Here is a 72,089-nt window from a genome sequence, read left to right on the forward strand (position 1 = left end):
CGCATATTGTTCACACATCTTGTTCATTGGTAAGCAGATATGTTAGTGCTATATTTCAATGGTGTATTTTTTAGTAAAAATGTCTTGCCTTTCTATTTTGTTGTGCTTACATTGAGACATTAGTTTGTTGTGCTGACATTGAGACATTAGTTATAATTTGTTTGCAGTAAACTGCCTAGGTTAAGTATACCATGGTATTCAGTCAAATTGAGCTGCGTTCTGGAAAAATTGGCTTTATGCATGTGTGTGAAGTGTCGTCCAAGATTAGCTTATGTGGTCCACACATGCGTATCCGGGACAACAGTTTCGGCCTAGACTGGATTTTCTTTTTCAAACTACTTTCTTTCAACGAAAAATCTCATAAAACCAGAAAGTTTCTTCCCTGATTAGCCTGTGATGACAGTTACAAGTTAATCTGCGACGACACTTTAGGAACATGCATTAAACCCCATATTGAGGGATCATTTTGTTTTCAGATTTTGTTTATGTAATGTGTGTTTCATCCCAATATTTATTTTACCAATATGCCATGTAATAAATATATATTTTCTAATAAAATTGTAAAAAAGGTTAATCAGTATTTTGATTATGTTGACATGCTATTTCATGATGGATGGCTTCATCCACAGTTTTACAAGACACACAGCAACAACATAATTGAGCATTGGTCTGGGAAAATTGGTCTTAATGCATGTGTGTCAAGTATTAATCAGGGCAAATCAGTGATGAACTTTCCGCTAAATGGAAGTTTTCGATAAAAAAGGGTCTGTCGGAAAGTGTTGTCCCTAATAAGCCTGTGCTGACGGAACAGGGTAATCTGAGACAACATTTTGAGCACATGCATTGAGTCCAATTTTCCCAGAGCCAGGCTCAAATGTTAAGGCAATGGCCGTTAAATTAAGAAATATATCTAGTGAAGAGCAGCAATAGTGGTTTGCAATTTATTGAAAATCTCATAATTGTTCAAATAAAAAAGATTTATTCATTATTTATAACAAGATGCAATTATTTTTCCAAAACAACAACACTATTTGCATTTCATGTAAAGGCTATACACACTAGATGATAAATTAAACTGGCATTTATTTTAACAATACCATACTAAAGAAGCACATACATTTTTCACTATTCCATTCATAGCAATTCATATTGAATACAAAAAAAACTACCATAAACAATATTCCCATTTGCATCTTTTAAAAGGTACAAGAATTTCTAATGCTATCTCAAAACACAACCTTTCATGGAAACAACTTGTTGACTTTTGAAGAGGCACTGTCATATAAAGCTCTGTCTTAAAGTGCACGTTTTTTAGTCATCAAGATAGAAAATTACGGTTCCTCTTCGACTCCTTCAAAATATATTGGTACATACAAAATAAACGCAAACTCATACTGATGTACAACCGATGACATGCAGTCTGATTATCTGCTGAAACACCCTTTATACAGTGTGAAAATTACATCAAAATATTATTTTATCTCAAGACATTTCTGGCTGAACAAAAGCTTGTTATAACAAAAAAACATATTCCACCAAGTAAATATCAACAATAATATTTTAAGTTATATCTAAGAAAAAGTTGTTGTTGATTTTTTACAAAACCATTACCTCAAGCGTACAAAATCGTGTATAATCTTTTTAAAAAAATCATGTTAAAGTCATGTTTTTAAATTTCTTGAATCATTAACAATAGTTTTTTAATAAACGTTCATTCATGTATTAAGTATTTACATGATTTAAGTAGATACATTTAGAAAATAATAATACTACATAATGATGTTATTTATTATGTCTTTTGCTTGTTCTAATCCTGCAATAATTTAAAAGCAGACGAGAAGTCTTTTCCACCAAACTCGCGATTAGTCATAATGCAGTAAATCCGATGAGAAAGAGACCCATATGGTGTCGGTGACTTTACTGCCTTCACTGCCTTCACTGCGTTTTGAGCAAGACCCAGGTCCTGCAATGTTGAAAATTAATGTTTATGAGCCGTGTTGTACGAAATAAGTCTTAAAATCTAACGTCAACAGATGCGACCAGAAAAACTGCAGACCAGCTTGCGCATCCAATCCAACTGTGAGGTTAGAACGCACCAACTATTAGTGGAAATCTACTTTCCACTACATTCCCTCCCTCTTTCTCTTGAAGGATTCGTTGATGTCCTTATTTTCTTCCCAGCCTTAGACTGAATAAGTACTTCTTTTCATCGTTGTGGATCCTGTCTTAATCTGGACAGAATAAATTTTAAATCAGACTGAAATTACTCAGAACTGATCTTATCTGATCTCTTTAAACTAGTCTTTCGGGGTGTTATAAAAACGTTACTTTTCTCTCCATCCTCCTTCCCACCCAAAAAGAAGGAAGGCCCCTACACCCCAACGCCACGCAAACGTCCTTCATTGGTGGTAGCATCATCCCCCCGGATCCCAAATCCTTGAACCATGCATGTCTGTTCGACCCATACTTTGCATCAGAGTTTTTCCACCATCGTCTGCCATTCACTGGTCCGCAACATGTTCACCGTTCTTATCGATCCGGCCACTCTCCCCAATATCCCGCGATTTACTATTCCTGCATTGCAAACTTTCATTCCCGGAACCCAAGTCAACCTCCCTGCTCTGGGAGGACCTCTGCTGTTCCTTATGTACCTCTGGTTTCTCTTCCAAAGATGCTGACCTCTTGTTCAAATCACCACTTTGTAAACCCACTTCATCCTCCTTAAAGGACCGTGGCTGTTTACTTTGCAAACCCACGTCATCTTCATTAAAGGACAGCGGCTCTTTACTTTGGAAACCGACGTCATCCTCCTTAAAGGACTGCGGCTGTTTACTCTGTAAACCCACGTCATCCTCCTTAAAGGACCGCGGCTGTTTTCCACTTGAACTGACCAAAAATGCTGTAGTGCCCCGCTGACAGTCACCAACGGTTACTAGATCTTCAACAATCGTACTGTTCTCGCACCCTGCTCCCTTTGACGTCATCTGGACTACAAAACCCCATTGGTCATCAGCTTTTACACCATATTTGCAGCCTGTCCCATCGGCACTATACAGGTTACAGTAATCTATCGAGTTATTGGAGCCTGCTCTGACCATGGACCAGCCTCGGCTCTCTAACTGGACCCTCTTAAGTTTACAATCACCAATTTATTAGGGCAATTTGAAGCAAAATGACCCGTTTCGTCACACGAAAAGCATTTCCGTTCATTCATCCTAGAGGGTGCCCTTTATTTTCTCCATGGCCTTCTTTGTTGACACACAGCTAATTCGTTGAGCTGCTCTTTTATTTTAATCAGTTCCTTCTGCAATATGCTTAAGTCAGTGATAGATTCTTTTTCTAAATTTGATTGTACAGAACATACAAAAGCATTTGTGTCATTGTAATCTATAGCTGTTTGCGTAATTTTGGTACGACCACCCAACATAGCACCCTTAGAATGCTGAAACAACCGAATATCATTCATTGCGGCTTCAATAGTATGGTGCCTTTTCATATAAGTGCTATGTCCAGCATCCATATCTAATAAGCCTTGACAAAATCTATCAATGGCCTGCTGATTGCAGAAAGATTCCGGTAAGTCACGGAAAGCTTCAGAAGCAAGGGCTTGTACTCGATCTCCCCAGTCCTCCATTGATTCGCCTATCTTTTGTAATGCCGTGGCAAATTTAGCTTGAGCCGATTCAGCAAGCTCAGCGCCAAACCTCCCTTCCAGCTTTTTTTACAAAGTTCTGTATGGTACTTCAGGTACTGCCTATTGGGTGTAAAATCAAGCAACTGCGTCATATTTTCTGAAAGTGACTGACGTGTCAATGTTTGGAAAGATTCTGCCGTTAAGTTTCCAAACCTGTTTCTGACATCAACAATAGTCGATGCCAGTCTACTGCTTATGCCCGGGATTGATCTTAATTCTTCTTCTGTCTGACAATTAACAGGCTTCTTTTTAAAAGCCATGTTGACAAGAAACTTTTAATTTTATGTAGAAGTATTCGATGACAACTAGAATGAATATGAGGATGTTTATAACAATATGTGTAAATTTAAATACCCAAGATGTCAGCTGCATTAGTTGTTACAATTAAGAGTATTTTTTACAAATACATTTGATATACTTACCTGGAATGGTAGACAAGCTGTGTATGTCACACTTTTTTTACTTCCCCACCCACTGCCAACAATGGACTCGTCCAAGTCAAGAAATTGCTGCAATTGGGCTTAAATGTTATGTACACAGGAAGAATAACCTCTGCTGGTGTAAATTCATCCACCAACACAAAACACTGTGACCCACTAGAGGCAGAACACACCAACTAGTCGTATAGTTTGGCCAAAAATTTCCAGAAATAGGTGGTTATCGAAAAACGGCGGGAGAATAACCCACAGAAAATACTCAAATTCTGGTAAATTCTGTTTGGAATGGGTTTAAAAAATCACCGCTGCCACCAATAAAGTATTCTCCTAACCTAATTCTTTATTTCAAGGGGCCCTTACCATAGATCAAGACACAAGTTAGTCTTCTTTAGTAAGATACGTCTGATCTCTACGAGGACAGCAGCTTGACTACCCAGAATAGCTTTAATCCTGGGATAAAGTCCGAGCCAATCAAAATGTGAGGCTAGAACGCACCAACTATTAGTGGAAATCTACTTTCCACTACATATAGATCCACAAAGATATTAACAGCTTGTTAAATACAGTAGCAACATAGCCAAATGCACATTGTAAAACAAAGAACGCCGTTAGAATTAGCATTAATACAAATTCAAAAAGTTTAACTGCAGTTGTCAATAACACACACGAAGTAAAGATATATATGAAGTTATTATAAACTTATCAATACGTGACAATTAGATGAAGTGTTTGCATAGCATATATACTTTGGCAAAATGCAACTACCATGTATCAGAAAGCATATAACAGTTGTTAAAATGAGAATGTCATTTAACATCACGCATTGACAGGCGGATATTCCCTTCCATATGTTTTAAGTCGGTCTGCAATGGACCCAGAATCTTATTTATAAACAACATTTAATAAGGTTAATGGTTTTAATTTTTTTAAGTAACATCGAGGTTTGAGTTATGGACATTTTATTTGTTTTAAATGCATAATTTATATTTCTCACTATACATGGCCCTATTGTTAACGAAAAAACTTTTTTAAAAACCTGCAGTGAAGATGTTTAAGTGTTATTGAAACTTCATGTAGGGTCAGTAGTCCTTCTATGGATTCAGATTGGATGTTACTTGGTTTCGGCACTTCCGCATTTGCTTAAACATTATCAATGCCGAATGCAAATTCATTTTCATTTTTGTGTATAAGGTTTTGTAAAATGTACTTGCTTAATTTAAAATATCATTTTGCTCAGTAAGCTTGATCCCATTATCATTTTCAATGAAAGGCATAGACTTGTCTGTAAAATGTTTAGATTCAAGAGTGCAAAAATATTTTGAAGGCTTTTCACCCTCTTCGAGCCACTTAGCTCTCGAACGTACTAATGCACCTTTCAGTTTAATTTCTTTTAAGTGTTCTAGTTTATTTTGTAATTCTTGTTATTTGTAAACATTATTCTCGTTTAGAATTTTCTTTTAAGTTTTTCTGTTTTACTGTTAATTCTGCTTCATGTTTTTGTTCAACTTTGTTTTGAACGATGAGTATGATATTGTTTTCCATCGAATTTCCATAAGTAATGTTTCCAAAAATAATGGATCATTGACTACAAATTGTATATCATTGCTGTTTAGTTGTTCACAATTGTGTATGTCATATACTGGGACACAATATAGTTTTTTTAAAGGTGAATTATGGAATTCCCATAATCCCTTTCAATGTTCTACATGATCAAAATTTAATTCCAAATTTATAATTGAGTAATCTGATTTGTAGGTTGTGTCAATATCCAATTGTCTTATTTTTTAGGACATCGTATTTGAAATTAGAAAAAATCTAACCTAGCTCGTTGCAATGGTGTCAACCGTCTCCGTGTGTATTGATTAATATTGATTAATATCGTCATTTAAAAATCTAAAAGTTTCAATTAAATTGTTTTTGCTAATTATGGATATCAATGTTTTTCCTGCCTTTCTGTTATAATTGGATAATTTGTAATGAGAATATTCCAATACAAGATTAAAATCTCCACACATAACAAATTGCTCAGTTTCCATATTTTCAATTTGTGTAAAACGTTCTGAAAAAAATGAAAGTTCATCGTTATTTGGGCCATATAGTGTACATACATGTAAAATAAATCTATTTGTGGTATAGGTAATATCCAATATTAAGTAGTTACCAATACAGTCTTTTTCAATGTTATGCACAGTGAAGGGTAGGTTTTTCTTAAACAATATACAATCACCTCTTGAATGTGAACGCCCAAAGCTAAAATAACAGTCCCCGTCCCACTCAGAATAAATTTTATTTTCCATATCTTTTGTAAAGTGACAATCCTGTAAGCAAACAAATATGGGCTTGTTTTAATTTCAAATAATCAAATACATCTCGACGCTTCTTACTGTTATAAAGACCCCGGCAATTGTATGGAATTATTTTTTTAAATTATCCATTGAAAAGAAATAAGCATAAAATGTGCCTTAACTTTATATTTTGTAATAAACTGTTTACTAATAAAAACATTTTTTCTTCTACATAACTCAGCACGTTAAGCGATTTTACTGACTACAGTTTCAAGCAATTCAAAGAAAGAAAATAAAAAGAGGAACAGATAACCAAATGAAACAATGTACAAAAGAAGGTTCAAGGTATGTGGATCCCAGATGATGTGGTTACGAGCACCCACTGAGTGATATATTTACATAAAAATACATGAATTTAACAACAAAAAGAAAAGTGACCTTATAAAAAAAAATTAATGACCTAATAAGAAACAATTAACATTTTTCTCTTAATGGTCTTTAAAATAAAAACACCATCTATAAGAAGCAATTATGTATATATTGATTTATATTACAGGTTTTGTGATAGTTCACATTCCTTGCCTAACTGCATACTATCTTGATGAAATATTCTACAAAATTAAAACACATATAGGCAGAACAAACAATGTACTCACAGACAGATTTGTTCACATTGTTAATCTGTAAAATTAAATTAGTCAATATGTAGTTATCTAAATCAATTGTTTCGGATAATATAGAATGCATTCTGGTAAGAGTAAAAACAAAGTAACAAACAACAACAGAAAAGCACAAAAAAACACACACCACAAAAACAGTGCCATGCAAAAAGAAGATTTGACAAATATATTATAATAACATACAAATGTTTCCATAAATATATTATACATGTTCATACACATGCATAATACTTATAGACCTACACCGACATTAGCGAAACATGAATGTGTTTTTTCCTATAATTAATAAATGAATGTATGTATTGTTGCCATGTTACAAAGTAAAACCTTTTTTAATTATTATACAGAATAGAAAATACTCTTACTTAGGCATCAAAATCATACAAATGTATTTATAGTCAAATACTTTTAGCTTGAAATCATTGGAAATGCCAAGTTCTATTGTACAACTTAGTTGCTTAATTGCATTATTGAAAAATATAAGTCTTGTCTAATGAGCATATCATACAACATTTCAAAAACAATTGTAAAATTTAGAAAGACCTATTTAAAATAGACTTGAACAGTCATGGTCACTTTAAATTAGTGTATGTTCTACATTAACAAATAACTGGTTTTGGGTAAAAATCTACATTAATATCAACGATTTTTCAAGTACAAATATTCATAAACATTGAATGTGTTTACTTGTATTGCATAAGGGTGACATACAATAATTTCCAGTTTTTTTTTAGTGAAAACTGCACTTCTAAGAGTTATAATATGTCAATTGTCGTAAACTCAAGAGGAGGGCAGTCTATAAAAACATTATGTGCGTTATGTTTTACTTGAAATATGTACTACATCGCCTTTGCGGTTTTGAAACACCTTATAATTATTTGTAAGTACATTAGTTGTTTAAACTGTTTTTTACGGTTAAGTTTTCTCAATGTGATATATATTTGCCAATTATCAAGTTTACATTGTTGACAAGTCTGAGGGATAATATTTCATATCTCGACTTCATTTGCTGCGAATTTATTTAGCGGGTCACATAAATACAGCTCTCGCTAAGAAAAATCGCAGCGAGTAAATTCGAAATAAAGAGCGAATATTAATACGAAATAAACGCTTATAACGTTCTTTCTGATAAGGCTGAACAGTGAGTGGCACTAAAACAATTAATGCAAGTATTAAAGGGTATAAAATGGCTAAAAATATTTGTCTCGGTATGGACGTCGCCATCTTTTTTTGTCACGTAATTACCACCTCTTCTGACAGTCGTTCATAAATCTTTCTCACACACCTGAAAAGACAAATATTGAAAGTCATTCGCGAACAAAAAATAATATGTATTCGATAATTAATTGATGTTCAAGAAAAGTTTAACAGATTTATCACCAATGTCGAATTGTGTGTCTTTAAAGATTCTTATCTAATGGTTGATAAGCTTCTACATTCCATTCTGCGCCCAAAACTGCTACGCGAGTTAAGGTAGCGCACCCCTAATGATTTCCCGCGATTTATTTTATGATCATTGCCGATCTTCAATGATAGGTTATTTCCGAGAGATGCATGTTATGTTCTTCAAACTTTGAATTTTGATATATGTTTACGTGATTCCTTTAGAATACATTATTTTCACAATAAATATTGATTTGATCCAAATATCATCTGAAAAATACGATTTCGCGCTCTACAGTTTACTAATGGATATCTAATTTAAGCTTGCGCTGATGTGAAGTTATTGTTGCCGAGTGGTTTAGGCGATGGACTAGAATCTTTTGGGATCTTCCCGCGCTGGTTCGAATCCTGCCGACATCGCATACTTTTTGCGACGCGTTTTATTTCTTTTCTAACGTAATTTGATTTTATATAGCATATAAGCTATGTTTATTGTTAAATATGTTGAAGTTTTTTTGCACATCCTTCATTTTTTTAAATTAAAACAACGTTATGGCTAAATTGGGTGATTTACTGCTGAAAATACGAATGATGCATGTTGCATTTTTATTTTTATTTCAAAAAGTAAACGATAAATCTGTGTATTTCTTGGCATTTTTGCTGTATATAGTGTTTCTATAAAAACTAAGTTTAAAATATAACTTTAATGATACTATTTTGAATTTTATGACACTTTGTTTTTAACCGACCCAATTTTTACTTGGCTGAAATCACTTTCATTTCATGGCGCTCCTACATTGATAAAAAAATAGAAAAAATAAATGTCTGTAAAAGAATACTTATTTCACCTTGTTAAAACTTTAAACACCTTTACTGCATCTGTACACAGCAACTGCATGCCCATATTTGGACATGTGAATGAATTATGGAACTTTTATATACCCCAGGGGTGAAAATAAACTGGACAAAAGCCGAGCGTGGGGGTGGTTTTGAAAAAAATCGGTATATTTTTTTTTAAAGCATGGAAAGCCTTCCTACAAATTTGCATGCAGTTTAGTGAAATGATGCTGATTAAGAAAATAAATAATTAGATTATATTTTGGATATGTGCCCATAAGGGGTGCGCTACCTTAAGTCAACTGTATAGCAACATCTACTTGAATTTGCATTTCCATGGCGATTAATTGGAACATGATGGATTGTCTCGCTTTCATTAATAAATGGATCTTCAGAATGGGAGGGGTCAAATGTGAAGCCGCACGCAAACGAGTATTCAAAAAGTGTCGATTTAAAATCTTATACAGTCGTTAACACCGGCCAATTTCGTTTTGTATTCAAAATAAAAGTTTTGGTCGGTACTTCGCGGTTTCTGTTCTACACTGGCTTTTTCCAGCCGTTTACGGAAAACAGTCAATCGTTTATTTATGTGCAAATGTACTTCTCAGAATAAATTGTGCTTGAACTTAGTTAAATGTACCGGTTTTTGTCTGTTGTTGTTTTAAATGGATTTTTTTAATATTGAAAATTTAATAACACGTTGGTAACACTGACAAAATGCTAGCAATGTTTGAACTTCAGAATGTTTTCTTCAATAAAATTTGTCAAAATTTCAATGTAGCAATTTTCAAAAGTCTTGATTGGAAATAGGAAAGTCTTTCAAAATAAGACGAGCACTAAAATTTCAAAAAAAATTTGTTATTTTTCACATAACGTTTTGTTCCTGGACACGCGAATAATTGAAAAACAAAATAAATGAATTCGCATCGAGGTATCTATGAGATCTATATGGCTGCGAAGCCAATCCCGGAACTTTAAAAAAAATTAAATAACAACAAGGTTTCTCCGTTTACAATACACGTTAGGAAACTTTCAACTCAAAATGCGACCGTTGCTTAAGGATGCTAAGGACGCCTTTGATGTTTAGTGTGTGCAATAAAATGATTATGTTGAGCATATTGATAATGCGTTTGTTATTGTTGTAATTGTTAAATCACATCTGTGCGCATCCAGGCAAAAAACACAGAACTATATGATATAGCATTATTGTTTATGGTTACACAAATATTTCATCAATCATCTTCATCTTGACATACAAATTCGCGTTTGCCATTTTGGGCAAAAAATATTTATCTGCGATTAAAAAATTAATTCTTAGTCTTTCTCTTGTTCATCTATATAAATACAGCTACATTATTGAATTATCCATACATATCCATAAAGAAATATTATTGTTTTGACCTGTGAAGACCAACATGTTCTTCTAGAGTCATCTAACGCTTTTAACATTATATAAAATTGATTAGGGTGTCTATAATAAGGCATTGTTCGTAATTTACACCAATATTTTATGAACTTGACAAAGAAGGTAACACATAATAGGAGGCGTCCGCATTCACCATAAACAAGACATGTGTAAGTAGGTTTTTTAACATGCACAATTCGTTTACAAAATGTGTTATGTGCAACCAAAGTTTAGTCAATATACTCATACCCCGATACAAATGTTGGTACAAATTAATCCCATGTATTTATTAATAGAGGTAGTCCTTCTTTGCGTTCCACTGAAACTCCAATGTTCGTAATGTCGCAAGGGTCCACTGTTTCCAAATACAATTATTTCTGGGTTTTTGTGTAGATTCATTTCCACTTCAGTTAATGCGAAAATTTCGTCAATAACGTTTAAATTGCTGTTGTAATTTAATTGCTGTTTCGGCACAACTAGCTATGTCATTGGCGAACATTAGACATACAATGTCGTGAATTTCATGATCACTTACTCTCTTAGTATCGGTCCTCGTCATAGTATCGTGTCTTTATACGAAATACCTTCAAGATGTGCTGGGAATTTAATGTTTTTTTCAATGTTTAGAAGTTGTAATGTATTTGATGGTTATCCGTGACTATTACGACGATCATTCTCATGATTTCCGGTGTTCGTTGGAAAGTAGGTCATGTTTATTCCAGAGGGATGCTATGATTTTTAAGTACGTAACACACAATTATGTTAGTTTGTTTATTGATTAATAGTAGTTTTATCAAATGTGTTTATCTTAAATTAAATGTAAAAGTATTTTAAGAACAACATTAGCAAGAGTTTCGTTTTTCCATTAAGTTACTGCGCATAGTTACAAATCTTAGCAACCAATCAGAAGGGTCAATGTTTTGAGACACTTGCAAGTGAAACATATTACTACATGGGATTTAATCTAACTAGAATTGTGTCAAGACATTGTCGATCGATTTAAATGCAGTTTTCGTTGGTATATCCAAGAATACACATTATGCTTTTGATTGATATATAACACATGCGTGTTTTTTTGTATTTGTTCACTTCCAAACTGCATTAAAAGGGCCGATACTACGGATAGACATGCTAGTTATAAATATACCATATGAACATTTTTTTCGTAACATTGTAGATAATTTATTGATAAATAGTGTAACAATCGTTGGACTGGTTCTATCAACTTGCCTGGTTTCAGTTATGTTATGTTAACATGTGAAAATAAAGTCGGGTTGGATTTTAGTATTTTTGGTTTTAACGCATGAATACAGCGATTTAAACAAAGGCATACATTGATATTTTTTCATGTATTACTTAATATGTATATTAAGTAAAACGTTTTTTTAAATCAATGTATGCCTTTTCTTTGTATGGATTGGAATTGTACACTTTGATTGATGTTATCGAAGGTTTTACGGAAGTCAATGTACGAACAATAAACTCTACCTTCTTTTGTTGACAGATATTGTTTAACTATAGCTTGTAGGCAGAATATATTATCAATTGCTGAGTAACCAGTACAAAAACCTGACTGCGATTCATCAATGTTATTATTGGTTTTTGCCCATTCGTACAATCGTTTATATATGACACCCGTGCATATTGTATATTGTAATTGTAATTGATATTCCACGATAGTTTTCTGGCATATGTGTTGGTCCTGATTTATGAATAGGACATATAATACTTTTCCCATGCTATTCAAGAATATACCGTTAACTGCAGCTATCTAAAGCTCATCGTGGATGAACTAAGTCAGGCTGTTTTAAACGCATCTCTCCATTTAGATGCGTTTAAAGACCAATTTAAAATACTCTGCAACGATAGACTTTTCCCTTCCCTTATTTCACCCATCCACCTTTGAGAACTTCTTACGGACATTGCCACAAAGCTCCCAAACGACCCTCAACTACCAGCCGATCCTAAATGACTTATGGTATCATTATCAATCTTTTCTGACGACTGCCAATATGCCACTCACCGCTATAAGTATTACAATAGACACAAGCTCTACATGAAATAGGCAACTCTTTTGAAGTGTATGATATATTTAAGTGTGACATGCCCTACTGACCTATCAATGCCATCTCGCCGTGGTGTAATGGATATGGTGTCCGCCTAGCGACCGGGAGGTCACGGGTTCGATCCCCGCTGTGGGAGCGTTCTTTCGATCTCCCATATAGACAACAAGTACTGGTTCTAGGCCCAGGAAACGGACTCGAGAGCATTTCAAATAAGTAGGAATTACTTTCTATGCAATCGAGCTAAAATAAATAGGTTTAAACTAAACTAGACCTATCAATGAAAGTGCCAATGCCAATAAGGTACACTACAACATGTCCGCCATATACGAAAAAGAAACTAACGGCTTGTTAATTGATAAATGCGTTTTCGCTATTTTCTTTGACCTATTACGAGCCCCGGACATGTAAATTAAAAACGCAACGTACATGTAGCATCAAATCGCCGTTCTATCAAGTCGACCTATCAAAATTATGTGTAGTTGCCATAATGGTGAACAATAAAAAAATGTAACCGACTACTGCAAGATCATTATTCATCCTTACACCAACCTAATGTATTATTGTGTCGTCCTTAGGATTTATTGTGTTGTGGTTACGAGCAACGCAACAGTTTGTAGAGGCAGAAATTATTTTTATATTTGATTAATCATCTTCATCGTTACATACAAACTCGCGTTAGCACAATTATTTGTTAAAAAGTTTATCTACGATTAAAATAAGAAATTCGTAGTCTTTATTTTGCCCATCATTTAAATAAAACGCCTACATCATGAGGTCTACTTCAGTGAAGTGCTTGTCGGTGGGTGTTGTGCGAGTTAATCGTCTATGTCCATTTTCCTATAAGATACCAACCTTTGTGCAATATAACTGGTGTCTGGCATAGCTCTATCATACCTGTCCTTTTTTCCTTCTGGCTGTAAATTATTATCATTATAAAATGTTGAATAATGTAGCACATAACACGGATTTTTATAAAATAAGAAAAAAAATATTAGCAATCCTTCTAGATTTTGGAAGATTTGACCCGTGAAAGCCGTGTCTTCCATTTACCTAAAACAGGAGGTATCAATGTGGATTTATGTAAGTGTTAAGTACTATACACGGTAATGAGTTGCGCAGTATAAAAGTATAAATGCGTGTCATGTAACCGCGAATAGTCATGGTTGTGTGTAATCGCGTCTGCTGATACAGACCATCCCAAGCGACTGATGGACCATGACGACAAAATAACAAGGAACTAACAATAAACATTTTCTTATAAGTCTTTATTGAACTCCCTTACATCGGAACTTGCAAAAATAAAATGGCAAATCGTAATCCTGAACATAGTTTCTCGACACCTAAAGAAGTAATTTCAGGACTCCCAAACTTCGGATGGCGTGTTAAACTTGACTACGAGTGCAAAGAAAACTGCAAACCATTTCAGACCCCACGACTTAGTCAAATTCCGTCCCTGGTTGGACTTGGTTTAAGGTAACAGTTTAAAGGGATCTTTTCACAGTTTGTTAAATTGACAAAATTGAAAAAAGTTGTTTCAGATTCGCAAATTTTCGTTTTAGTTATGATATTTGTGAGGAAACAGTATTATACTCAAACCCGGTTAAGTCGCGTGTCGGGTTGAGTCGCGGTATTTCATAAGCGCCCTCTGGATTTTGTTTATTAACAATCCTGCATGACCTACTTGTCAAATCTGACAGAAAACATGTCTCCCTACAGATTGGAATCGATTTTTGGTAATTAAATGTCGTAAAACTCAGACTTTAACAATAATTGAATTTGTATAGTTGTATAATTGTCGTAACGAAAAAAATACAACATTGCCTAAACACATCTGTGCTATTTATTTTATTTGATGTCTTAAATTCCATATATTTAAATTGTTATATACTTTATTGATTGTTACTTTGAAGAGTATGTCAGAGCTTTGATAATTCATGTTTAATTTAAAATTGGTGCTGTTTAACGTATTTACCGCGAATCTAAAAAAATAAACAACAATGGCGGACAGTGGTGTTGGATTTGTTTCTACGGCAGTTAATTTTGAAGGATTTTCACCATAAAAAGGCCTTTGTCCAATAAAGTTAAGTTAAATATGATTGTTCTTTAAATCATTTATCTGATATATGAAGATCGTTTCTAGACGCAAGTGAATATTCCTCAAGTACCGCGAGTCAACTGTGTTGCAGTATACTGAACATTTACCATAGTCCAATATAGCCATTATATGTATCTTTTGACAATTTGAAAACCTAAAAATTATTAAGCGTTGCAACGCGAAACGATTAAATAATTTGGAGAGTTCTGTTATTGTCGTTTAAATTTACGAAACTACGAAGATTGCTTATATAAGGTATTAAATACAACGGTGTATACCCGGCGGAATAGCCAAGAGGGCTAATGCGTTTTTACTTCAAACTAACTCCAGGACTCTGGGGGTCACTGGTTCAAGCCCTGGTAACGGCTACTTTTTCTCCTTTTTTAAATTTTATTCTTGATTTTTTACTGGAGCTTTTAAGATCCAATGTTTACATTAACAATATAAAGCATTTAACTTCAAAATATGCCAAAATCTGTGAAAAGGCCCCTTTAAGCAATCTTTTTGTTATTTGCCTGAAATATTTATTCACTTTTTGGTATGTTTGACTGTCACAGCTGAAAAGATTTAAGTGGCATATCGACCTAGTTCTTCTTGAATGCTCAGAGCTTTAATGGGTACATACGTACAGCTCAGCGTTCATCCTAATTAAACCAAATTCAATGTAAAATTAATAAGTATCAAGTTTGTCTATGAAATCAAATTTAATCAACCTAAAACAGCGTAAAAACACAATACCTGTTACCATTGATATCAATTTGCATGTCGTTTGTGGATAAATGCTCAAAACAAAAAGTTGATTAAAAGACCGTTATCAAACCGATAGCCAAAGTTTTAAATTGACAATTGGATCTATCTAACGGAGGTTCCGTAGAAAGTCAGTGTGATTAGAAATCAGATCTATCTCATGAGGGAATCCGGTGATAATCAATTATCAATAAGGTATTTTCAAATTCAGAATATTCGGCTTTATCCATTGCAAAAACTTGCACATTTTTATGAACAGTTGATTTGTTTGAATTATTTTATTAATATCATTATCATTCGAGGACACCACATCACTTACATGTAAGTTGTTTTAATATGTGCATTAGTGATATATATATATATATATATATATGATTTGTTTGTGTTAATTTATGCCAGACAATAGTTTATGTTGCTAATATTACTAGGTGATTTAAGTACCGTCCAGATTCCGGGCAGAAGACGTGACATAAAATATGCTGTAACCAGTTGCAACTCCCAGCGACCCGGAGGGTATTGCAACAATATATCGACCGTATTAATTATTAATAACATACATGAATGTTTCCATTAGTCCTCTAAGTGCTTTGTTAGCATTTCTGATAGTCACTATCGCTTATGGCAATTGAATTTTGAGCTGGCGGTTACAGTTAAAAAAACAAGGCCTTCAGGAAAGAAAAAGGTTTCTCAACAAGTATAGTATATCATATGGTGCACTCGTACTATGTGTCATAGCAAGGGGATCCTTGTTTCGATCATCTTGTTAGAGTTAACAACAAGGCTCTCATGTTGACATCATATGCATGCGCTTCGAGTATTTTGTTTCACAAACTGTGGTACGCTTGAAAATAAAAACATACACAACCAAAATGAGGAAAAACATGTATTACTGCAAAATCTTCAACTAAAATTATTTAAATGTATCCTTTTTCCATACACTTTCTTGGTCCTCTTAATTTAATATCCACCATAATTGCAAAGTAAGGCAGGCAACTGCAATAATGTAAACACAGCACTTTCATTTATTTGATTAAAAATACAACTTTCACTTTCTCTTGGTTGCCAGAAAATGTTGCATGAAAAATTTTAGCGTAAGAACTGTGCGTGCACATAATAAATTTGTGTCAGGTGATATACCCATGTTCCTATGGGAATACACTTTCTGATTTTTTTTTTTTCAGGAAATCTTTTAATGGTAATATATATGCAGAAATTTCTTTGAATAAATGTCGAACATTTGTATTAATGAAATTCTGGAGCACTTTTATGTGCCCATTATGCTCAAAAGAAGAATGACCGATAGAACAGAAACTTGTTAATTTGTAAATAGAAGTTATACAAAAGAATAATTACCGGTACTGTTAAAATTTGAATAAAATATATGTTTTGTTGGCCTAATACCGTTTGCAATCAAGTACTCTCCCTTTTTAGCTCATCTATTTTTGAAAAAAAATTATGAGCTATTGTCATCACCTTGGCGTCGGCGTTGGCGTCCGGTTAAGTTTTGCGTTTAGGTCCACTTTTCTCAGAAAGTATCAATGCTATTGCATTCAAACTTGCTACACTTACTATCATGAGAGGACTGGGCAGGCAAAGTTAGATAACCCTGGCGTGCATTTTGACAGAATTATGTGCCCTTTTTATACTTAAAAAATTGAAAATTTTGGTTAAGTTTTGCGTTTAGGTCCACTTTTCTCAGAAAGTATCAATGCTATTGCATTCAAACTTGGTACACTTGCTTACTATCATGAGGGGACTGGGCAGGCAAAGTTAGATAACTCTGGCGTGCATTTTGATTGAATTATGTGCCCTTTTTATACTTAGCAAAATTTAAAATTTTGGTTAAGTTTTGTGTTTAGGTCCATTTTATTCCGTAAGTATCAAAGCTATTGCTTTCATACTTGCAACACTTACTAACTATCATAAGGGGACTGTGAAGGCAAAGTAATGTAACTCTGACTGGGATTTTGACAGAGTTATGTGCCCTTTTTATACTTACAAAATTGAAAATTTGGTTAAGTTTTGTGTTTAGGTCCACTTTATTCCTACAGTATCAAAGGTATTGCTTTCATACTTGCAACACTTATTTACTATCATAAGGGGACTGTGCAGTCAAAGTTATGTAACTCTGACTGGCATTTGGACGGAATTATGGGCCCTTTATACTTAGAAAATTGAAAATTTGGTTAAGTTTTGTGTTTTGGTCCACTTTACCCCTAAAGTATCATAGATATTGCTATCATACTTGGAACACTCGCAAACTATCATAAGGGTACAGTAAAAGGACAAGTTGCATAACTCTGGTTATCATTTTTACGGAATTATGGTCCTTTTTTGACTTAGTAACTTTGAATATATGGTTAAATTTTGTGTTTCGATCCACTTTACTTCTTAAGTATCAAGCTTATTGATTTCAAACTTCAAATACTTTCATGCTATCATGAGCTTACTGTACATGGGAAGTTGAATTTTACCTTGACCTTTGAATGACCTTGACTCTCAAGGTCAAATTATTAAATTTTGCTAAAATTGCCATAACTTCTTTATTTCTTTATTTATGATTAGATTTGATTGATACTTTGACAAAACTACTCTTACCTGACATACCACAATAGACTCCACCCAAACCATCCCCCGTGCCCTCCCCCCCCCCCCCCCCCCCCCCCCCCGAATCCCCCCCCCCATAATTTTTTTTTTTTTTTTAAGATCGTCTCACAACTGACCACCACACCCTCACACTATACCCCCGCCCCACCCCCCAATTTTTTTTGAAACGGTAAAAAAACACAAATATTTATTTTTATTATTTTATGATTGAAATACCAACCATCGCACCCAAGAATCCACCACCCTCCCCCGAACCCCCCCCATAATTTTTTTTTTTTTAAGATCATCTCACAAATGACCACCACACCCTCACACTATACCCCCCCCCCCCCCACCGCCACCCCACCCCCAAGTTTGTTTTTTTTGAAACGGTTAAAAATGTTATGTTTGAAATACTATCCAACCATCGCACCCAAGAATCCCCCCTCACCCCCCCCCCCACCGAGATTTTTTTTTATTTTTTTGTCCGCATTTTTGGAAGATAATGTAATAAATGTCCACACCCCCACACTATACACCCCTCTTCACTCCACCCCTCCCTCCTTTGTGATTGAAAATGAGAGTCCCTTCATCTTTAAAAAGAAAATAGATGAGCGGTCTAGATGATGCATCTTGTTAGTGTGATGTCTTGATATAAGGTCACTACGCAAGTAGTGAATGTTATTTTGGATGTATATGGAACTATCGGATTTGCTGGGTTAAACAAGCTGTTAATTAACCAATTTGACATGGATTTAATGGGAATTAAATCAATCTTTGAAGGTTAATCGTTTATTTTTGCATCATTTTCATAAATTCTGAAATTCTGTTACTTGTTTTCTTAAATTATCGACACGCAGTCAGCCGAGGATATCAATAATCCCTACTTTAAAAGAGCACTCAGTATTTTCTTCCACATTTGATCACCATTAACGCCACCTGAAGTAATAAATAATCTACTGATAAGAGATAGCATGACTGCATATAGAATATTCAAGCCACATTGCACATTTTTTATGCTGACACAGTAACTGTTGCATCTCGGTAAATTCCCAGGTAGTGAACCTGGGAATTCCCGGGGCGCCTTAAAAAATTCTGTGGAAAGCACTGATGTTTAATATTAAAATGTCCGTGGTAAGTAAGATTTTTATTTAGTTTTGGTTACTTCTGTACGCCCCTTTCTAGCTCGCCTGATTGCTCAGGTGAGCTTTTGTGACCGGTCTTTGTCCGTCGTATGTCCGTCCGTTAACATTTGCTCTTAAACACTCTAGAGGCCACATTTCTTTTCCCATTTTCATGAAACTTGGTCAGAAGCTTTGTCCCAATGAAATCTTGGCCGAGGTCGAAACTGGGTTGTGCCGGGTCAAAAACTAGGTCACTAGGTAAAAAAAAAAGAAAAACCTTGTAAACACTGTAAAAGTCACATTTCATGCCTAATCTTCATGTAACTTTGTCAAAATATTTGTCTTAATGATATCTTGGTTGAGTTCAAAAGTGGTTCCGATCCGTTGAAAAACATGGCCGCCAGTGGGCGGGGCAGTTTTCCTTTTTTGGCTATAGAGAAACCTTTAAAATCTCTAGAAGTCACAATTTTTGCCCAATCCTCATGAAAGTTGGTCAAAACATTGGTTCAATTAATGTTTTGGACGAGTTCAAAAATGGTCGAGATTGGTGAAAAAACATGGCCGCCAGTGGTCAGAGCATTTTTCTCTATATGTACATGTAAAGAGAAAAATGCCCCGCCCACTGGCGGCTATGTTTTTTCACAGATCCCGACCATTTTCGAACTCGTCCGAGTTTTTCCCTATTTGGCTATAGAGAAACCTTGTAAACACTCTAGAAGTTACAATTTTTGCCCAATCATCATGAAAATTGGTCAAAACATTGGTTTTATTGATATCTCGGACGAGTTCGAAAATGCTCGGATCGGTGAAAAAACATGGCCGCCAGTGGGCGGGTTATTTTTCTCTATACATGTTTGTATAAAGTGAAAACATGTGAACACATTAGAAGTCACATTTTTGGTCCAATTTTCATGAAATTTTTTCAGAACATTTGTTTCCTTGATATGAGAGTTGAGTTAAAAAATGGTTCCGGTCAGTTGAATAACATGGCTGCTGGGATGAGGGCAGTTTTCTCATTATGCCCCCCCCCCCCCCCCCTTCCGAAGAAGAGGGGGTATATTGTTTTGCTCATGTTGGTCTGTTTGTCCACCAGATGGATTCCGGATGATAACTCAAGAGCGCTTATGCCAAGGATCATAAAACTTCATAGGTACATTGATCATGACTCGCAGATGACTCCTATCGATTTTCAGGTTTCTAGGTCAAAGGTCAAGGTCACAATGACCCGAAATAGTAAATTTTACCATTTAAAAAATGATTTCCTGATGATTATTCAAGAACACTTATGCCTAGGATCATGAAACTTCATAGATACATTGATCATGACTCGCAGATGACCCCTATTGATTTTCAGGTCACTAGGTCAAAGGTCAAGGTCATGTTGACCCAAAGCAGTAAAATGGTTTCCATATGATAACTTAAGAACACTTATGCCTAGGATCATGAAACTTCATTGATACATTGATCATGACTCGCAGATAACCACTTTTGATTTTTAGGTCACTAGGTCAAAGGTCAAGGTCACGATGCTCGAAATTATAAAATGGTTTCCAGATGATAACTCAAGAACACTTATGCCTAGGATCATGAAATTTCATAGGTACATTGATCATAACTAGTAGATGACCCCTATTGATTTTCAGGTCACTAGGTCAAAGGTCAAGGTCACAGTGACCTGAAATAGTAAAATGATTTTCAGATGATAACTCAAAAACACTTATGCCTAGGATCATGAAACTTCATAGGTACATTGATCATGACTGGAAGATGGCCCCTATTGATTTTCAGGTCACTTGGTCAAAGGTCAAGGTTACCTGAAATAGTAAAATGGTAACTGGATGATAACTCAAGAATTCTTATGCCTAGGATCATGAAACTTCATATGTACAATGATCATGACTCGCAGATGGCCCCTATTGATTTTCAGGTCACTAGGTCAAAGGTCAAGGTCACGATGACCTGAAATAGTTAAATGGTTTCTGGATGATGACTCAAGAACGCTTATGTCTAGGTTCATGAAACTTCATAGGTATATTGATCATGACTCGCAGATGACCCCTAGCGATTATCAGGTCACTAGGTCAACGGTCAAGGTCACAGTGCCAAAAAAACGTTTTCACACAATGGCTGTCAAGGTCACGGTGACTCAGCTTAGAAAAATGGTTTCCGAATGATAACTCAAGAATGCTTACGCCTAGGATCATGAAACTTTATAGGTACATTGATCATGACTCGCAGATGAAATAATGATGAAACTTGACCAGGATGTTTGTCTGGACAATATCTATGTCAAGTTTGACATTTGGTAAAGATTGAATGAACCAACTCCTCTCAGGTGAGCGAACAAGGGCCATCTTGGCCCTCTTGTAATTGATATTAATTTCAGGTACACTGTCCATACACTGAAATGCTATAAGAATGGAAGACGACCCCATATGGACTTTACTAATCCTGTACCTCACAAACCAATGTATGGTAAGTAACTTGGTTCAGTTTTCCTAACACTGCCTCTTCTCAAACACAGTCATATACATTAACACAACTACATGTACACGTATACTAATAAATGATTTTATTATAAGAAAAAAATATGTCTCTGTTTTTGACACATTAACCACTGTCAATGTTGCACACTCAATCATCCAAATTGTGTAGATCATGTAAAATGCTCATTGCCAATATGCCAATAAGATTAAATGAGTCTCTTTGTTACTTCCCAAACTATAAACATTTTAGAAATTGTTCACCATTCCTTTATGATTGTTTTAGTTTCATTGAATAACTGATGCCATGTTATATACACACACAACTAACCTGATGTTAATGTTTGTATTCACTCTGCTTCAGGTTGTCCTATAGGGGGTATCGGGTCAGGTTCTATTGGTCGTGGTTACCGCGGGGAGTTCTGCAGATTTCAGATGGTTCCTGGAATGTATGAGTATCACACGGTGCAGGCTGATGCTGTAAGTATATGCATGGAGTAGAAGCAATACAAATTATTTGTGCATGTTGATAATAATAATTTTGTGTTTGCTAGCTACAAAGTAATGGTGAGTGCTGAAATTGCCAGGGATTGTCTGTCTGTCCAATCCACCTAGCTTTGGACTGTCTGTCTGTCCAATCCACCTAGCTATGGACTGTCTGTCTGTCCAATCCACCTAGCCTGCCTGTCCTTAGGCATTCACCTACACTTTTCATCATTCAAACTTGCAGACATTGTTACATACGATATAAGTTGAGTATGTTCCATATTAATCAGTGTACAAAAAAAGGTAGAGTTATGAAAACTTTTTAACGAAGAATTTCTGTAACATTTTAGTTTAATATTTGGTATGTAGCATGACATATTTGCAATCAACTAAGTTTCATTAAACTGGGGTCATTACTGTCTACAACATAAGGGTCAAATTATTTATAAACACTTCTATAGCAAAATAACTTACAGTATTTTCCTCTGAAACCACAAGGCGAAGTTTAACATTTGGTGTGTAACATGGTATTCTGATTTTCTAAAAGTTATAAAATACCCCTGAGGTAAAAAAAACTGTGCACACCCCAGGGTCAGCTTTTAATAGTTGCTACATGCTGTGGTGGGGGGTATTCGTGACCACTACTGTGACAAGTTCTAGTTGTGTGCAGTTGCTAAAAGTCAAGACATTGTTGCGCTATCATTCTGTTAGTTCTAACTTTTATTTAAATGAATTATGATATGTAGGTGCTTGTTTATTTATTTTTATAAATTATTGTAACTTATTAAGAAATATGTTAAATTACAAATACAACTTTGTTTATGTTGAACACATTTTTATTTCCCATAACCAATTGCAGTTTTTAGTAACCATCATCAAGGAAGGCAAGACTGTCTACCAGAAGGTGCTTACCGGTCGTCGGGTTCACAAGAACCTGAAGTTGTGGGAGTGGGGCTTTCCCCTGGGTCAGGCAACCTACCAGGCCCTCTACCCACGGGCCTGGACAGTGTACACAATACCTGAGTTCAACCTGAGGCTCACCTGCAGACAGGTGTCCCCTATCATTGCCCAGGATTACAAGGTGAGCTATTTCTGAATTGTTCAATTATTCTCCGGACACCTTCTCTGGACATTATTCTTTAGTGCACCTTGGCGCAATTGATAAGGTGTCCGCCTAGTGATTGGGAGGTCACGGGTTCGATCACTACTCGGGGAGCATTCTCTTGATCTGCCCCAAAGTAACCAAGCACTGGTTATAGGCCCAAGAAACAGACTAGAGAGTTTCTATAAGCCTGTGGCTCGCGATGCAATTGAGCTAAAATAAATAGGTTTAAACCAAACTAATTATTTTCTGCCAAAATCCTACAGTGACCACAAGGTCGGTTAAAGTCATAACTATTACTGACTCTATGTCCCAAATTCTGGCCAATCAACTGCAAATTAATTTTATACCTGAATATTGCTTTGGCTGAAAGTGCCTGTATTGTAGAAATTATGTGTGCATCTTGTACAGTTTTACTTGCTTTGTTTGAAGGCTGATTGACTATTGGGGAGACTGGTTTAATTGATAGTTGTACACATATAATACAAATTAAACTGAAATATTTCATCATTAAACAGTCCATCTATATTTGCACACTTATAAAATAAAATATGCATCAACAATAAAAATAAGAAAATATATTGTATAAGATGTAATGATGAATTTCATTGTCTTTTTTTCTAACCTTCCAGGACTCCAGTTTCCCAATGACAGCATTTGTGTGGGATGTTGAGAATGAGGGAAATGATGACCTGGAAGTTGCCATAACATTCTCTTTTAAGGTGAATAGCATTGTGTGCATTGGTACATTGAATCTTGAGAATAATTCAATCCCGTGGTGCAAAAAGGTACATTTGACATTTGAAATAGAAGGTACCTTTTTGCACTAATGGGGCGATATACAGCTTTACCTTACCATAACAAAAATAATCAACAAATTTAAACTTTTACTCAAATTAACTTTTTATTCTTGTACTTGGCAGTTATTAGTTATTGGTTGGTTGTTTTCTGTGTGTAACAGGCAATATTGATGGCATTTACAAACATAATGACATTTTTCAATTAAAAGACAATATATTTGAGAAGCGCTTAGGCAAAATTGGGCTTAATGCATGTCCACACAGTCTCATAAGGGATAACACTTTCTGCCTTGACTGGGTTTTCATATAGATATAGACTTCCTAAAAATACAAAATTTGGAAAGTGTTGGACTGCAGGGGCTAATGTGTAAAGATATTTTGTGAGCATGCATTAAGCCCAGTTTTCATGGAGGGCATCAAAATAATAGACTGACAAGGTCTAATGAAATACAAACCCACTTGACCATTCCTGCCTGTTTGCAGAATGGAGTAGGCTCCAAGAAGGACTACCAGGGTGGCTGTTACACAGAGAGTTTCAAGGGAGATGGCAGCGTGTCTGGGGTGATGATTCACCAGAAGTTCCATGACATGACTTGTACCTATGCTGTGTCAGCTGCAGAAAAGGTAACCGCCATCAGTAATAAGTACATTTCCAAACGCTGAACGATTTTCCATGAGTTTTTGTCTATTTGTTCATCCAATCTCGACAGATAGTTAAATGTTTCTCCTTTTTGTGCCTCTCTGCATACAGCTCACTATTATATATTTTCAGGAGGGGGTGACAGCTAGCCACTGTTTGAACTTTGACCCTCAGGGCACTGGAGCAGAGGTCTGGTCTGAACTGCAAAGTCACGGGAAACTGTCCTCAAAACACGGTTAGTGGCAACATAAAGTTTAGCAATATTTACTTCACAACGGAGGGGCTTTTCTCCCTATGATTTTGTGGGACCATAAGCAAGTGGCTGAAGCAAATAATTGATTTTGTATCATAGATTATTCTTAAAAATGTTGAATTAAGCTCACGTGTTTGTTTGGTTCTCTTCAATATTTTCTGCATGGCCTATACTAATGTCTCCAAACTGTTTCAGTGGAAGGATATTTCAGTCATGAAATTGGGAATTGCTTAGAATATTAAGTTCTATGACTTTCAAAAGGATTTTATGTCATCCTAGAAGCTATAGTAACAGGTCATATTTACTAAAAACTCTATAATTTGTTTTATAGTTACACATTATGATCTTATTTTTTAAACAACTTCTATTAAGCTTTTTTTTATTTTGATGCCATCACATTTTACTTAAACGCATGTGTATTTCAGCTCCCCATTTTTGTCCCCTACCGGTTTCACCGGAGGGGACTTATGGTTTTCGATCTGTGTCTGTCTGTCTGTGAGTCTGTCACACTTTTCTGGATCCTGCGATAACTTTAAAAGTTTTAAATATTTTTTCATGAAACTTGAAACATGGATAGATTGCAATATGGACATTATGCAGGTCATTTCATTTTGTTCCTATGTTAAAAATTATGGTTGCTATGGCAACAAATAGACTAGAAATACTGCTGAAAATGGTGGTTTTCTGGATCCTGCGATAACTTTAAAAGTTCTTAATAATTTTTCATGAAACTTGAAACATGGATAGGTGGCAATATGGACATTATGCACGTCATTTCATTTTGTTCCTATGTCAAAAATTCTGGTTGCTATGGCAACAAATATTTAAAAAAAAATCAAAAAAAATCGGACAGTTGTGGAGCCGGTAGGGGACATATATTGCTTGGCAATATTCTTGTTAATCTTGTCTGCCTACAAGTATATTTCATTCATGTTTAGCCAGTGAATTTTTTGCTTAGGCTAATCTTATCCTCCTGCAATTTAAATTTTATTTATTCTTAGCCATTGAAGTAGTGTGTGAGGCAATCATTGACACATAACACTTAATAAAATAATGCTTTTATAGCATGATATTCTTTTCCTCATTCCAGGCAAGAGTGATCCAACTGCTAGAGGCAAGGATATTGGTGCAGCTGTGTCACTGAGAGCTGTATGCAAGGCCGGGGCCTCACAGCTGCTAGAGTTCAGTCTGACTTGGGACATGCCTCTTATACACTTCAGGTCCAAGGAAGTGCAATACACTCGGTGAGGAAACTTGGGTCTTCATTCGATTTTTTAAGATTTGCTTAATAAAGCAAGGTATATTTTACTATTTACCCAATAAATACAAAAAGCTTGTTCTGTAATTATAGGTTATTAGACGTTTCAATGTATAATACGGAGATACATTTGGACAAGCACACAGTTTGAAGTCATATTGGACAAGCCGTTAGGCGAGTCCAATATGACTTCAAACTGAGTGTGAGTCCTTATATATCAGATCTTGTACAGTTTAAACGTCTTATAAGCTTTTTATTCGATATCCCTTTCTAAAGCTCTTTGTTTGATTTTGATGCTGCAATAGGCATGTATTATCATTATTTGCAGCACGATAACCTGTGAAACTTATTGAATATATTCAAGAGAAATGTGTCAATAAGCAATTGCATTTTACTAAGAATCAATTATTGTATATTCGGATACTTTTTCTCAGTAAGGGCTTTTATCCTTATAAAACAATTGCTTTGTGCACTTTACTAGTCTTTCCAATATGGAAAAAATACAGATTTTTTGGATCCAATACTGGAATATATTGGAAGATCACGTGGTACATATGAAGAATGCCCAATGGATGAATTCATGGCATATAGAATAATGCTTATTATTCTACATCACTTGAATTTCATATTGTTAAATTGCTTACAACAATACTGAATTTTAATATGACATAATGTTGGAATGTAATATATCTCAATTGGTGCTATACTTTTGAATATTCTCTGCACATATGTATAAATTTGTTGCACAGGTTTTGTAAAAGTCTGCAAACAGTAATAATCCCTGTGCACTTATTTAAGGATAGACAAAATCGACAAAAAGAAGCACTTGATTTTCCAAAAATAGCTGCATGGTTAACTGGTTTGTTGCTGACATTATAGTTTTTAAAGATATATTTCAGGTTATGGTAAATACTGCTTCTATGGAAGACCATTGTCAAGGCCCACTGTCCTCAGAGTGCGACACTCGCTATACCCCTCTAAAATTAAAAAAAATATTTCACTTACATGTCTTATTCATTTCCAGGCGCTACACACGCTGGTTTGGTCATCAAGGTAACGCCTCCCCCAAGTTGGCCACCTACTGCCTACTGAACTACACCGTGTGGGAGGATAGCATTGAGAGGTGGCAGGCACCTACACTCAACTGCAGGTGGGACTTGTGGTGACTTATGGCATGAATTACTTGAGCCTTGTTTTGCGAAAACAGGACGTGATGCATGTGTGTAAAGCGTCCTGCCAGACTAGTCTGTAATCTGCACAGGCTAATTAGATACAACTTTTTCCTCCTTGAGTGGATATTCCCTTAGAAGAGACATCCCTTTAACAAAACATTCTATAAAAGTGGAAAGTGCAGTCTGCACAAGCTCATCAGGGACCAAACTTTATGCACATGCTTTAAGCCCTGTTTTTCCAGCCTCATGTAAACTTGTGCAAAATAATGTGTTTCTTTACAAGCTGGAACAAGCATTTTAAATATGTTCCAGAGCTCCAGATAATGGTTGTATTTTCGTATTTAAGAATTATTTTCAAGTCCGTTACGTTTTTATTTTAAAATCTGGTAGTACCATTAAGAATTACAAAATCAAGTTACGAGTATTATTATTACATCGGTTCGTATCGATTTTTATTGAGTTCTTTTAGCGTATTAAAGATCTTTTCGGTACTTATATAGAATGGTTATCGGGTTTGTTTAACAAAGCGTATTCTTTTTCCAATACAAGCGGCATGTACAGTCTATCTGTCAAAAAAATGGCTATTCCCGAAAGACATCCTAAAAAACTGCAAAGCGTGCAAAACAACACGCTTTTAACATATTGTACACAAAGTGAGCCGAAGTTGAATGTTAAGAAAGACATTATAGAAAAGATCTTATACGATGACACCCATAATTATTTATTTTTAGGTCATTTAGAAAAGTTAAGAATTATTTTCTACAACTTAGTAGTAACGTTAAGAATCAAATTCCAGAGTTAAGAATTCTTTTTGAAAATCTGGTAGTATTGTTAAGAATTTCACAAAACCTTATCTGGAGCTCTGTGTTCTTTACTGCAGGTTTGAATGCAACAATAATAAAGCGGAATTTTGATAAAAAATAACAGTTCATTAATGTTGAAATCCTGATAAAATTTATTTCAGTTTTCTGTACTATCACCAATGTCTCAACATTGTGTCACATGAAGCCTGAATTTTAATTGTAAAACAACAACATTTTGCTAATTATAGTGAGATCCCAGACTGGTACAAGTCCTTGCTGTTCAACGAGCTCTACTACGTGAGTGATGGTGGAACAGTCTGGCTGGACCCTGTGGAGCCTGCAGACGAGGGGTCGGGGGATACTGCCATGGACGCACTAATAAAGGAGTACGGAAAGTTTGCCTATCTTGAAGGTATATAGCATAGCATGATAACCTATTATGCTGAAATATTCAATTTGAAATCAAACTATATATATATGTTTTGTTTGAATATGAATTTTAAACAAGTATCTTGATACTGGGTTAAGAAGATGTATTTTAAATACATAATCTAGCATTTGCTGGTGTGTTTTTTCATGATGCAGTGTAAGTAAGAAGTAATCCATTTTGTTTTCTTATATTTTTGTACTATGACCATTTTTCTTATTTTAGAGATTATACATTCAGACACTTCCTTGAATGTCAATGACTCTTATTTAATTTCAGAGAAGGGAAATTGCCTAATTTTTCATATTTTCTGAATTGAACACCTTTTGTTTTCAGGCCATGAGTACAGAATGTACAACACATATGACGTACATTTCTATGCGTCCTTTGCCTTGATAATGCTGTGGCCAAAACTGCAACTTTCCCTACAGTATGATCTAAGTAAGTGATGCATTTTATCTTGCAGATTTTTATGTCCCCCACTATAGAAGTGGGGGACATATTGTTTTTGCCCTGTCTGTTGGTTGGTTGGTCTGTCTGTCTGTCTGTTTGCGCCAACTTTAACATTTGCAATAACTTTTGCAATATTGAAGATAGCAACTTGGTATTTGGCATGCATATGTATCTCATGGAGCTGCACATTTTGAGTGGTGAAAGCTCAAGGTCAAGGTCATCCTTCTTGGTCAAAGGTCAAATATATCGGTCACAATCGCTAATTTTTATGTACACTTTTGCAGTATTTCAATATTCAAGATAGCAACTTGATATTTGGCATGCATGTGTATCTCATGGAGCTGCACATTTTGAGTGGTGAAAGGTCAAGGTCAGAGGTCAAATATATGTGGCCAAAATCGCTCATTTTATGAGTACTTTTGCAATATTGAAGATAGCAATTTGATATTTGCATGCATGTGTATCTCATGGAGCTGCACATTTTGAGTGGTGAAAGGTCAAGGTCATTCTTCAAGGTCAGAGGTCAAATATATGTGGCCCAAATCGCTTATTTTATGAATACTTTTGCAATATTGAAGATAGCAACTTGATATTTGGCATGCATGTGTATCTCATGGAGCTGCACATTTTGAGTGGTGAAAGGTCAAGGTCATCCTTCAAGGTCAAATATATGGGTCAAAATTGCTCATGTAATGTCACTTCTGCAATATTGAAGCTAGCAATTTTATATTTGAAATGCATGTGTATCTCATGGAGCTGCACATTTTGAGTGGTGAAGGGTCAAGGTCAAGGTCATCCTACAAGGTCAAACGTCATATAAGGGGACATTGTGTTTCACAAACGCATCTTGTTAATGCACATTATTGTTGTATTATAATAAACAGATGTCATGGCTGAATCTTTGCATATGTGAGGATATTTTTGTCCCCTACTGGTTTCACCGGAGGGGACTTATGGTTTGTGCTCTGTCTGTCTGTCAGTCAGTCAAACTTTTCTGGATCCTGCGATAACTTTAAAAGTTCTTAATATTTTTTCATGAAACTTGAAACATAGATAGATGGCAATATGGACATTATGCACGTCATTTCATTTTGTTCCTACATCAAAAATTCTGGTTGCTATGGCAACAAATAGACTAGAAATACTGCTGAAAATGGTGGTTTTCTGGATCCTGCGATAACTTTAAAAGTTCTTAATATTTTTTCATGAAACTTGAAACATGGATAGATGGCAATATGGACATTATTTATGTCATTTCATTTTGTTCCTACGTCAAAAATTCTGGTTGCTATGGCAACAAATAAAAAAATCTGACAATGGTGGAATTTCTGACAATGATGGAGCCTGTAGGTGACTATATTGCTTGGCAATAGTCTTGTTGAAATGTAATATGCTGATATGCTTTCAGATAACCAGACTTAATCATATCCTTTTGAGTTCTTATACTATTAGCATTCTTAATTCTTTCTCAGTTAATGTGGTTTAAAGCAGGTGTCAGGTGTGAAGATGAAATAATCACAATGGATATGTTTTTGATGCCCCTGTGTGTCTAGCTGCATAGACCATTGATAGGTAATAATTTCTTTGAGTTGCACCTGAAAATGTAATCTTTGGGTGTTTCTGATGATCACAATTAAATTTAATACATTAAAAATATAACTTTTAATATAGAAATGTTTGAAATGAAAAATAAATTAACACACAAATTATTATAATTCAATTTTATGATTTATGTGCATTTGAAAGTTATTGTGTTACGTTGAATTTAAGATAAGAAAAACTTTTTTCTAAGTTAATTCAATAATTGTAAATAATAAATTGTTTTTAAGAGGAAAAAAATGCAGTGTACGTGTATAGCATACAATTTTCATAATTAGTCTAATGTTTAAGAAAGCATATTGGTTCACTAAACACATGAGCCGCGTTCTGAGAAAACTGGGCATAAGGCATGTGCGTAAAGTGTCGTCCCAGATTAGCCTGTGCAGTCCGCATAGTCTAACCAGGGAGGACACTTTACTCTTTTATGGTATTTTTAGTTTCAAGAAAGTCCCTCCTTACTGAAAATCAAGTTTCATATTGTAACAAGGCTCCTATCATCATTGAGCAATTTTACCCAGGCATAATTAAGTTAGAATGTTGTGATAGTTCTCTCGGTTCTTGAAACCAGAACAGCTTTTTAATCATAATGTTCTGTCTAGCATCAAATCATTTAGTACAAAACTAGCATACTTAAAATGTTTTGTTAACATTAATGTCTTTTGTTCTAGTATCGTGACAAATTACTAACAGCAGAAATTATGATTGATATGGTTTTCCAGACTTCTACTGTCGCTTCCAAGGTTTTTGAGAAAGTATTATATTTTAAGTGGTTAAGTGCTTGTCCTTTTCATCTTTGTGAGAGTTTGCTGTAATGGATACCACATTGTTTCCTTCTTATCACTAAAGCCTTGTCCATATTATTATTTTCTTAGAAACCATTCTTGTGCTATTCTTGGTGGTTAATTTTTGTGAAAGTCATTATGATCCCAGACAATAATCATATTGTAATTGTTTGTAATCACAATCCTACATTCCCTTTAAAATGACAACATAAACTGATTTTTTCACCCATTTGCTATGGTTTCATGTTGTTTCAACCGAAGTACAATCAATTTTGTTATCAGTAGAACTTAAAGTACAGAAAATCTAAAATCTTAGCAAGTTACATGTATTTGATGTTCTGTAGACTACTTAGATTTAAGAATACAGAAATGTCTGTTTGCATATTCTTTAAAGAAAAATATGTTTATGGCGGCGATTCTATTTATTGTCTGCGACTGAATTAACAGACAATCGAAACCACACTGGATTTTATTATATTTCTTATTCGAGAGTCCGTAACAAAAAACATATTTCTAATGTTACACAATTTCACTTAAAACAAATAAAGCTTTATTTTAAGAAATTAAAATATTGAACACAAATTGTTGCCGAAATAGTTCATCAAACTTTATTATAATCCAATCTTTAAATTAATCCAACGTTTTTAACTTAGGTTGAAAAATATGAACTCTGACTGTGATTGCAAGCGTACATGAGTATAAATACTATTATTACTCCGCCTACTAAAATATACACGAAAACAGCAAGAAAAACGGAAAACATAAAATACATGAAGATATAAATGCTACCTCATGTTTGACCTAATTAAAGACAAACAACCGGAGCTACAATGCAGAGGCTCCGCTAAACACCGCCAAAATGTTCCAAAACACGTGGAAACTCCGCCATATAAAATTAGATGTATATCTGTATTAACAAAGTTCAAATATTTCGCGTATTTCGCGACAATGTTAAAGATGATTGCATTGAACGCCTATTGCTAGACCCTTTCCCACTCAGAAGCCAAGTGAAAATGTCAATGTGCGAAAAGCAAACAATTAGAACATCCTGCAATACACTTGCAGTCTGTTCAGGTTTTATGCTGTTTGCTGATAATCATTATCAAAGGGTTGGAAATGACGCCTTTAAAATTTGAAGCTAGTAGGAAAAGTCTTTAATAAAATGTAACTTTTTGAGGGACAACAAATGTGTCAAAATATGTATCTAAGTGGTAAAGGGTTAAGAGACATTTAATTTATCCCATTTTCAACGTGACATTGACGGTATAACACCTAATGGAATATACTAGCCTGTATTCAACACTGTGGTATATACCTGTCACGTGCCCTGTCACGTGCATGGACTACTTTTTACTTTACCGCATAATGATTTTTCATAATTAATAAAGTCGAGAAAACTTTAGCTTCAAAATTATACGACCTTCAACCTTTAAATCTAGTCATATGACATAATTTTTGCCATCCGTATAATGAATCAGCTGATTGATGGCGTCATAAAATGACACTTATTGCGTCATTTTCCCCGAAAAATTGACGATTTATTATAAACGCGATTTATTTCACATGTGCATGTACTGTATATCGACATACGGTATTTGAATTGTCAATAAATCACAATTTCCTTATTTCGTGTAATGTGCATTGTTTATTATCCATGCATATACTTTTGACATTTAAGAATGTACAACAAGCCATACAAATATCGCACAATTCATAAATAATCTGCAATATTTGCTATCCGAATTAATTCATGTTAAGCATAGAGCTGTGTAAAGTATAAGATGGTAAAAATAGCACCACACTGGAATTCGGAACGTCCCATTTTGTACACGGGAATTATCTACTGATTTATCTGTTGTGTAATGGAATGTTTTCCATTCCCTGTGTATTTATATATTAAATTATTTTCTTGTACACAATAAGGGCATTTATTACAAATAACATTGTGCAAGTTTAAGCATAATTATGTTTGTATGCAGAAATCTGCAAATGCATCCGAGTTTACCAACGGCTATTATTTGATAAACTGCTCTGGTTCATTTTAACAGCAGTAATGTTCAGTACATGACGTAGCGTGTGACGAATAAGAAAGTTTAACGAGTTCATAAATTCATTTGAAAATAGTGATAGGATGGCATAAGGGTCTTTATTTAACTATGCTAAAATAATAATTAAAGACCCTAGATGCAAAATCGCCAATTATTGAGGTAAATGGATTATTAGATAATTATATAAAAATAAAGGATAATAAAAGGTAAGATACTAGTTCGAACGTTTTGGTTTTTGTTTGTACTTTTGTCGTTCCCTGTTCTCGGGGAAATGATTGTGACATGGGGGCCATCGACGCATTGGATCACACACGGCATACCCATAACATTATATAAAAAAACACGTTCTGCGCGTCCTTAAATTCGTCGTCCGAAGTCGGAAAAAGTTTTGCCTGCATATTAAGTCAAATTAAGTGTCAGTCGGTGCAATTGTCTGTTTACTCGTCAATAGTGTACATGTAGAATCTATGTTGACACCGACATCATTTTGTCAGGAGCAATCGCCGCCATATTGGATTTTGATCATTTTCTTTCGAAAATAAAATGAATTATAGTAAAGAAAAATCTTCTTTTAGCGGTCGTAATGTGTTACAATTCGCATGCTGCGCAAAATTGAATCGAGGCATATGGTGATATTTTTACTAGTTTTACAGTTTGTTTGTGAATTTTTTAAAGACTATTTTGCGTACCAGAACAAATACATTTATATCACTACGCATGGTTACATTCGTTAGATTTTAAGCGATTTTTAAGAATGAATTATACTAATTGTTAGGCTAAGGTTTAGTTAAATGTCACGTTGAAAAAAAATCAAATGGGATAAATAGAATACTAGGATTAGCGTTGAATACAGAGAAGTTTATGTTGCTCGGCTCGAACACCGAAAGCGCTCGCCAAGGCTCGCACTCCCGGCGTTCTAAGCCTCTCAACATAAACTTCTCTGTATTCAATGCTAACCTAGTATTCTCTATATCCTTTGGTGGGGAAGAAGCAGCTTTGGTATCCTATATTTAAGATTTTAAAAGAACTTGCCATGTGGAGGGTGAGCCTGCCAATCACGGTTTGCTAAGTGGCAGTCTTTCCACTAAACCTTTGCAACCCACAGTATAAAGCCATTATTGTTCTTGAATTGTAACATATAAAAGAAAATAAGATTATTAAACATATAAAAGAAAACAAGATTATTTGCCTGAGATCTCAGAGAGAAATCTGAATATGTTGGAATGTTATAATTTACATGTACATGTATATGAAGTACTCTTTTAGGGTGTAAATGTGAAGAATTTTATCAGATTGTTCATCAGATTGAATTTTCAAATAGTTATTGCTCTTTTATTTCAAAAAGGACATTTTAAGTATTATGAGAGATCTCTAGATCTTTTTGTTATTCATCATTGTCAGTAAGAGTTCCTTATTTTCTTGTTCACATTCTTTCAATAAACCAATACATGGGCAAAGCATCATTCTGAAGATTTTTATGCCCCCCTTCAAAGATGATTGGGTATATTGTCACAGTAACTCGAAACATTAAAATGGTCTCCGGATAAAAACTCAAGAATGCTTTGGCCTAGGATAATGAACCTTTATAGGTACATTGATCATGACTGGCAGATGACCCCTATTGATTTTCAGTTCACTAGGTTAAAAGTCAAGGTCACAGTGACTTCAAACAGTAAAATGGTTTCCGCATGATGACTCAAGAATGCTTAGGCCTAGGATCATGAAACTTCATAGGTACATTGATCATGACTGGCAGATGACCACTATTGATTTTCAGGTCACTAGTTCAAAGGTCAAGGTCACAGTTACTCAAAACAGTAAAATGGTTTCCGGATGATAACTCATGAATGTTTAGGGTAAGGATCATGAAAGTTCATGGGGACAATGGTCATGACCGACAGATGACCCCTATTGATTTTCAGGACTCTTGGTCAAAGTTCAAGGTCACAGTGACCTGAAGCCACTACAACTGAAAGCCCATTAGGGGGGCATGCGTGTTTTACAAACAGCCCTTGTCTTATATGTATTGTCACTTTTTTTTCAACGTTTTAATACAAAAGAACTTTTATTCGCGGAACAGTTAAATAGTTATGTAAAAACATAAATTTTGGTTGTTTCCAACAAAAGGTCATTTGATTACGATTTTTCAAAATATAGCAATATTTATCATAACCCAACAACAAAAGATCAATTAATAGACAGCTGCATTCACATCTATAATTCTCATGTCATTTCTCATATATCAAACAGTCCTTGTGAATCATGCTGCTATATTCTACTATTTTACTGCAGGCAAAGCTGTGATAGCTGAGAACAAGGAGCAGTTCCGTTTCTGTATGGGAGGCCATGTGGGTCACAGGAAGGTACTGAACACAGTCCCACATGACATTGGAGATCCAGGTGGGAATCTTGCCTTTAAATAGCTGTACTGTGTAGCCATGTAGCCATGCTGATTCGGGGCCAAAAGTGCTCATGAAAACAAACAAAAATTCTTCATCAGTATTACTTTTTCACAGATCTGCATAACAGTATATGCACTTCATTGTAAATCTTTAATTGTATTATAAATAGAGTATATTGGCCTAATGGCAGTACTGGTTACATGAGTTTTCCTAAAAGTACTTAAAGCTGTTTATCTGTATGCACTTTTAAAATAAAAATTACATATTGATATTGATCTGTGCTCGATTAATATATGAAATCTGCATGTTTTACATGTTTGTTATAAAAAACACTGCACGTTTGTCAGGTATTGGAACATAAATAGAATAGGCATGTTTTAAGGTAAAGTTAATATTGTTCACTGGATGACTGTATTGTTTAGCAAGTCCTTTGTTCTCTTTCCTTGATTTGCCATATTTACTACACTCTTATTCTGCCTATGATATTTCCATATATAACAACTGTTGAGTATTTTCAAGGCAGCTATTTCTGTACTACAGAGGATGAGCCGTGGAAGCGTGTGAATGCCTACAACATCCATCCTACTGTTGACTGGAAAGACTTGAACCTGAAGTTCATACTGCAGGTGTACAGGGACTACCACGCCACTGGGGACCGAGCATTCCTGGAACACATGTACCCCATCATGAGGGTATGAATGCTGGAGATAAAATTATACCAAAACCTTTAATAGTTTAACAATTAGCATAAATTGTTTGCCTTATCCTTGGTCACTTTGTATTATCGTTGACAAGCTTTGTAATACCTAGTCACTAATCACTTGATAACTTTATTTCTGTGATAATTGTGCAAACTTTGAGAGATTAAAACATAATCTGTCATATCACATCCAGTTATTTTGGGGAATAAACATTTGTCTGTCATTGCACATCCAGTTAGCCCCAGTAACGACTTAAGGTGTGGATGATACTCAGATAGACCATCTTAGCATGTAATCATATTATCATAATTATAACTATATTCATATTATATCATAATATATATTTATATAAGTATTAGGTAAGGGTAAGATTTTCAGGGTAGGTGGTGGGCCTGTTTTTTTGTCTAGTATTACCATCCGAAATTCTCTAACTTATATAAGCCAGTTTATACTATTGTCTATCAAGCAATAATTTATGAATAATTGCTTTCTTGAACAAATGTCTTTTTCTAATAGCTTCTTATTTATGAACGTTGTGACGAGAAAATGTTTCTCATACCTTATGCTGTTAGCATAGCTCCCGACCAGCTTAAACTTCCTCCCAGTCTGGTTAAGTTCTACGCTGTTCACTAGAAAGTCGCAAAGTTTTATGGTCCTATTAACAGATAGGGAAGCTCTAGACCTGACTGTGCAGAAGTTTTGGCTTGTCTAAAGCTTTGCTGGCTGCTTATAGCTTAAGACTCATTTCAGCATGACACGGCTCTTATGTCTGTTTATTCTATGATCATGCTAAAATAAGGAGTGATGTGTCTGCAAGGTGCTCTATCACATCGACTGACCCCACTTTATGTGCGAACCAAATGCCTTTCTTACAGACTTTTTATGGGCGTGTGAACTGCCTTCTTGCGTTATGTTAATTAAAATAAATTGTACAGGATTTGGCAGTGCTTGACAATAACTTTTAAATCCACTTGTCCTCATTTACTTATTTCCTAAACTTTCTCTTGTCTGTCCTGACAGAATAGTTACATGTTACATGTTAAAGCCACACACCTTGCCTCTGACTTTGAAATTAAATGCATGTTATTAAATCAATACATATAGATGCAATTTGAAAGTGTGCAAAATTGTCATTAAATCTATAGCCTAGTTAGCAAGTAATTTATTATTTTTCAAATGGTACCGCTTTTAAAATCAAAAGTAGGATTTCTAGACGTATATGTTCATTAATTTCGACAAACGCAAATATTTTTAAGTTTTAAAGCGCAAAAAAGACGGATTTCTACCTTGTAACCACCAGATATATTTTAATTGGCATAGATAAAATTAAATCTTCAGCCAAGTTAGCAAGTAATTTTTTATTTTTCAAACGGTACCGCTTTTTAAACTGAAAGTAGGATTTCTAGATGTTTATGTCCATTTCGACAAAAGCGATTATTGACAGATTTATAACTTGTAACCACCAGATATACCAATTAGAATAATTCTAATTGGCATAAATAAAATATGTTTCTTATTATGCCCCCCTTCGAAAAAGAGGGGGTATATTGCTTTGCTCATGTCGGTCGGTCGGTATGTCGGTCCGTCCACCAGGTGGTTTCCAGATGATAACTCAAGAACGCTTGGGGCTAGGATCATGAAACTTCATAGGTACATTGATCATGACCCGCAGATGACCCCTATTGATTTTGAGGTCACTAGGTCAAAGGTCAAGGTCACAGGTGAAGGTCACAGTTACTGGAAATAGGCATTTTAAATTTATAAGGATTTAGCATGGTTCAAACAAGGGAAACAACTACGGTTTATGCATGTTCTTTTTATTACAGATTTACCTCCCTTTAATTCATTCAAAATCTCATTTTACAGCAGAGATTCCAAATCTGACCTGTAAATGAGCCCCATATTTACTGCCAGTGCTAGGTTACCTTTTCCCATTTGATCATTCTTAAGTATTGGTATTGTAATGCTGCTACTGCTGCTGCTACTCGCTACTGCTACTACTACTACTACTACTATTACTACTACTACTACTACTACTACTACTACTACTACTACTACTACTACTACTACTACTACTACTACTACTACTACTACTTCTACTACTACTTTTACTTCTACTACTACTACTACTACTACTACTACTACTACTACTACTACTTCTACTTCTACTACTACTACTACTTCTACTACTACTACTACTACTACTTCTACTTCTACTACTACTACTACTACTACTACTACTACTACTACTACTACTACTACTACTACTACTACTCTACTACTACTACTACTACTACTACTTCTACTACTACTACTACTACTACTACTACTACCACTACTACTACTACTACTACCACTACTACTACTTCAACTTCTACCACCACCACCACCACCACCCACCCACCCACCCACCCACCACCACCACCACCACCACCACCACCACCGTTCACAGTGACAAAAAACGTATTCACACAATGGCTGCTACTACAACTTATAGCCCATATAGGGGGGCATGCATGTTTTACAAACAGCCCTTGTTTATACTTTAGTTTACTATGCCAAATAAGGTGTGTGGCTTTACAGTATAAAACTGAAGTAATATTTCCACTAATTATTAATTACAAAACATTCATTAGAATTTTCAATTTACTTAACAGAAACCCATGATGCAAGTTGACTTATATTTTTAATTATCAATTTAATATATTAAAGCTTATAATGTTAACTTACATTTATTGTGCATCACAAATATATTCATTTTTCAACAAACAACAGGACTGACTAAAACTTTGATTATTATCAATTAATGTTTAAAAACAATTAATTGAATAACTTGCAAGTGAGAATGATGTGTTAAATAAAATGTAATAGGACTATCCATGACATAGTTGTGAATGGAACTAAATGATTTATCTCCCTTGTTTACAGTATGTCATAATGCAGTGTGTAAGTATTAAAAGAAAGTCACCACAAAGTTTTGAAAGGAAATTAAAGCCAATTTTCTAGACTTGTACCTCATTACTTTGTAGTAGTTTATTAGACAAAAAGAAGATATTGGTGTCTGCTCCGTATCTCCTATGCTTTTAGACAGATTGTTATTGAACTTGCCTCAAATGGTAAAGGCATGGAGACAATGGGAAGGATCCTCAGGTATGAGTCAGTTATGCCCCCTCAACGTTTATGCCTTCTTTCAAGATCAAATGTTTTAGCCACCATTTCTTGTCCTTTGTGAGGAATCAGTGGACTGAGATACAGAGGGAGATGTTTCTCAAAGTATTTCCTTGTAACCTCAGCTTTACTGAGATACACTTTCCCTTCCTTTCAATTAGCTATTTTAGTACTGCATATCACTCATAACTGACTATAAAAAAACTTCCTTTTAAAATTTACTTTTAGTAAGCAGCTAAAATTTATGGACAAATGCCTGATACAAGATAGTGAATACATTAATATATAGTAAAACCTAAAATCGTAAATCTTAATTTTGAATAAACTTGCTATTTAAAAAATTCATTGCGTAAGATGTCTCATGTTCAGCAGTAATAATACTTAATTCATTTGTGAACGTGTTGTTTTTTTATTGCAAAACAAGTACATGGCATTGTTTCTGATTTTTGATGAATGGAAATAACACAATACAATAGCAGGGTATGACTGGAAACTTCTCATGGCAAATTCATAGCCATTTTTTTGTCTAGTGCCTAGAATTTTAGTTTTAAACTTGAGTTGTGTTCACAGGTGCTGGTGGAGAGGTCCTTGGCGTGGGACAAGGACAACGATGGGCTGATAGAGAACGGCGGCTTTGCTGACCAGACCTTTGATGCCTGGATTGTCTACGGGGCAAGGTCAGCTAAACTTACAGCTGGTAGCCGTTAAAAGAACATTGATCAAAAAGACACTCTGTCAAATAAACAAGATGAGCACTGTTTCTGTGTGCAAAACGTCATATCAGAAAAAATGCCTCTGTCTGATTCTGGAAATTATAGCAGTCTCTGCAACATTTTACCATAAATAAAACTTTAGTAACATAATCTTGAATAGGCACATATGTTATTTCTCTGCAATTATTTACCATTAATAAAAATAAAGTAACATTATAATGAATAGGCACAAATGTTATACCAATATCTGTGCAATCATGCCTCTCATTTATCATTTTACATTCTTTTAAACCTTTCTGTACTAGACAGTCTGTGCACATCCATCCATACAAATATTAAATTATTCTAAATATGAGCACACAATTTTGTATACATATGAAAGTTATGACAGGTTTATGAATGACACTAACTTTCTTTAGTGGTCAAATATCAGGGAATTGTTGCAGCAAAATAAACTGCAGTAATAAGTAAAGTACAAGTAAATGTACATAAATATAATCATGTAATCAAGTGAATAGCAATTCGAACTTTATGAGGAATATTATTTTACCAGAGCTCAAATATCTGGTCAATGTTTAAAAATGTTAAATACAGCTGTGACAAAGTGAACATTCATTTGGTTATGCAACATTACATATACATGTACAAATAAACAGCAGTATAGAGAATATGCAAACTCTTTTGTCCGGGTCTTTACTGGTAAGAGACCCCTGAATAACTTACAATAATATCAATGCCTTGTACAAACTTGTGCGGACAGTTTTTATCCCTCTTATTGTGCCAAATGGAGAATAATTGCCTTTATATTTCAGTGCCTATTGTGGTGGGTTGTGGTTGTGCTCCCTGCGGATGTTTGTTGAGGCAGCGAAAATACTCGGTCAGTCAGAGGATGAGACTAAATACACCAAGATACTCAACAAGGCAAAGGAATCCTATGAAATCAAACTCTGGAATGGTTAGTATTGTGTGGTCTTTTATTGTGTCATGGGTATAAAAAAAGTTGTATTATACCTTTTTATGCCCCCGGATCAAATGATTGGGTGTATAATGTTTTTGGCCTGTCTGTCTGTTATTCTGTCCCAAAATTTTAACTTTGGTCATAACTTTTGCAATATTGAAGAACTTGATATTTGGCTTGCATGTGTATCCCATGGAGCTGCACACTGAGTGGTGAAGGTCATCCTTTAAGGTCAAAGGTCATCCTTCAATGTCAAAGGTCAAATATATGGCTTCAAAGCGGTGCAGTAGGGTGCATTGTGTTTCACAAACACAGCTCTTGTTCATTTTAGCTTGCTTAGGCCTTAAAAGCCTTAACTTGTTAAGACATCAACGAGTCACTTTCCTGGGTAAGGCAAGTGCGCGGTCTCTGTGGTGACAATCATAAGAACACATCCATCTTGGAGAAAGAAGCCAGAATCTTGAGATCGCTGGGAAGACAGAATAGCCACCACGTCACTGTGACACTTTCACCTAACCTGATCTATTGATGATTCATTTAGCAATCCTGCATGCATAGACTTCAGCTTGATGATTCATTTAGCAATCCTGCATGCATAGACTTCAGCTTGATGATTCATTTAGCAATCCTGCATGCATAGACTTCAGCTTGATGATTCATTTAGCAATCCTGCATGCATAGACTTCAGCTTGATGATTCATTTAGCAATCCTGCATGCATAGACTTCAGCTTTTGAAGATTTCTTTCCACAGTTCATGTGTGTTCTTCAGAGATACTGTTGTTACGCTTATGATTCCAATAGCAATAGATCATTGCTTTGGTTCTTGATTGTTATGCATATATTGATTAATTTTATTGTAACCAAATTCTTTTAAATTTTTGTTAGTTTTTGTTTCTAAATTTAAAAAGCCATTATTCGGGCTTATAAATTTCACCTTTTAATATAGGTTGTCTTTCAGGCAATTTGATTCTACTATTTCAATGCAGTGTGCAAACTAAGCGCTATTTGTCACACTGCTGCCCATTTCAGGCAAGTACTACAACTATGACTGCAGCAGTCACGGGACCCATGACAGTGTGATGGCAGACCAGCTAGCAGGCAACTGGTATATGAAGGCTGCTGGCATCATAGATGAAACTGTGAGTGGGTTAGAAAAAAATGTTATAAGCAAACTGGTCTTTTCTGGGGCAAGACTTTGCATTTAATGGATTATGTATAGGGCAGTGCTCTGTGAAAAAGGGGGTTGAAATAATTTATGTAGTCCACACAGGCTAAACAGGAACAAAACTTTCTGCCTAAACTTGATTTTTGCTTAGAAGAGACTTTCTTGAGACGAAAAATATAATAAAAGCATAAAGTGTTGTTCCTGATCGGCCTGTGTGGACTGCACAGGCTAACCTGGGACAGCAGTTAAGCACATGCACTAAACCCTTTTTTCACAGAGCACAGCCAAATTTATCATGCTACTTTTGTAAGCATTGACCAAATAAAGAATAATATTACACCTCAGAGATATTGGTCCTTCTATATCTATATGACCGGTTTCAGTCTGTAAAATGCGATAGAGGAACCTAATAGTATATGGACCGGTCACTATTTTTGTATATGGACCGTTCGGGGTTACACACCACTAAATTTGCACTGTTTTACTGTAAAATGAAGTCATTTATTCCTGCGAAATTCTTCAGTTTATCTCATTTAAACCATAAACAATCGTACAACACTACGGCTTCGGTCCATATACGGTTTGTGGCTGCCTGGCTGGTCACTATAATGCCATAGGGACCTCAGTGGAGTTTACTATTTCTTAATTATGAAATAGCTGTTTTTAAACAATTTCTAGCCTTTTTGTTGTAATACATTTTTTGGGGGTCTTGGTTTTGGTTCAATAAAGTTTTTATGAAAACTTAGAAAGTATTACCAAACCTGTTTTCCTTTATTCATGCATCATCTACACAGATGTAATCTGCGTGGTGTTAGACATATTGATCTGCATAAAAAATAATAGGTTCAAACTTACACAGGTGTTCCCCTCAAACCATGTGAGATCGGCCCTGGAAACCGTGTTCAAAAACAATGTAATGGGGTTTGCAGACGGAAATATGGGTGCCATCAACGGCACTCGGCCCAATGGCAAGAAGGACATCACTAGCTGCCAGTCTGAGGAGTTCTGGACAGGAGTCACGTCATCCCTGGCTGCTCAGATGATCCAGGAGGTACGACTAATGGGGTCCTCTCTTATTGTTGTATACAGGAGGTACGACTAATGGGGTCCTCTCTTATTGTTGTTGGTGTTGAATCACTCAGGAGGTACGACTAATGGGGTCCTCTCTTATTGTTGTTGGTGTTGAATCACTCAGGAGGTACGACTAATGGGGTCCTCTCTTATTGTTGTTGGTGTTGAATCACTCATGAGGTACGACTAATGGGGTCCTCTCTTATTGTTGTTGGTGTTGAATCACTCATGGTCTGGTCCCCCAACAATGTGTTCTCTGAATGCAAAGGTGCTTTGTTTTCTGTCTGTTTAAAAAATTAAATATAAATATTCTTCTATAAAATGAACTATTTAATGAATGCTTAACTGTGGTTACATGGAAATGTGTTTTAGGGATTCATAAACACAAACGTCTGCCATGTTATTTAAGTACATGCATGGCGTGAATTGAGGAATGGAGAATTCCAATTTAGCCTTTGTAAATAATTTTATGTGATGTGCAAGCATCAGCCACTGTTCAAATTTAGTAATAACAACCAATTATCAAACAAATTTAATTTTAGATTTATTGTAAGATGTGCCAACTGTTTAAAAAAAACTCAGCGAAAGGTAAGTGAATTGCTGAGAATGAAAAAATGCATCTATCTGTAAATCTTGTAGAGTACCAATTCAATTCTCAACAAGACACCATGTACCGTTTAGGGGCCTAGTTTTAATTAATAATCATCAATAACACCAAAACAGTTATGCTTCTGAAAACACCATCGAAACAACTTATATGCGCATAATTGAAATTCCCCAGGTGACTTATTTGTAAAGTGTATGTATGACTGCAGATTTTGGGGGTATTTCACGTAATTAACAGAGAAGCACTGTTAAAATTTATGAAAATTATTATGAATGTATGAGATAGATTATATATATACTATTTTAATGGTTTTTAGGCTTTTCAAATTTATTTGTTAGGAATTTGGTTAAGAGTTAACTCAAAATGACAAACTTTGTTCCTATAGTAAAATTAACTATTTGGTCATATTGATTACTCACATTGATAATTTGTTTACCTTAAGGACCTTGTTCGCAGATAAATTTTGCTTTCAAAGTGTGGGATGGAGGAATCATTTAAACATAATTAGTCTACATATGTCAAGTTGATTGTTATTAAACATGTTCCGCTCCTTAATTGCATATTGTACCATAACCCAATTTATGTATACCATTAAGAAATACTTCACGGAACCCTATAGTATGATAGGGTGAGATCAAAAACGAAGATATGAAAATTATTAAATTTATTTTTATGCTCACCGAAATGTGGAAGCATATAGTTTCCACTTTGTCTGTCCAACATGATGTCCTCCCATTTGTCCTTCTATCTGTCACACTTTTTTCACAACAGATCTCGACTTTCTTTAGGGTGTATATGCAAATCCTTGTCAGGTTGTTCCTATGCAATTATTTTTAAGAGAGTTGTTTACCCTTTGATTATTAATATTTTTTTGTTTCATTTCCCTGCTATATCTTAGACACAAATTATTGAAATTTGATATGCAGCAGCCTTGCTTCCTTAAGGGTGGATATGAGTATATCCTCACGTCGTTCCATTGCGTAGATTTTCCATATAGTGATTGCTCTTGGAAAAAATAATTGATTTCATCATTTGATCTCTTACACATGTTATTAAATTGTATGGCATTTCATATGAAGCAACTTTATTGGATGGACATGTGTATATTTTCAGGTTATTCCATTTAATTCATATATCAGGCAGTTATTGCCCTTTGAATAATATAATATTAAAGTTTCTAATGAATTTTACATTTCTGTGTCAGAGCATATGCAGTTATGACACAAATTTTATTATACCCCCCAAACGAAGTTTAGAGGGGTATATAGGAGTGAACTTGTCGGTCGATCTGTCTGTATTAAGTGTCCGCTCTCTAATTCAAGTAGTTTTCATCCGATCTTCACCAAACTTGGTCAGAAGTTGTATCTAGATGATCTTAAGGCCAAGTTCGAACATGGGCCTTGCTTGGTCAAAAACTAGGTCACGGGGTCACTTAGTGCTTTTTTTAACATTCAGCATGGTGTCCGCTCTCTAATTCAAGTAGTTTTCATCCGATCTTCACCAAACTTGGTCAGAAGTTGTATCTACATGATGTCTAGGCCAAGTTTGAACATGGGCCTTGCCGGGTCAAAAACTAGGTCACAGGGTCACTTAGTGCGTTTTAAACATTCAGCATGTTGTCCGCTCTCTAATTCAAGTGGTTTTCATCCGATCTTCACCAAACTTGGTCAGAAGTTGTATCTAGATAATCTTAAGGCCAAGTTCGAACATGGGCCTTGCCGGGTCAAAAACTAGGTCACAGGGTCATTTAGTGCGTTTTTTAACATTCAGCATGGTGTCCTCTCTCTTATTGAAGTAGTTTTCATCCGATCTTCACCAAACTTGGTCAGAAGTTTTATCTAGATGATCTGAAGGCCAAGTTCGAACATGGGCCATGCCAGATCAAAAACTAGGTCACAGGGTCACCTAGTACGTTTTACTCATTGAGCATGGTGTCCGCTCTCTATTTCAAGTAGTTTAAATCCGATCTTCACCACACTTGGTCAGAAGTTGTAACTAGATGATGTGTTTGTCAAGTTCAAACATTGGCCATGCCGGGTCAAAAACTAGGTCACGGGGTCACTTAAGTGTGTTTTAAACCTCACCATGTTGTCTGCTCTCTAATTCAAGTAGCTTTTATCCAATCTTCACCAAAATTGGTCAGAAGTTGTATCTTGATAATGTCTAGGGCAAGTTTGAATATGGGTCATGCCGAGTCAAAAACAAGGTCACGGGGTCACTTAGTGCGTTTTTAACATCACAATGTTGTCCGCTCTCTAATTCAAGTAGTTTTCATCCAATCTTCACCAAACTTGGTCAGAAGTTGTATCTAGATGATGTCTAGGTCAAGTTTGAATATGGGTCATGCTGGGTCAAAAACTAGGTCACGGGGTATCTTAGTGAGTTTTAAACCTCACCATGTTGTCCCCTCTCTAATTCAAGTAGTTTTCATCCAATCCTCACCAAACTTGGTCACAAGTTTTATCTAAATGATCTTTAGGACAAGGTTGAACATGGGCCATTCTGGGCCTAAAACTAGGTCACAGGGTGGGGTCACTTAGTGCGTTTTTTAACATTCAGCATGGTATCCGCTCTCTAATTCAAGTAGTTTACATCCGATCTTCACCAGACTTGGTCAGAACTTTTATGGTGATGATCTTAAGGCCAAGTTAGAACATGGGCCTTTCTGGGTCAAAAACTAGGTCAAGGGGTCACTTAGTGCGTTTTAAAAATTGAGCATGGTGTCCGCTGTTTTTTGTGTAAACGACATGCAAAATATTATGTGTCAATGCGGCATGTGGGGGTATTCGTCACGTCTGTGACAAAGCTCTAGTTAATCTTTATAGCAGTATCCCAACAGGACAGACATGCACATATTGTCATGTCATTCCCCTCCAGTTAGTTTTTGGTGAGTTACTTGCCCTTAAACAATAATTTTTAATTTTTTTATTTTTTATTTTTTAAACATATTTATTTAAGCTCGATTTCATAACAAGCCTTAGGCTTATATGAAACGCTCTCGAGTCCGTTTCCTTGGTGTCTATGGGGGAGATCTGAAGAACGGTCCCACAGTGGGGATCGAACCCGTGACCCCCTGATTGCTAGGCGGACACCATATCCCCCAGGCCACGGCGACCTCTTAATAAATTGCATCTAAATAATTAACAATATATCAACAAAGTGCTTCATCGGGAAGCATCCATTTCAGTTTCACTGATATTTTCTTATTATTCTGTATTTGAAGACAGAAGAGTGTTAGGTAGTTTTTTCCTTGAACATTTATTCTTTTCTACAGGATTACCTAATATTTTGACATAGAATTCAAAATGTCACCACAAATTTGATATATTATAATAATACTGAGACAAGAATGTTGGATGTCAAAACAAAGTAAGGTTTTATCATTCTATATAGTTAAACCCTTCCAGAGACTGGGGTATATTGCAGTGTATTGTCAGGTTTGACGTTTGGTCGGTAGATTCATCAGTATGTAAAAAAGAGGTGTTATGGTGAAACTACTACATATTTGGCACAGGATTTAAATGGACACTTAAAATATGTCATCACAATATAGATGTTTAAGATACTTTCATCATTCATGTATTAATTTGGACCTCAGAATATGCTGGATGAAGGTTTCAAGACGGTGTGGGGCAACTACAATGTGTGCTGGGAGTGGCTGGGCCTGATGTTCCAGAGTCCAGAGGCATACATGACCAGCAAGCACTTCCGTTCCCTTGGTTACATGCGGGCGCTCGCGGTCTGGGCAGTGCAATGGGCATTGGAGAAGTACCACCCGAAGCTGTTCACTGCCTCTAAGAGCCCAGAGGAGAGTTAGATGTAGTGAGGCGAAGCTGTGCCTACTGGACTTAGAATTGCAATAAATGTATTGTTTGCTTGGGGAAGGAGTTGGGCATTTAAGTCAATAGGTTAGTGAGAAAAACTATTTTTGAGAAATTTTCCTTAAAACATAAGCATGTGCAAAAAAAATTATTATACTTGGGCTTTTCTTCTTTTTTTCAGCTCGCATGAGCTCAAAGTGATCAAAATATAAAGTCAGGTATATTTTCAGTTTAAATTTCAAAATATTCTTGTCTTATATTGTTTGAAACTTTGCTTGGTTTTTATGTTATCTCAAATTATTTTCGTTCGTAAAAATCTGGAGCGCCAAACTGTATGTCTATATTAAAAACTTTATTTTTAAGTCCTCTACAATATAATTCCACAGAAGGCAATATTCCTTTGATAACTTTTTATTCCTATTGTTTATGTAACTTATCTATTGCTTGCATAATAGTTGCTTCAGCTGATCAGTTATGATTTTAGATGTATAATTTTGTTTATAACTAAACAAATCAGGTCATGAAAAATAAGTCTTTTGCCACATGCCGTCAGCCTAGCTTCAGCTCGGCCTGTTCATTTTTGGAAGTACCTTTGTTCATATGTTATACTCAGAGTATGATATTTGGATGTTTTAACCTTATATGTATTAATGAAACATGTTACCCTTTTATTGTAAGAATGTATATTATAATTTTTACCGGCACATAGGTATATAATGGAGACTTTTTAAATATCATTTATTGAGAAAATGATTGACATGCATATAATATTTCGATAACCAGTACTAATTCTACGAGACAGCACAGGCAAAGTGAATTCTTTATTAGTTACAATGTAATCATTAAGTATGTGTATGCTATCTGTATTGGCCAATACAGTAGCTTTTACTGAAAATGTGTTCTTAATTTTTAGCATTGTGTCCCCATGTCAACTTACAATCTCAACTTACTGATTGTTTATCCATGTTGTTTGATGGGAGATCTGTATTTCTATTCTAATTCGCTGCCAATATTCACATCAGACATTTGCATTAATCACCATACTGTAAAATCTTTTGACATCACATGTTTATACACTCACTATGTGCATCATTAAGATCTAATTTTGAAATGCTTCTGCAAAATATGATTAATAAACAAACGTTTTCATTCCAAATGTCTAACATTGTATAAAGTGATATTGCATGACAATTCAAAAGCAAGCATTTTATTTAACATACATTAATACAAACACTGTTTTAAGAAACTTACAATTAATTTCTAGAGATTTGAATTGAGTGTGTTGCATTTTTACTATTGCCTTTTTACAAATATAAATTTGTTAAGTTATAATTGTAAGTAATACATCATCCATGTTGAATTTGCAAGCTCATGTTTTTTAAGTCACTTGCTTTTTCACTTCACTCGCGAATTAGTTGTTGTGGACTTGTTTTTTGTTGATTCACATGTGTTCTAGTCTCGCAGCTTGTTCACAATACAGAAGCACTTTGTTGTCTGAATTTTAACATTTGTAATGGTTTATGTTCATAGATATTAATGAAGGGATATTCCACTAACATGAGGTTTCTTCTTTCAAAGATATTTATATTCCTTTTTCTTTCTGTTAATTTTGGTAGAAAAGGATCACAAACATTTTTTTTTTATTGATTTGCCTAGAAACTTATTTCATTCTTAGGGTTTTATAGATTTGAAGTTAGTGTTTCATTTTAGATTTGACATTAATGAATAACTTTTCCAGTTTATATAGCAGTAAGACCTATATTCTTATGTGTTAGATGTGTAAACGGGTTTTGTGTCATATCTAGGAACAGACAAGTTGTCAGAGCAAACAAGTAACATAATTGTTACTGGAAATTTTGAAAGACTGTCAGATTGCCTTTCTTGGAAGGCCCAGATTAACAGTAAAATGGATCCTGCCTTCCTCAATGGTTGGAAACTAAACTATGGCAGTGCGGAAAATTATATATTCCTTTAACCCTTTCACATTTAGAAGCAAAGTGAAAATGTCTATGTGCAAACAGCATAAAACCAAACTAGCCTGCGATTTACTCGCAGTCTGTTCAGGTTTTATGCTGTTTGCTGCTCATCAGTATATAAGGGTTGAAAATGAAGCCTTAAACAGTTTAATCTAGTAAGAAAGGTCTTTAATTAAGTTTGATTTTCTAAGGGAATGCAAATGCATCAAAATATGTTGCGTCAAAATACGTATCTAAGTGGTGAAGGGTTAATCACTTTTCTGGCTGTCATGCTTTTAGGAATGTATTTTACGTAAAATCTTAGTGTGTGTTTATAGGCAGTGTCCTGATCAGCCCCTGGATATTTTAAGGGGCAGGTTCATTATTGTTCACTTAGAGGTATCACTTGCTGCCAGTGTTGCTTTTCCCTGTAGTACTGTTCACATTTTAAGCTTTGATTATGGTAGTGCTTGTGTAACTTCTACCGTTTATATAAACATTTTTTGTTTGTTGTTTTTTCAAAGACCAATGTGCTGCCATATTCATATTGTTATAACTATGAAAGCATCCTGACTTGTATTTTCTATTCAAAAACTGTGATAACTACCCCTTTTTCGCAATATTAGTAGTAACATTCCAAACTTAATAAATTGTGAAACATGCACATTGGTTTAATTAGCTGTCTAGCAGTTATGATAATCCAATAAAATTTTCTTCATAAATCATTTTGAAAAAATTATATTAAAAACAGACATGTTAGTTTTTGTGTTGGGTGCTGACGTTAGGAATCTTTAAGATACTTGTCTGTGTTCTTTTATGGTAGAATAGGTATCTTAGACAACTTTATATTAAATTATATTTAGTCCATTAAATTATGTTTTTTTATAAAATATCACTTAAATTAAATAATTTATTATGTAGTTTGTTACAAATATTTCTCAGCAAGACAATTATTGATCTCTAAAATACAGAGCTACATGTTGATTGATTACGAAAACATGAATATTTTATAAAATAATATGATTAAATCATTAAATGTATCAATTTATGAGGTTTTTGCATGACCATGGTTGTTTCTACCTCTTGTATCTGTGAAGAATTATAAGACATTTCTTTATTTATCAACCATGAAACACATTTCTGAATGGTTAAGTCCTTAAAGATGCTTAATCTGTAATCTGTCAAATTAATAGCCTTGTTTTAAAAATAAATGCTTTCTTTTTTCAAGGATGCAAATTCAAAATCAGTACTTTTACAAGATTTGAAGTAGTCTTTAAACTTAAGAGTGTTTTATTGCCTGTTAAAGTGACCATTCAAAACATTATGCTTGGTAATGGTTTACTGTTGATAAAGACAGAGTCTTCAGAGCATTCTATGTCTGCAAAATCAGAAAATACAAATGTCTTAGGAAATATTTCTAGACATGATATTCAAAGCAGGCAATTCAAACTGCAGATAAAGACAGCCTGAAAAGGCGGACAGCCTTTTTTTCAGAATATAAATGTTTTGCTTTTCATAAAAACTTAATAATACTGCTAGTATGGATTATTTTCATACTTTGTGTATTGTGAGCAAGTGCCAAAATTATTTTTTTAGACAATAGTTGTTACAGATTTAGCATCTTTAAGCAGTTCCTTGTTAGCAATATGCATTGCATTTTGATTGCTCACTTACTTAGACACATGTGTGCGTGTTCAAGAGTATTTGTTAAATGATTTGTCAACATATTTACATCAGATATATAAAACACACTTGATAAAAGTTAGCTGCATTGAATTTGAAACTCAGTTGCATTGAGATTATATGCAAATTGATGACAGAAATGCATGTAAATGCATTAAAAATCAAAATGTTTACTGTTGCTCAAGCATAAAATGCTTATGTATGTTAATTGTTAATTGAATCTAGTTGAACGTAGCAGTTTGTCTGTGTTATTCATTAGATGTTTCTAACATTGTTCAACAGCATGAAGAAGATGGTTAATGTTTATACCCTTTTTATGCCCCGGATCAAATGATCGAAAGGGTTATATTGATTTAGGCCTGTCTGTCTGTCATTGTTTGTGTGTGTCTGTCATTGTATGTATCCTTCAAGGTCAAATGTCAAATATATGGCTTCAAAGCGGTGCAGTAGGGAGCATTGTGTTTCACAGCTCTTGTTTATTTATATAAAGTAAATTGGCGCACATTTTTTTTTACAGAATTTTCATTCATATTTGTTAACCATTATGACTTTCACACACTGTATATGATATATTTTCTTTTATGCAGATACTAGTGCCAGTACAAAGTTACTGGTATGGGTTATTGTTTGTAATGGCTGCAATATAAATGCATTTATCCAGCATTTTTCATACCTACCACAGATCGTGTACTGATATATAATATATATTATATACATACGTATTACATGTTTTCCTAATTTGTTCTTGAAAAAACATCTTAAACTATGAAGCCTTGTCCGGCAATATAGCAGTGGAATAGACAGAGGGCTTTAATTCAATATTAATTGATCCATCAGATAGTTTTTGCATGGTATCCGGAGAGGCGCCCCCTGGAGAAGTGCCCCCCGGAGAACTGCTCCCTTATTTTAAAGGGGGCGGAGAACTGCCCTCCCATCAAATCTGTAGGGGCGGAGAACTGCCCCCTCACAATAATCCAAGGGGTTTGTTTTACCCGGCATTGGGCCTGGAAAGGAATCGAGTTGAGATCGAAAAAATATTGGACGATCAACGAATGGTTATTGCCCGGCGTGCGCCCGACATTGGATTCATTGTACGTGTATCATAACGAGCATACTCATTTGTATTAAAATGATCCTGTCATTTGACTATGAGTTCTTAACATCCAAATGAGCGTTTTGCTAATTCTCAGAAACATATTTGACTTGCTGATGATTATGACATTATGGGATAAGTCTTCTGAAACAGTGTACACAGCGATTTATCAATCAAAGGAGAGTATTTTTTCGGACAATAATACATATATTTATGAGAAAATTACGCTTGGCCTCTCAGTATGTTCAATAATTGCAACCCAACACTCAGTTGTAGTTCATGTCCTAGTGACAGGTTCCTTCTACTAAACGTTATGTGTATGCAGCCTTTTACTCATGATTAATGCTATTAAATCAAAACAGCCCTGCAATTGTCCAGCAATGTGTTTTCAGTATTTCTACTCATTACGGGTTGTCTGTTCTAGCTGGGTTGGGTAGCTTATATAAAGTGTCCAGTCTGTCAATCATGTACATGTATTCTCTGAATATGTAGCTTCTGTATGGTATATTATTCATTCAACTTGTATTGTTGCAAAATAAACAGTTTCAATTTGCAAATACACTGTTGTCATTTTATGCACCATTGAGGCTTGATGAAAGTTGAGTTAACTGGCGTAAATCTGAAGCCCGTAAGGAGAAAGAAAACACAGCCATGTTATCGGAGAGTATCGTAGGAGTTGACATCCATTCCATGCATTAGCTATGATGTATATGTAGTGTGAAAATGCCAGTTGCCACTTTTGATCCGTCCTAATTTATCATCAATGGAAGTCCGAACAGAGGTAAACTTAGAGCATTTCAGCTCCGGCCATTGTAAAACATTTCGAAATCTTTTGGGATTTTCAATGAATGGAAATCTCATCATCCTTGATAATATAGGTGATGTTTTGCGTGCAACAATTATAACAAAGATCCGTAAACAAACATGTATAAATATTTTATACAAAACACTAACTAAAACATATATTTTAATAAAACTTCACATATTTGTTGTCACGGACCAATGCCCATAACTCCGACCTGCAATTAAGCTGAATTATGCTCCTTTTTATGCGTAATAACATTCATGTAAATATTTGAGTGCAACAACTATTACCATTTTATATTTGAACCAAGCATGGGATTGCAGTTTAGGTGAAGGTCACTGTTTCTGGAAAAAAAGAATGAGTTTCTACTCGACCGGATGTCGGGATTGTGCTAAATGTTTGATTGGTATTTTTTTTACGCAATCATTATGTTCGGATTGCATTTTGGGTCAAGGTCACTGTTACTGAATACAGAAAATGGTGACAGCTCAATAACTTCAACCTTGAAGAGGTATTGCGCTGTTTGTATGGCTCTGAAGAAGGGCATATAGTGATCGGAACGTCCGTCTGTCCGTCTGTCTGTCTGTCCTTCCGTCACACTTTGCGTTTAGGTTTCTCAAAATGCTCATAACTTTTATGTCCCTTGGCATATAACCTTCATATTTGGTATGCATGTGTATATGTACAAGGCCTTTCCATGCGCATAAAAATTTTGACACCTCTTACTTTGACCTTGAACTTAGGGTCCGCGTTTAGGTTTCAAAATCTGCGTTTAGGTTTCGAAAAATGCTCATAACTTCTATTTCCCTTGAGATATAACCTTCATATTTGGTATGCATGTGTATATGGACAAGGCCTTTCCATACGCTCACAAAGTTTGACCCCTGTGACCTTGACCTTGAACTTAGGGTCCGCGTTTAGGCTTCGAAATATGCGCTTAGGTTTTCAAAAAATGCTCATAACTTCAATATCCCTTGAGATATAACCTTCATATTTGGTATGCATGTGTATATGGACAAGTCCTTTCCATACGCACACAAATTTTGACCCATCTATTCTTCACCTTGAACTTAGGGTCCGCGTTTAGGTTTCGAAATCTGCGTCTTTTTAAATCTCATTGCGAGTTGTAAATGGCATATTTTAGCACGACATTCGCTTTAAAATTGATTTCAAAAAAGCAAATACAGCAAACTTGCAAACTGGTAGCCTATTCAGGCGTTCAGGAACGATTTCTAAACGTGCTAACCGAGTACGCAAACATTTGTGGTTAGATAATTACACGAATTTCTCTTGACATGACATTATACTATTTCGGTAGTGTCTTTTTTGTTCTAATTTTGAAAGCAAAACTGTGTTTATCGAAATTTAATGCTGTTTGCTGCATATCAGTATGTAAGGGTTGAAAATGAAGCCTTTAAATTTGAATTTAGTAAGAAAGGTATTTAAATTAATTTAACTTTCTATGGGACTACACATGCGTCAAAATACGTTCCTTCGTGGTAAAGGGTTAAATATGTACCACCACTTCATCTGCTGAGTTTTTCTTATTGCGTGTTGCACCTTTCTGAGATGTGATCAGGTGATATGGTAAGTTGTGAAACTTGGTTGTTTAGACCATTGGTTGTCGGAACATTGAAATGTCGGATGGATGTGTAATTCACCTGATAAGGTAAATATGAAGTTGTTTTATGCATGTGTGTGCTTTGCAATTGAGGCGATGCTTGTGAGAAAGGAACTTTGTTTAGAATGTGTTTTAGTTTGTTAAAATAATAATACATAATGAAGATGTAAAACTAGTTGAAACAAATAGTTTTAGGTGACTAATTTACCGCTCGAGGTATTACAACAACATGATCATATTAATGAAAAGAAACATAAATAAAATTTTATATGTGTTTTGTATTCCCCATAAACAAGATAGGTATTAAATAATTCACATGTGCGCCTTAATGTGTATGTGTACTTTAACGGATCGTTTTGAACTTTCAACACTGTCAATTATCGAAAATGGAAGGTTTTCGCGCTGCAATGATTTGGAATAAATATAGCACACTGCCAGTTGGAACACTTAATCAATAGATCTGGACAAAAATATTGGGGACAAATTCTTTGTCAGTATCCAATATGCGTTGTGGTGGTATCTCTAACATATTTTTGTTCAACAGCTGTCCGTGTATTGGGATAAGGTCAGGAACTCTACATGGGCTTCGATACACCATGGCCAACCGCTGAAGGCACATATACCTGTCTGAAGTGTGGATCGTCATCCCTGCCGTTCATTTGAATACAACGATATGAGATATCATTTTTAAAAGTCAAAGATGACTTAAGACAAGTATGCTTAAAGAGATAATTATGATGTGCGATTGTCGTTGACTTTCTTTGGTAATCATTACTGCTGTTGGTATGCAAACAGATAACACTGTCCATTCAACTTGATTTATAGAGTTAGGACGTTTTAACATTGTTGGCGCTCAAACTCGGGCAAGGCTCCTCAGTTTACAGCGAGGGACACACTTTGTTTGCCCGCAAGCGTAAACACACTGACGTGGGTCGATGGTGCGAAAGCGAGTCCGAGTCAGCGTAAACAGTGTTAAAACGCCTTAGCTCTGAAAATCAAGTCGAATCGATAGCGTGTTCTTACTGTTTTCCAACAGCAATACAGGTTACCAAAGGCAGTTAATAAGGTCTTGCATCATCTTATCTCTTTTATTCATTGCAGTAGTATAACGTAAACTCTGACCTTTTGTTGCAAATGGACGTTATTTTTCTATATAATTATGCTAATACGTGTTTATTTTATTTATCAATTTTCTTCTTTTATTAGTTACTCATGTATGGTTTTGTATAGCTGTACACTTGACGAAATCTTGTCGTCGCCAGAAACATGTAAATAATGTAAACATGTAAAGACCAGTAAGTAAGTATCTCGTTTATATTACTGCGAAAACATATTTACTTTCATAATAGTTAAACTTCGTTCTTCCTGGCACTTTGTGGGATTGGGAAATATATTGTTGGTATTGTTCACGTATTAAGTAGAGAGAAGACAGTAATGGTTTTTCGCGTAAAATGCACGCGTTTCTAAGGTTTGCTTTAATATGCGGTGTAAAAACATTGATCCGCTTTTCAATGTGTGTATTCGGCGGGGGTAAGACATGGAGAAAAAAGAAAAAAAGCTAATTATTGATTTTCAAAAAAGTAGCGTTTATTTTCTTTTTGTGTCAGTTTCCAGTTCATGTCAAATAGGACCTAACGCGATCCTGTTCCACTCCTGGAGAAGTATGGCGCAATGTTTACAGATGCACTGAAGTTTCCTCAATTTAGCAGTTCCGTGGAGGCTGAACATCGTTGCATATTAAAGAAATTGGAGCGACTGAATAATATTTGTAATATTAATGTGTAAGAAACCCCGTTAAATACAAACACGCATGCCTAATATGTCAATGTATAATAAATATTTATAAGAAAATACATTTTGTATGATTAACCAGGAAAATAATGATGATTTGCAAGATGATGATGCTGGTGAAGGTGGTTGTGGAAATGGTGATGGGGCTGTGATTGTGGTTATTGTGGTAGTGGTGGTGATGGTTATGATGATAATGTTGGTGATGGTGATAATGGCGGTGATGATGGTGGTGAATTTGATGGTGGTGGTGATGATTGTGTTGATGGTGTTTGTGATGGTGGTGGTGACGGTTGTGGTAATAGTTGTGACGGTGGTGGTGATGGTTGTGATTGTGGTGGTAATAGTGGTTACGGTGGTTGTAATGGTGGTGATGGTGATTGTGGTGTTGGTGATGGTGTTGATGGTGGTGGTGATGTTGGTGATGATGGTGGTGATGGTGAAGGTGATGGTTGTTTTGTGACAGTGGTGATAGTTAGTATGGTGTTTGTGATGACGGTGATGGTGGTGATGGTGGTAGTGATTGTGATGGAGGTGGTGATGGAGGTGGTGATGTTGGTGGTGAAGGTGATGTTGGTGGTGATGGTGGTAATGGTGATGGTGGTGGTGATTGTGGTGATGATGGGGAAGATGGTGATTGTGCTGGTTATGGTGGCGGTTATGATGATTGTGTCGGTGATGGTTATGGTGGCGAGTATGATAGGGATGGTTGAAGTGATTATTGTCGTGATAATGATGGTAATGGTGGTAATGGTGGTGATGAAAGTGGTGAGGGGTGATAGTGGTGGTGATGGAGGTAATTGTGGTGTTGGTGGTGGTGCATGTGATGGTGGTGGTGATTGGTGATGGTGGTGGTAGACATGGTAATGGTGGTGATGGCAGAGGTTATTCGTCATGTTGTTGCTGTTTGTTTGGGTGGCTCTGGTGGTGGTGGTGATGATGGTGGTGATGAAATTAGTTGTGGTGATTATGGGGTTGATGGAGATACAGTTGGTGATGGTGGTGATTGTGATGGTGTTGGTGGTGATGGTGGTGGTGATAGTGGTGATGGTGATGGAAATTTTTGGGGGATGGTGGTTGTGATGGTGGTGATGGTGATTGGAATGGAATGGTGGTGGTGATGTGGGCGATGACGACGATGATGATGATGATGGAAATGATTGTTGTTATGGTGGTGTTGGTGGTAATTGTGATTGTGATGGTGGTGTTGACGTTGATGATGATGGAAATGGTTGTGATGGGGGTGTTGGTGGTGATGGTGGTCTGGGGATGGTGATGAAAGTGATGGCGGTGGTGTTGGTGATTACCACAATCACCAACACCACCACCATCACTTTCATCACCAGGGAGGGGATGGTGATGAAGCTTTTTGTGATGGTGATGGTTGTGTTGAAGATGGTGGTGGTGGCGATACGGTGGTGATGGTCATTGAAATGGTAGTATTGGCGATGCTGGTGGTGATGGTAATGGTGGTGATGTTGGTGATGGTGATGGAAGTTGGGTTGGTGGCGATGGTGGTGACAATTGTGATAGTGTTGTTGGTTGTGCTGGTAGTGGTTGTGCTTGTGGTGGAGGTGCTTGTGATTAACGTGGTGGTGGCGCTGGCGCTGGCGATGACGATGGTGGTGGTAGTAATGGTGGTGGTGACGATAGTGTTGATTATGTTGGGGATGGTTCGGTGGTGGGAGTGATTGTGATTGAAGTCGTGTCGTTGGGGATTGTGGTGTAGGTGATGATGATGGTGTTGATTGAGATTATGGTGGTGAATTTGTTGGTGATGATAGTGATGGTGATAGTTGTGGTGATGGTGAGGGCGATAGTGAGTTTGTTGATGGTGGTGATAATGGTTACGGTGATGGTGGTATTGGTGATGGTGGTATTCGTGGAGATGGTCCTTGTGATATTGGTGTTGGTGATGATTATGATGATGGTGGTGATGATGGTAGCGATGATGGTGGTGATGGTGATTTTGGTGGTGACGGTGATCGTGATTGTTGTGGTGATGATTTGGTGACGATTGTGATGATTGTGATGCTGATGGTGGTGATGTTAGTGATAGTGATGTTAATGATGTTGATGATGGTCATTTTTGTAGTGATGGTAGCGGTAATGCTGGTGTTGATGGTAGTGGTGATGGTTGTTGTTATGGTGGTGCTGATGATGGTGGTGATGATTGTGGTCGCTTTGATGGTAGTGGTGGTGGTGGTTGTTTTGGCGGTTATTATGGTGATGGTTATGGTGGTTGTTTTAGTGATGGTGGTGGTTTTGGTGGTGGTGATGGTATTGGTGACGTAGATGGTTGTAATTGTGGTGGTGATGATTGTGGTCGTTTTGATGGTAGCTGTGGTTGTGCTAGTGGTTGTGATGATGGTTGTGGAGGTGGTGCTGATGGTGGATGTAATATTGGTGGTGATGATGTTTGTGATGGTAATATTGGTGATGATGGTGGTGAGTTAGTGACGGTGTCGGTGATGATTGAGGCGATGGTGATGGTATTTGTTGTATTGATGGCGATGAGATGATTTGGTGACGGTGGTGATGATTGTGATCGTTTTGATGCTTGTGGTGGTGATAATAGTGGTTGTGGTGGTGATGATTTATGTATAGGGGGCGATGGAAATGGTGGTGATGGTGGTGTTGGTACTGATTGTGTTGGTTTTGATTGTGATAGAAGTGGTGGTGGTTGTGATGGTGGTGTTGGTTGGGATGGAGGTGGTGATGGTTGTGTTGGTGATGGTGGTGGTGATGTATATTGTTGTGATGGTGTTGAGGGTGACGGTGGTGGTGGTGATGGTGGTGGTTATGGTGATGGAAGTGGTGGTGGTGGTGATCGTGGTGGTGATGTAATGGTGGTGATGGTAATAAAGTGGGGTTGGTGGTGATGGTGGTGACGGTTGTGATGGTATTGTTGGTGGTGATGGTGGTCCTGGTGATGGTGGTGGCGATGTTGATGATGGTGTTGGAAATGTTGGTGGTGATTACGTTGGTGATGTTTGGGTGGTGGTGATGGTGGTTTTGAAGGTGATGGTGGTAGTGGTGGTGGTTATTGTGATGGAAGCGGTGTTGTTGGTGATGTTGGTTGTGATTGTAATGGTGGTCCGATATGGTGTGTGAAAAGGCTCGGCAAGCCTCAATTTTTCCTGCGCTATATCAGCTTCGTCTGATATCACATGATATCAAAAGTCACCAACCATATATTCTCTAATTATATAGCCATGTATTAATATTTGCTGCTTCCCTTCGTATGCATCTAAAAATACCGTGTTTTTAGAAGAGTGCGACATTGTTACTATCGTCTGTCAAGATCCACGCATGAAAAGCGTGCGTGTTGCAACAGACCAGGTGCTCTAACTAAATATAGACGTGCAATTCAGTACATGTAGTATTTGTGATGAAAAAATGTGAATCGGAATAAATGCACAAGATTAGAAAGTACTGACCCATTTTAACTATAGAAAAAAATATGTTAATTTACGACTTAAACATTGCAGTAGATTGTACGTTCATACAAATGTTTGTTGCGGGTGGGAGAGTAGAGGAGTTACACGTTAATGTCAATACATGCAAATGAATAAACAATGAAATGGAAAAAAACATTAAAATAGAGCATGTATTTTCAGGCGAAAAATATTAAATATTTTTTAATATGGTTTGATGGATAATTTAATAGAAATGCTCGTTGATACCAAAACACTTATTATTGTACATTTATTATCAGAATAATGTAGTGGTTCATTCTTTGTTAGACTCAATGATCTTTCTTTAGCGCCAACTTAGATATACGTTGATTTTTTTCATCTTAGTAATCATAAATGGAGTTTGTGTGAATTCTGAATAAAATTATGAGAGATTGTTAATCAATGGGTTTTTCCTCCTTGATATTTTTTTAAAAATCTCACCACTGTAGGTAAATAACATGGGCGTTTGCAGTTTTCGTGGCCGGTCGATTGACCTACGTTAAAAAGTCGAACTTAATGTCCTGTGGCTGTAAGTTATATTACGTACGTCGAAAGAGCGAACAACTGAAGTGCCGCCAGCGCTTAAGTTATTGTCTCTCCATTTTGTAATATCATAATCAAGGATTTTCAATGTGAACTGTCAAATTCCACTTGTCGCAGTAGGTTTCTAAATTGCATAACAATTATTGGAGACTTCCGTCGTTTCAGAAAATAAAACCGCGTCGTCAGCGAATAATAGTAGATATCGATATTTGATGTATTGTACATGTAATTTTCATCGATTGAGTTTACGAATTAGAAGAACAAAGTCCATAATGCAATGTTATGAATGATTGGGCACACTGTACAAAGTTGAAGTTTGTTCTTTAGGTACGCGGCCACAGGTGCTTGTTTGGTTTAAGTAAAAACAATGGACTCACTTAGTAAAGTGGATAGCTTTTGTGGGGATTTCAATCCCAATCAAAATTAAAGGATATGTTATCTGAAATAACCAGTTTGCAGAACGAAATATTTTGTAATTCTCGTTCAATTTCTTTATAAGTGAAAAAAAAACTGAAGGTTGACACTGACATAAAATGGCGTTTTGAAGGGAATAAAGTTCAGTTCAGATTTAACTATCCGCTGTTAGAGATAGTAAAACAATCTTCATGGCGGAATTGCATCCGGTTTTGGATACGGTGTTTTCACCGGGTTTACCAGATCAGTTTCTCCGGGCACATGCTTGCATGCGGAGGGACAACCCACTTCCGGCGAATCTGCTTACAGATCAAACCGCTAGCAGTGTCGCAAAGATGAGCATAATTGTAAATGATTTCGTTATAGATTTAATGCCAAATGGTTATTTAATTTAATTATTTACAGAGCCGAACACAATATATTGTATGAATAATACGTTTTTGTAGAATCTGATTTTGTAGGTGAAGTTTCTTTAGATGATTCCTAACATAGGTGTTTAATTGAAAAATGTACCGAAGCCCCTTTTTGCAGTGAATCCGTTAAGTGCTTACAATTTTATTTTGATTTACAGGCCTCATAAGGGATTTACATGGTTTAACAAATGAGGTTAAGAATGGAAGTCGGCTTTTTTTTAGCCCATGACTTGGACGAATGAATGATATTTAAAGCCGCTTGTGGTGTCTGTTTAATATAGATGATGCAAAATTTCCTCGTTACCATATAAACACAATATTCAAATTTTAATGATTTAATTACACCATTTTAAAGTATAAGTTTATGGATGTTATGATGTGATAGTTGGTCTGTTTTGTGTTGATGTCGGAAGTGCATACATAATTCATTCAATGTTTACTATGTTAATTTTCGAAATGAATGTGACCATATGCTATTTACATGGTTTGTTAAAGAATACTTAGTTAACGATATGGTTAAAGATGCTTATTTGTAGCTTTCTTCAAAATTAGAGGTTACGGGAGGTTATGAAGGCATCTTGAAACCGGTATTGAGCCATGAGTCCTCAAACATTCGCCTATCATTAAAAGAGAAAACGAAAGATGACTGGTAGGGTTGCGTATCCCGCGCGCGGTTTTACCTGAAGCGTTCTTCCTACCGGTTCTTGAATGGGGTGTGCGTAAAATCATCTGAATTCATTTAATTGGTGGTAATTTATACGACTTGTAAATATTGCCTCATCTTTAAGCAAAACTGAAGCTTCACTGTATGCACATTCACGATTCTAAGTCTAGGCTTACCGTCTAATTTATATAAATGATATTGCAATATTCGCATGTAGCACACGTTCAAGCTTACTTATACATATCGGTATGTCTTACATATTTTATTTTATTTAAAAGTATCGTTTCATTTGTTTCGAAATATGAAAAGGGTGTCGCAACGTTAATGGGCTTCTTGAGGACATGAGAGTCGGTTAATCAGATATCTATTGGTGTGCGTCATATGACAACGCTTAACTACTACAGTTTTATTTCAAGTTTTTGAATCCTTGTTCGGGAGTTGCTGGTTTGTAAGAAGATTGGGAAACTTAATTTGGTTCATTTTCCCCCCATAGCTGTTATTCACAGAGTCATTTATGAAAAGGGCGTTTGTCGACTGACAAACAGTGAAGTGCTCATATGGAAGTTGAATGTTTGGAAATACGGATTTGACATTTCGAATTATTGCACTGAAGATTTATTTTCTTTCACAATCACGACCATCTTAAAGGCGGTATCATCTGTATATTGGGTTATGCAATTATGACATTATTTGCTTAAAACATTTGATGGTTGTAACTGCGGTATCGCAAGAATGACATGGAAAAATGTGTACTATATAAGTGATGTCATATGACACTCAAATAGCGGTGTCATTTAAAGAGACATTTTCACAGATTTTGGCATGTATTGAAGTTTTTCATTAAATGCTTTATATTGATAAATGTAACAGCTGGATCTAAAAAGTTCCAGTAATAAATCAACAAAAAATATCCAGGAGTAAAAAGTTTCCCACTTTAACCACTCGACCATCCGTGCTCATACAACAAGGGATGTATTTTATACTTTATATAAGCAATCCTCGTAGCTTCACAAAATATAACAACAACAACAGAACTCTCCAAATTATTCAATCGTTTCGCGTTGCAAAGCTTTATAATTTTCAGGTTTTTAAATCGTCAAAAGATGCATATATAGAGAATACTAGGTTAGCGTTGAATACAGAGAAGTTTATGTTGCGAGGCTTAGAACGCCGGAAGCGCGAGCCTTGGCGAGCGCTTTCGGTGTTCGAGCCGAGCAACATAAACTTCTCTGTATTCAACGCTAATCCTAGTATTCTATTTATCCCATTTGATTTTTCAACGTGACATTAAACATAAATAGATCTAATAACCTTAACAATAATTTTAATTCAGTCATAAAAGCGCTTAAAATCTAACAAATGTAACCATGCGTAGTGATATACATGTATTTGTTATGGTACGCAAAATAGTCTTAAAAAAATTCACACACAAACTGTAAAACAAGTAAAAATATCATCATATGCCTACATTCAATTTTACGCAGTATGCGAATTTTAATACATTACGACCGCGAAAAGATGATTGATTTTACTTTACTATAATTCATTTTATTTTCGAAAGAAAATGATCAAAATCCAATATGGCGGCGATTGCTCCTGACAAAATGCTGTCGATGTCAACATACATGTACACCATCGACGACCTAGTTCTGGCTACCATAACTTTAAATGGCGCTGTTTATGATTTTTGACTGGCGCAACTTTGTACAGCTCTGTCAATACTAAATAAACTGTACGCTGAAGTTTCTTTAGCTATCGACGACCTTGACAATTTTGACGAGTAAACAGACCATTGCAGCGACTGACACTTTATTTGACAAAATATACAGGGCAATACGTTTTCCGACTTCGGACGACGAATTTAAGGACGCGCAGAACGTGTTTTTTATATAATGTTATGGGTATGCCGTGTGTGATCCGATGCATCAATGGCGCCCATGTTAAAATCATTTCCCCGACAACAGGGAACGACACAAGTACAAACAAAAATCAAAACACGTAAGAACTAGTATCTTACCTTTAATTATCCTTTAAAATCCATCTATTATCCATTTAACTCAATAATTGACGATTTTGCATCTAGGGTCTTTAATAATTATTTTAGCATACTTTTATAAAGACCCTTATGCCATTCTATCACTTTATAAATTCAAATGAGTTTATGAACGCGATAAACTTTCTTCTTCGTCACACGCTACGTCATGTACTCTACATTACTGCTGTTCAAATGAACCGGAGCAGTTTATCTAATAATAGCCGTTGGTAAACTCGGTTGCATTTGCAGATTTCTGCATACAAACATAATTATGTTTAAACTTGCACAATGTTTTATTTATCTATGGTAAATGCCCTTATTGTACGAAAAAATAATTTAATATATAAATACACAAAGAATGGAAAACATTCCAGTACACAACAGATAAATGAGTAGAAAATACCCGTGTACAAAATGGGACGTTCCCAATTCCAGTGTGGTGCTATTTTTACCATCTTATACTTAACACAGCTCTATGCCTAACGTGAATTAAATAGGAAAGCAAACATAGCAGATTATTCATGAACTGTGCGATATGTGTATGGCTTGTTGTACATTCTTAATATTTAAGTTAAATGTCAAAAGTAGATCTATATGCTTTGGTTATAAACAATGCACATTACACGAAATTAGTCAAATGTAATCAATTGACAATTCAGATATGTCGACATACAGTACATGTAGAAAACATGTGAAATAAGTCGCGTTTATAATAAATCGTCAAAAAATGGGGAAAATGACGCAATAAGTATGTCATTTTATGACGCCATCAATCAACTGATTCATTAAACGGATGGCGAAAAAGTATAACATATGACTAGATTTAAAGGTTGAAGGTCGTATAATTTTGAAGCTTAAGTTTTGTCGACTTTGTTTCTTATGAAAAATCATTCAGTGGTAAAGTAAATATAAATAAAAAAAATTAACAAAACAAAAATCGTGTAATTTGTTATTTTATTTCAACATTTCTTTTGGTGAATGTGTCATATATATTTTTTTCTGCAAAATATGCACATTTTCTTCTAATGGGTGTCCTTAAAATTCGATAAATGAACCAAACAATATCGACCTAATTTTAGCGCATATCGCATGACGTCATTTAAAAAGTAGTCCGTGCACGCGACAGGTATATTCCACAGTGTTGAATACAACCAAGTATATTCCACAACGTGTTATACCGTCAATGTCGCGGTGAAAATGGGATAAAATGTCTATTTTAGAGCATGGTACATGTTTAGTATTACCGTTTCCTCACGTATATCATAATAAAAACGAAAATTTGCGAATCTGAAACTTTTTCTTATTCATTTTGTCAATTTACCAAAACGTGAAAAGGCCTCTATAAACAATTTAATGAATGTAAGTAAAGATTATTGAAACACTAGTCGGAATCGGCTTTAATTGTGTGTTTGACAAGTATTTGGCATCTTTGGCTTAGATTTTCCAACGCGGTCTAAATTAGTTGTTAATATTTTGTACTCTGCTAAAAAAATTCTATCTCGCCTAAAGTATAAACAAATTAACCAAAAAAGATGTCAGTATATTAAACATTGTTTATGATGGTTAATATGGAGTTTGTATTCGCTTCGATCAGGAGGTGCTTCAGTTGCAGCGAAAATGGTAATAATAATATGCTGTTAAAAAGATATGGACGATGGGCAGCGGCAGTGCTGAAAACGGTTATATAAATATTATGTTCATGAACGCTTGTCTTTGTCTTTAAGTCTGGGGCTGAAATTATACGTACGTTTGCCATGACTTGGTTTTGTATTGACATATATAGGCTCTGGCACGAGTTGTCATATCATACCATATTTTATTGAACTCGTCCAAGGAATTCGTTAGTAAGCACGCCTTTAATGAAATGGCAACGAGTGTCAGGGCCCGTATTCACCAACCACCTAAGGGAAAAAATAACCTAAGGTTTTCATTTTGCCTAAGTTTTTTATGTTTTCCCCTTAAATTTAAGGAAATGCCATAAGTCATATTCACAAAACTCCTAACCTTAGAAATGCGCCTTTGTGAATCGGTGTTCAAAGTTGTTTATTTTGTTTATTCCACCGGTAGGATGGCATATAGCAGTTGAACTGTCCGTCAGTATGTCCGTCTGTCTGTTCGTCCGTCCGTCCGAAAACTTTAACATTGGCCATAACTTTTGCAGTTTTGAAGATAGCACCTTGATATTTGGCATGCATGTGTATCTCATGAAGCTGCACATTTTAAGTGCTGAAAGGTCAAGGTCAATGTCATCCTTCAAGGTCAAAAGTTTAAAAAAAATGTAATCCAAGGGAAGTATAAAGCTTTAAAGGGAGATAATTTCTAAACATGCCAAATTATATATTGAAATTTTATTTCAAAGCGGCGCAATAGGATGCATTGTGTTTCTGACAAACACATCTCTTGTTTTAAGATTAAATCATTTATAAAAACACATTTTCAATATATGCATACAGTTCATGATTTATTCTGATAACCTTTTCTAATGTGCACAATAAATATGCATATTTGATTAAAAATTCCTAAAAAATTCCAATAATAAATTGGGAGCCAATTTAACATTCTTCTTTCTGATATTTTCTATTTATACTGAAATGCATGGATTGTGAATGACATTTTAATATAACTTCTTATTTGTTGTTCATATGTTTTTCCAATATGGTATAGTATACTATACTACAAATATAACGGTGGTAAAAAAATATACAAGTTGAACAGAATATTAACACTATGTTTGTATCTCCATAATGTTTTTTTGACAGATCATGTTTGATGCCAACTGTCTCATTAGAGACATTGTACCGCGATGGCCTGGTGCTGTCCATGATGCCAGAATCCTAAGGCAAAGTGGCCTACATCAAATCATCGACCAGAACCTTGTCCATGACCAACATCAATATGATGCGCCCCACCTTTTGTTCAATGATATTCTGAATATTAATATTTGTTAATAAATTATACTATTTATGTAGTAAATGAACACTTACCTTTTAATACATGTATTATCATTCCAAGAGTTTTGATGATCACCAGTGAGGGAATTTTATACAAATCCATGACTGCATATTTATTATGTCTAAACAGACTGCATTTTATAAGTAAAACCCCCCTCACTGTATTTTAAGCTTCCATATACGTTTAATTATTTTATTGTTGCTTAACACTTGTAAGGAGCGAAGCAGTTTCTATGTTTAATGGCGTCCTGATAGGCAAATTCTCCATTTTTTAGTAATATGTATCCATTTCAACTCACCACAGAGTTTTAATAGTTATTTTCCTCTATGTCATATATCATATCTCATTTTACTAAAAATCGCTCATGGTAAGTCCTCTTCAGAGCTTTGTTTACATTCGCTACGGCGGCCATCTTGGATCCTTAGAACTTGTCGACCCGGGTCGATTTGCCTTAGTTGGTCGTTCGATCATAGGTCGGGTCGACCGGGTGCTGAATCGACCAAGGAAGATCAGCGTTCTTTTGGAATCATTCCGGTTCGAGCCTTCACGAAGAACGGTCGTATTTTTGTATCATAAGAACTAAAGAGGTGCTATTCGGTGGATGATCAAGAGAACAGTTAAACTTGAATCGCCGATCCAGTTTGCAGATAAGGTTTTCTACTTTCTTTCTTGTAATTGTTTCGCTTGAAATTTCAATCGGTTCAACTTCACGAATTGTCTCATTTTTTGACTTGTTTGTTTACATCCTGTGGTGACTCATCCGAGATACAGATTCTTCATCTCATTTTTTAAGTCGATTAACGTTTTCTGTATACGTAGAAATAACTGCTTCGCTCCACGAACCAGATATTCCAGAGTCTTATATATCCGCTGTTGTAATCCAACAATCGACGTACGTTATACACTACACTACAACTTTTTGGTGGCAGCGGTGGGATCCCATTATTTAAATGTGGATCCCGTGATATGAACCCTTATAGTGAAAATCTAAATCCTGAAAGTCCTACGCGCAGTTTATAGAAATCAAAGCACTGAGAGCCTCACATTCAGACGAATGTCATTACAACAGCTGTCAAGAATAAGCCTTTATATAGCAGCTTTGTCAATCAGCTATTGTAACGTTGGATATACAAAGTCAACACAATACTTTATTGCTCAGCGAAACAAACAACAATAACAACTTAAAAAATAAATAACAACAAGCATAATATTCATTTTGTTCGTGACAAATATTATTTCAGAGTATTGTTGGCATATATATATCATTATATTGGTCCATGATGGCTGCAAACAAAGAAAATAATGATGTTTCAAGCGACTCTGAGGTTCATTTCAGAATTAACAGGGACAATACAAATTCCCGCTCAGATGAGGAAGACAGACCTGTTGACCAACAACAACAGGTAAGTGACGCAGACACCGAACCGGAATCCGGGTCTGAGTCACAAGCCAGATCCGACAGGGTCGACGAAAGGAGGAGACCTAAGCGAAGCAGTGAGACAAGGTCAGTATTAGAAGGGCTTACTGGGGCTTTAAGGGATCTGGTTTCAGAAGTAAAGGATATCCGTGCTGGACAGACATAGCTTGAAGCCCGCATAGAGCAAGTACAAAGAACAGGTACAGCAAAAGGCCCGCACGTTCAAGCACAGACTACATCCAGTGATCCTCGACTGAATACCAACAGCCCACCCTTTGTAAGCAGGAATCCAACAGACCCAGCACCAGCAGACCTTAATGGTAACTCCTATTATTATAATCCCAGACACCAGGGCTACCAATACATGGGCGATCATGGTAGGCAACATTTCTATAATCGATCAGATGATTTTGCATGTAGTGAACCTAACAGGCAGAGACCAAGAGATCTAATGAAGGTCCCTGCGTTTGACGGCAAAGAAGTATGGCGAGTCTGTGTAACACGCTTCGAGACGATAGCAGATCGCCTCAAGTTGGACGAGGATCAACGCCTTGACCATCTCTTACAGCGATTGGAGGGGCAAGCCGCCACAGTAGCATTCACTCTTCTACCACCCGGGGTGTTGCACAACTACAGAGACCTCAAGGCTGAACTATCAAGTAGATTTCAGTTGGTGGAAACGACAAAAATCTTCGAGGCAAGGTTTACAAGAAGAAATCAGCGTCATGATGAGAGCGTTGAAGCCTACGCGTCAGAGTTAAAGATGCTCTACGATCGTGCCCATCCACAACGAGACCGAAGAACTAGGGAAGAAGATCTTGTACGCCACTTCCTCGACGGGCTACAAGATGAAGAGGCCCGTTTTGAAGTCGAATTCCACAAGGAGCCTACAACAGTAGATGAAGCGGTATTCAACGTAGCAACTTATCTACAGATGCGAGGAAAGCAAGATGAAAGGCGTTACAGAAGACCTACACGTCGGGCTACAGAGAAGCTCTCAGAGCCACAGTTTGAAAGTAGTGGCTCAAGAAGGCAGTGGTCCAGAGATACATGTGGTTAGTGCTTTTCGTACAGTAATCAGCAGCCTAGGCAATATAATGAACCTAAAGATGAGATCCTTACAAAGATCCTGAAGCGACTGGATGATCTAGAGAGTAAGTATGACACTGCGAAAAAGGGAAAGCCTAACAGAAAGCAAGATGTTGTTTGTTACCGGTGCCAACAGAAAGGTCATTTTGCCAGGGAGTGCCCCGACAAATGTTTGTATGGTGATCAGGTAACAAAGGTCGATGGCGATGACAAGTCTGCTCCTTTAAACTTCCAAGGACCAGCCCTTGTGGCCAGAGGGAGGTCCCAGTAAAAAGTACCGAAGGCCAAAATCAAGATGACAAAACACAGCAAGTTACGAAGGAGTGTGCTCAGGTTCAGAGGTCCAGGCCATCAGCGGATGGGGTGTATGTAAAGGGAACTGTGAATGGGTTTACTGTTACATTCACAGCCGATACTGGAGCGACAAGGACCATAGTGTCAACCAGGGTGTTTAAACAGATAAACCCGCATGCATGTCCCGTAGTTTATAAAACTGACCGGTTGGTTGGTGCAGGAGGAGCACCAATAAAAGATGTTGGTCAAACAAAGTTAGATATTAGCCTTGGACCTCTACAAGTGACAAGGGATATCATGGTGGCGGACATCGAGGATGATGCTCTGCTTGGGTAAAATGGGAGGCCGGCAGACATTCTTTTGAGTCAGAACATAATTCTGTTAGACGGCATGGAGATACCAATATTCCAGGTAAGGAAGATTGGAAAAGCAAGGAGAGTAGTGGTGGCAGAAAACATGACAGTACCAGGCCATGCAGAAGCCGTGGTAAGTGTTTATATAGAAAGGTTTGAAGCAGATGATAACGATACGGAGGCTGACTACGTAGTCGAGCCTAACCAGCTATTTAAAGAGAGGTACCCTTTGCAAATGGCAACCACATTAGTGAACCTCAATGAGGCTCCAACATGCAAAGTAAGAGTTCTTAGCCCTTATCCAACGGAAGTAAACCTGAGACAGGATGCAGAAATAGGAATAGCAGAGAGGATGGAGAAGATAGTCTCGGTACTGACAAAAGCAGAACATCAAGCAGAAAGTGACAACTTGGTGGCCGTAAGAAGAATCACTACAAGGTCAGCCGAGGTAAAAGTAGTTAATGATGAACCAAATGGAAAATACAGGTCCCAGCGCATCTAGAATCATTACTGCGAAAATCTAGTGAAGGTAAGTCTGACGTCGAAAAGAAAGCGCTAGCAAGCCTGTTGGCGAAACACGGTGACACCTTTAGTAAAGATGAGTGGGATCTTGGGTTGACCCACTTAGCTGAACATAGCATAAATACTGAGGGTGCGGCACCAATCAAACAGCGACCAAGACCTGTACCTTTAGCATACGCTAATGAGGAGAAACAAGCTATTGAAGATCTGCTGAAAAAGGGAGTCATAAGGAAAAGTACCTCCCCCTGGGCAAGTCCTATCGTACTAGTACGAAAGAAGAACGGATCAATCAGATCATGTGTTGACTACAGACGGCTGAATGCCTTTGTCAAGCCGGATGGTTTTCCCATGCCCAGAGTACAAGAGTGTCTTGATGCAGTCGCAGGAGCAAAGTATTTCAGTAGCCTCGACCTCACATCTGGGTATTTCCAGATACCGCTGAAGGATAAAGACATTCCAAAAAGCGCCTTTGTATGTAAATTTGGACAATACGAAATGACGCGAATGGCATTTGGGCTTAATAATTCGGCCAGTACTTTTCAAAGAGTCATCGAGCTGGTTCTTCAGGGTCTTCAGTGGGAAACATGCCTTGTATACATTGACGACATCGTGGTCTATGCATCTGACCTGAAGCAACATATGCAACGACTTGAAGAGGTACTGACACGCATCAAAGAAGCCGGACTGAAATTGAAGCCGGATAAATGCAACCTGCTACAAGAGGAAGTGGTCTTCCTG

General features: G+C 36.0%; 1 protein-coding gene across 1 annotated transcript; it reads left to right on the top strand.

Moving 5' to 3' along the window:
- Positions 1–13,962: 13,962 nt before the first annotated feature.
- On the top strand, positions 13,963–51,977 carry LOC127877163 (non-lysosomal glucosylceramidase-like). The gene is made up of 18 exons (XM_052422819.1): positions 13,963–14,260; positions 21,726–21,814; positions 22,187–22,302; positions 23,168–23,389; positions 24,043–24,132; positions 24,694–24,834; positions 24,983–25,085; positions 26,194–26,347; positions 27,386–27,511; positions 28,585–28,748; positions 29,100–29,204; positions 35,938–36,045; positions 36,588–36,739; positions 40,487–40,593; positions 41,442–41,584; positions 42,618–42,727; positions 43,613–43,804; positions 48,030–51,977. The coding sequence occupies exons 1-18, from the start codon at positions 14,091–14,093 to the stop codon at positions 48,246–48,248; spliced, it is 2,511 nt and encodes an 836-aa protein (XP_052278779.1). The 5' UTR covers positions 13,963–14,090; the 3' UTR covers positions 48,249–51,977.
- Positions 51,978–72,089: the final 20,112 nt, after the last annotated feature.

This window comes from Dreissena polymorpha, chromosome 4, assembly GCF_020536995.1.
Source record: "Dreissena polymorpha isolate Duluth1 chromosome 4, UMN_Dpol_1.0, whole genome shotgun sequence".
In the NCBI taxonomy this organism is placed as follows: Eukaryota; Metazoa; Mollusca; class Bivalvia; order Myida; family Dreissenidae; genus Dreissena; species Dreissena polymorpha.

Excerpts from the sequence above, each read along its gene's own strand:
- LOC127877163 (XM_052422819.1), top strand. The coding sequence starts at position 14,091 with ATGGCAAATCGTAATCCTGAACATAGTTTCTCGACACCTAAAGAAGTA. Across the intron at positions 26,348-27,385 it reads AAGGAAGTGCAATACACTCG|GCGCTACACACGCTGGTTTG; the intron begins GTGAGGAAACTT and ends ATTCATTTCCAG. Across the intron at positions 40,594-41,441 it reads TGGATTGTCTACGGGGCAAG|TGCCTATTGTGGTGGGTTGT; the intron begins GTCAGCTAAACT and ends TTTATATTTCAG.